This window comes from Cherax quadricarinatus, chromosome 60 (genome assembly GCF_038502225.1).
Source record: "Cherax quadricarinatus isolate ZL_2023a chromosome 60, ASM3850222v1, whole genome shotgun sequence".
Classification (NCBI taxonomy): Eukaryota; Metazoa; Arthropoda; class Malacostraca; order Decapoda; family Parastacidae; genus Cherax; species Cherax quadricarinatus.
Genome location: NC_091351.1, coordinates 9,230,677 through 9,302,765, shown reverse-complemented (window position 1 = coordinate 9,302,765; position 72,089 = coordinate 9,230,677). Strand labels below are relative to the sequence as shown.

At 40.2% G+C, this 72,089-nt stretch overlaps 1 protein-coding gene across 2 annotated transcripts; it reads right to left on the bottom strand.

The window, feature by feature from the left end:
• Nucleotides 1-15,508: 15,508 nt before the first annotated feature.
• On the bottom strand, nt 15,509-58,296 carry LOC128694495 (uncharacterized). 2 transcript variants are annotated; one of them, XM_070097918.1, is made up of 9 exons: nt 58,173-58,296; nt 56,971-57,059; nt 55,330-55,429; nt 49,586-49,734; nt 43,646-43,723; nt 39,123-39,287; nt 29,245-29,317; nt 25,187-25,332; nt 15,509-22,172 (listed from the first exon to the last, which is right to left on the bottom strand). In XM_070097918.1, exons 1-9 carry the CDS (start codon nt 58,231-58,233, stop codon nt 21,948-21,950), a joined length of 1,086 nt encoding a protein of 361 aa, XP_069954019.1. In that variant the 5' UTR covers nt 58,234-58,296; the 3' UTR covers nt 15,509-21,947. The 2 variants fall into 2 exon arrangements, with proteins under 2 accessions (XP_069954019.1, XP_069954021.1); XM_070097920.1 differs by lacking the exon at nt 39,123-39,287.
• Nucleotides 58,297-72,089: the final 13,793 nt, after the last annotated feature.

Genomic DNA, 72,089 nt, shown 5'->3' with positions numbered 1-72,089 from the left:
GGGGAAGCGTCACGAGCGGTGTTCCACAGGGGTCAGTGTTGGGCCCCCTGCTGTTCACAATCTACATAAACGACATAGATGAGGGCATAAAGAGCGACATCGGCAAGTTTGCCGATGACACCAAAATAGGCCGTCGAATTCATTCTGACGAGGACATTCGAGCACTCCAGGAAGATTTGAATAGACTGATGCAGTGGTCGGAGAAGTGGCAGATGCAGTTTAATATAGACAAATGCAAAGTTCTAAATGTTGGACAGGACAATAACCATGCCACATATAAACTAAATAATGTAGATCTTAATATTACGGATTGCGAAAAAGATTTAGGAGTTCTGGTTAGCAGTAATCTGAAACCAAGACAACAGTGCATAAGTGTTCGCAATAAAGCTAATAGAATCCTTGGCTTCATATCAAGAAGCATAAATAATAGGAGTCCTCAGGTTGTTCTTCAACTCTATACATCCTTGGTTAGGCCTCATTTAGATTATGCTGCACAGTTTTGGTCACCGTATTACAGAATGGATATAAATTCTCTGGAAAATGTACAAAGGAGGATGACAAAGATGATCCCATGTATCAGAAACCTTCCCTATGAGGATAGACTAAGGGCCCTGAAACTGCACTCTCTAGAAAGACGTAGAATTAGGGGGGATATGATTGAGGTTTATAAGTGGAAGACAGGAATAAATAAAGGGGATGTAAATAGTGTGCTGAAAATATCTAGCCTAGACAGGACTCGCAGCAATGGTTTTAAGTTGGAAAAATTCAGATTCAGGAGGGATATAGGAAAGTACTGGTTTGGTAATAGAGTTGTGGATGAGTGGAACAAACTCCCAAGTACCGTTATAGAGGCCAGAACGTTGTGTAGCTTTAAAAATAGGTTGGATAAATACATGAGTAGATGTGGGTGGGTGTGAGTTAGACCTGATAGCTTGTGCTAACAGGTCGGTTGCCGTGTTCCTCCCTTAAGTCAATGTGACCTGACCTGACTAGGTTGGGTGCATTGGCTTAAGCCGGTAGGGACTTGGACCTGCCTCGCATGGGCCAGTAGGCCTTCTGCAGTCTTCCTTCGTTCTTATGTTCTTATGTTCTTCTTAAATGAGATCCACTTCAGAAACTGTCCAATGAAAAGGTCAGATTGGGGTCAAAATATACAGATCTTCCCTCATGTTTGTTTCTGTCTGTGATTATTTCTTTGAAATGTAATACTATTTTTTTTTTTTACTAAAGTTAAAATATTTAATGAACATTGTGCAAGTTTTGACTACTCTTGTTAAACTGTTTAAAGTTTTGTATCCTTTTATCCTCGCAGAAACATTGCATAGATCTTTGAAAGTGTACAGTGTAAATTTTCCAAAGGGGCCAGAGAATGATAGCGCATAACGAGAAGAAATTTTATGTCATCTGCATGGAAAAAAATGGATTGTGGCAATATAAAAATCCAAGAGTGACCAGTCGAACGGTGCAACTTTTCTTACAGCACCATCTAGGTTATCACACTACTGTGCATGAGACCAGGAAAAACAAGAGGAATTGAGAGGAATTACAATGTCAGTGATATTTTTCAAAGCATTTACTACAGTAGAGAGCAAACATTGTAGCAATAACTTGGGTGTACAGGAACCACCAAGACTACAGTACAGAGAAAATTCAGTTTTGTGAAGATTACTATAAATTAATTTTCATAGCATGCAGGAGTTTATACAAAATATAATTTACCAATTTACCAACGGCTTATAAGAGTTGTTTTAGTTTCAATGGTTCGGCATCAGACGTAACTGGGAGAGCTACAGCCCACCCTACACCCCAAACTTATAGCTCCCATCACTGACCTCCAGTTTATAGGTCGCAGGGTGGGTTTTGGAGACCATTTTATGGAAAAAAAAAGCGTCTAATAAGCCACAAAATACGGTACGTATATTGTTTCAAAGCTGTTGAGAAAGCCTTGGCAATTAACATTTAAAATTGTGTAAATTATTACCGAGTCCTTCATGGTAGGTGCTTTGTTGCTGGTAAACAGTTCTTGATCCAAGGAACTGGAGCTACCCCCCAGTTCCCTGAATCACTCATTTTCGTCTTGAGCTTCCATCTATGCCCACCTTTCTCTACTATTCAAATTTCAATAAGTATATTTCATTCTGCCATATCAAGTCCTATGGGTAATAGTGGCACTGTATAACCCTTACAGGGGTTTAATGTTTGCTCATGTTTACAATAATATATTAACGCTGAATTAGAGATTCAGACATTTGTGGGGGGGGAGTGCTAAACCCATAAGGGTCATAAAGTGCTTGGGGGAAATGGAAGGCATTTAGGCTTGATTCCAGGAACTGGAGCACAGGTTCAAGTCCTTGAATCAAGAGCCCCTCACCAGCATTGTATTAGAGAAATATTGCTTTTAAGGATAATTAATGAAATGTTCACAAAAAAATCTCATTTGTGCTTTATAATTTGTAGAGAAAATTATTAAATCCAAAATGTTTGGATATGAAGATGTTCAATCAAGACAAATTATTGTTCATGTAGAAGACAAATTATTGTTCATGTAGAAGACAAATTATTGTTCATGTAGAAGACAAATTATTGTTCATTTAGAAGACAAATCATTATTCATGGAGAAGACAAATTATTGTTCATTTAGAAGACAAATTATTGTTCATGTAGAAGACAAATTATTGTTCATGTAGAAGACAAATTATTGTTCATGTAGAAGACAAATTATTGTTCATGTAGAAGACAAATTATTGTTCATGTAGAAGACAAATTATTGTTCATGTAGAAGACAAATTATTGTTCATGTAGAAGACAAATTATTGTTCATGTAGAAGACAAATCATTGTTCATGTAGAAGACAAATTATTGTTCATGGAGAAGACAAATTATTGTTCATGTAGAAGACAAATTATTATTCATGTAGAAGACAAATTATTGTTCATGGAGAAGACAAATCATTGTTCATGTAGAAGACAAATTATTGTTCATGGAGAAGACAAATCATTGTTCATTTAGAAGACAAATTATTGTTCATTTAGAAGACAAATCATTATTCATGTAGAAGACAAATTATTGTTCATGTAGAAGACAAATAATTGTTCACATAGAAGACAAATTATCATATTATCAACATTTACATTTTCTAAAACACGCTCAAAAATTTCAGCCTCGTACACTATAGACGAGCCAAGCTAGGCAAAACATTTATTAATTGAAATCACAAATAGATTTTAATAAATACTGTACTGCATTACTTTCTGTCCTCAGGGCCGTGGTAATGACGATCTCGACTCCGAGCTGGGCGAAACGAAAGTTTAGCTGGTATAAGATGACCAGAGCTGATTAAGACTCTTTGAAGCAGGTGTAATATATACCATAACATTTACCTAATATATACAATATATATATTAAAGTCTTAAGAGTGAATTAAATATTTACTCATGGCAATACATAATGATAATGTGGAACTCGCAAGGAGAGGTTTGCAACTTTTAAATAAATTTAGATAGTCATGCAAAATACCAAGTGACTGTGGCATATGTGGCTACTGAATGAGAGTAATTATTAAAAGTGCTGCAATCCAAAAATTAAGAGTACCTGCATATAAAAATAGTCAATATTTCATTGGCTATTTGCTCAGTCAATCACAATTTTATACCCTCATCCACAAGAAAGTTCAGTGTACAAATATGTATCACATACAGTTCAAAACCAAATATTTTACAAAAAAGAGAAACGAATTATCTCAGGCAGCAAGTGTGTATTTTAAATGTATTTAATAGCTTTGCATGGAAAAATTCTGTGCTATTTATTGCATTGATATACAGTGGGAATTACAGTATATCAAATTAATGTTTTAAAAAAGTGTAGTCTAATTTGCACAGCTGAACCCAAATTAGAAATTTGCCCATTATATTTTTCCCAAGTACAATTACCCTCTTATTAGATTTGTGAAATTTAAACAGACAACTTTACATAATGATGCAGATTTATAAAGTATCAATAATTTCACAATTTATTTTTTAATTGGAAAGTAAAACTGAGATATGGAGTCTCTCACGCAATCACTGCTGAAGCCAGGCCGGGTTTGGCACTGCCTCAGGCTTAGAGGGTTTCGCTTTTATTATGTATCACCGTACAGTACATTAACCCTCTAACTGTCCAAACTTAGATCTACGTTCACTCGCGTAGCACTCCGAACGTAGATCTACTTTTTTTTTTTACATTCTTTCTTAGGGAGAAAATCAAGGTCAGAGCGCTACGTGCGCAAACATAGATCTACATTTGGACAGTTTAAGGGTAAAATAGATTTTGGATTACTAAAGTTTATGAAAACTAATTGCAATAAGAACTTGTCTGCATTGCATTGGAAGCTAGCAATATTGCTTGAAGTTTCTTAAATGTTGATCAGTACATAAATGCCCCACAGACAGATAATAAAACATCAAGTAAAGCATGTCTGCTGGTTGGTTACTTTACATGGTTAGAATTCTGTTGATTACACACAGGACATTAAGGCTGCATGTTGCCTGTACACCTCCGGTAAAGAAAACCTTAACTCCTAAAATGAAGATTAAAGTAAGCGTTGTGTTTATGCATGTACATATGTACATTTTTTTTTTTTAACATGTTGGTCGTTTCCCACTGAGGCATGTATGTATGTATGTACTAGTAGATACATACCTCTTGGGTATATACTCTTGTCGCCTGTGTGCAGCGGTTACTTTCTACTAAATGTTTTACTCTGTCAACATGTTCCATACATACAGAATGCATCAGCGAATATACTTACTTTAATAAAAGTAGGCTTTATTACATAAGGACTTTTTTAGAAAGAGTTGCAATAACAGTTATATAAAAAATAATCATTAAAAATTTTAAAATATAATTTATACTTTAGAATGAAATTTTGGCAAACTGCTTGTAGGCTTAATTACACAAGTAGTATATTATAATTAACAGACTTTAAGTAGATTCAAGAACTCTTCTACCTCGGTTTTAAGTATCTTACACGGCAAGGCTGTAGTGTAAATAGTGAACCATAAATTTTTATTTTTATTAGCATTAGTCAAAATTCTAGTTTTGAAAACATTAATACAGTATTTGCATGGTATTTTATCAGTCCCTCCACACACCACAACAGAATATGTATAGAGAAAACATATCAATATTTGCATTAGCTTTACATCTGATACTTCGTAAAATAGCATCACACTATATAGCTTACCGAAATATTAAATTAAAAACGTTTCCTGGTATCTATTAAACATACATACCATATTTATAATAGCACTTCTTACACTTAGGTGTACACCACTTGAGAATATAAGCTAGAATAGATATGTACACTTAAAAAAAGTGTTAGTGCATTTATTAAGGGTCAAGAGCTTGCAATTTTTCACCTTTTTTCTAGAACAGATTTATAACTTCTTTAGGATTTAAAGAATTTTACAAATTAGGTGATTGCGAGTGGAATATCCTTTAAAATAAAAATATGAAACAAGTTACCTGCAGACTGAGACTTGAGCAATAAAAGAAATATTTTCTATACATATGATTATCTGTGTTAATTTGCTATATGATAATTATGGTGATGCACACAAGTTGCCCCAGCATTGTTTTTACAAGACATCTTTTGGTATAAATACACACAAAGCCCAAATGAATAAACCTATTAAGGATTAATCAATGGGTGGATCTACATTTTTGCCTTCAGCCTTGATCTACCATTGAAAAATGAAGGTACACAAGAATCACATTGTTGTTTAATGTTGTGCATATGTGAAGATACTACAGTAAATCCTCTTATAATGCAGGGACCTTATGAAAAATTTGCAGTACTTAAGTGAAGAACATATAAGAAAAATAGGGTTACGTTCTGTACACCTCTGAATTTGCTATGAAACTTTTTTTTAATACCCTACTAGGTATGCTATGCAAAAAAAAAAAAAAAAATCACTATGATTAAGAGGGTTTACTGTACTAGAAAAAATCTAAAAATATTTTGCTAAGGATTTTGGCATAAACAGTACATTCAGTTCTAAATGACATGTATATATCAATTATATTTTTCCCAGATGCTAGTACAGTGGACCACCGCATAGCGACCTTAATCCGTGCAAGAGGGCTGGCTGTTATGCGAAATGTTCGCTATGCGAATGAATTTTCCCCATAAGAAATAATGGAAATAAAATTAATCCGTGCAAGACACCCAAAAGTATGAAAAAAAAAATTTTACCACATGAAATAGACATTTTCCTACACACAAAGAGAAGGATACATGCACAAAAGTAGAGTAGTACATGCACAATATATATTGTGCATGTACTACTCTACTAAATGAAGAATAAATGACACTTACCTTTATTGAAGATGCAGCAATGACTGATGAGACACTGTGTCCTGGGAGTGCCTTTTCCTCCTGAGTACTGTAGGTCCTGTTTGGTATTTTCTTCCAGAACAGGCCTTATCACACTGTGTATGTCACTACGATTCTTAAATCTCTCAAACCAACCTTTGCTGGCTCTAAATTCACCAATATGAGCACTAGTTCCAGGCATTTTCCCTGTTCACCTGGGTGTTAGTCGACTGATGTGGGTTGCATCCTGGGAGACAAGATTAAGGACCCCAATGGAAATAAGTTAGACAGTCTTCGATGACACTGACTTTTTTGGGTTATCCTGGGTGGCAAATCCTCTGGGGTTAATTGTTTCTTGGTATTCTCAATAAGCCACACCAACAACGGTGGTACAGCAGCAGCAGCAGCAGCAGCAGACGATGCTACAGCAGCAGCAGCAGCAGCAGACGATGCTACAGCAGCAGCAGCAGACGATGCTACAGCAGCAGCAGCAGCAGCAGCAGCAGACGATGCTACAGCAGCAGCAGCAGACGATGCTACAGCAGCAACTGACGATGTTACAGCACCAGCAGACGATGCTACAGCAGCAGCAGCAGACAATGCTACAGCAGCAGCAGACGGTACTACAGCAGCAGCAGCAGCTGACGGTGGTACAGCAGCAGCAGCAGCTGTACCACCAATAGTAGCGATGGTTGATTGGGGTTTATTATACAACCTGGCCAGCTCGGAGACAAGCACTCCACTTTCATACTTATCAATGATCTTTTTCTTCATCTCCAAAGTAATTCTCACCCTTATTGCTGTAGGGTTGGCACTAGAAGCTATCTTGGGGCCCATGGTCACTTATTTTCCAGAAAAAAATCACCAAAAACACTGTAATAATACGAAATGTTCCGATTGTATGCTTGGATGTTACCGCGGAGGCTGGCTGGTAAACAATGCCACCGGCGGCACATGTGAGCGTGGCTCAGGCCCCACATTGGACGCGTCTCGGACGAAGGCCGCTGAGCGGGTTTTTGTCCACTATGCGGGGCAAAATTTTAGCGATCAAAGCGTCCGCTATGCGGATTGTCCGCTATGCAAGGCGTCCGTTATGCGGGGGTCCACTGTATTAAAAATGAATAAAAAAGTCCTTATCACACATTGCATATTATGTAATTTTAGGAATATGCACCAGATAATTTTACTGCTATTTTTTTATGATACATATATATGTATGTATGTTCATGTGTATTGCTAAAAGTTATAGGTAAAATGACACAGTATGCAGAACAAGATTTTATTGTGACAGTTTAGCTCAGATTAGAGATTTATCAGGGTTGACCCTAAGTAAAAGGTTGTCACAAAGTTATTATATTTTTAACTTAACAGCAGTCTCCCACCAAGGCAGGGTTTCCCAAAGAAAAAAATACGTTCGCCCTCATTCAATCGCTGTCTTTCCAGAAGTGTGCTGACATCACAATCAGATTAATCCTCCGACTGCAACACCCCATCCCTTCCTTCAGAGTGCAGGTACTGCCCATCCCCCCTACAGGACTCAAGTCTGGCTAACCAGATATCCAATGGAGATAATAGGCTAGAATTTTTCCTCCTGCAAGCCATACACATTGTACAAGGGGACTAAAATGCCAGGAGCAAGGGGCTAGTAACCCCTTTTATGTTCAGTAACAAAATATTATACAGGTGGGCACTACTTATACAGTAGGTTAGTTCTAAGTGAAAATTTTTTTTTTCACCTTCAAATGCATATGAAAGCCTGATAACATGTTTATACAATCACATATTAAGCGAGCGATAGAGCCAGATCTAAAAAATGCACATAGAATACATAAATAACAGTGTGACTTTGTAAATGGTCCAAGTCGGATCGAAACGTCGTCGTAAGCTCCTCTCTTCTATGTGCGGGTTATTTGTGTATATACAATACACATTACTTATCTTAAAATAATTTCATTCTTAGCTTATAGTAAGTGGTGAGCATATTTATTGTAGGAAGTCTGAATAAATGAAGAATGGGTATAATTAAAAACTAATACATTAATGAAATGCTGTGAAGCAGGGCCCACCTGTATTCATAAAAGTACCTAAATCCATAGTGGTTATACAGGGCCTAGGAACTGGGCAGTAATTAGGCTTGCTCTAAATTGGATCAAAAACACTTCATTGGCATCTAGGCATGTATGCTATAAAGAACATTGTCCCTATAAAAGCCTGTTGTGCATATTCTCTCTTCATACCTAATAAATGAAAAGGTTAAATCTCCAGTATTTATCAGTGGGTCATTATATACTATTTTATCAGTAGTAACTTAGAGTTTTATAAGTCCCCAGCCAAAATATTGCCAAAGATACTGCCTCTACTGAAATAAATAACCTTGTGAAGAATGACTTACCAGAAGTGCAAAGGATGTAGAGTGTTGTTGATAAGTGTGTGTAGCAGAAAGACACCTGATGCAGATCATTATTATAATTATTATTGCCTGGCTAAAATAGGGTAATCCAAATTATTATTATGATTATTATAATCATGGAGAAGCACTAAACCCATAGAATTATACAGCACCTGTGGGGATTGGGGGATGGAAGGTATTCAGGCTTAATTCAGGGAACTGGAGCACAGATCAATTCTCTAGATCAAGAGCTCCTCATCAGTGTGAAGGAACCTCCCTTGAGGGGAGGGTAATCCGAAGAAAAAACATTCATTATTATTGTTATTATTTTCACGTGGATGTACTAAATTCCCTCAGTGATCATATATCATCTGGGAATGGGAGGCAATTAGGTTTGATCTGAGTAAATGGAGGGTAGCTCCAATTCTTTGGACCAGGAGTCCTTTACTGGCATCAAGGCACACCTACCTTGAAGGGTTGATGCAGAGTAAACCTATATTACAAACCTCTCCCACGAGATGCTTTGATATCAGTGAGAGGGCTCTTGATCCAAGAAACTGGACTAATCTTCCCCTTCCTCAGATCAAACCTGAATACCTTCCACTATATGATCCCCTCTGGGTTTAGCATTTCTCCCTGATTAAAATACATACAACAACAGAGGCATTTTGTCTTATCTAGGTGTGACACTAAAACTCTACACGATGGTTCATGGGATAACAACAGGATGGTTTGTGGGATAACAACAGGAAGGTTCATGGAATAACAACAGGATGGTTCATGGGATAACAACAGGATGGTTTATGGGATAACAACAGAATGGTTCATGGGATAACAACAGGATGGTTCATGGGATAACAACAGGATGGTTCATGGGATAACAACAGGATAGTTCAAGGAATAACAACAGGATGGTTTGTGGGATAACAGGAAGGTTCATGGAATAACAACAGGATGGTTCATGGGATAACAGAATGGTTTATGGGATAACAACAGGATAGTTCAAGGAATAACAACAGGATGGTTCATGAAATAACAGGATGGTTCATGGGATAACAGGATGGTTCATGGAATAACAACAGGATGGTTCAAAGAACAACAACAGGATGGTTCATGGGATAACAACAGGATGGTTCATGGAATAACAACACAATGGTTCATGGAATAACAACAGGGCGGTTCATGAAATAACAGGATGATTCATGGAATAATTGACAAATAATAGGTGACCTATACTCAATTTTATATACATAGGCCTTTTCCTAATTTGCAATAACTTCACAGTCTCTCCCAAAAGGCTTCAAAATTTCAACTCATGTGTTGAAATTGATCATATTATTGATAGTATACAATACTGACAAGTTGAAGAATGAGACACGTGCAGTACAGCTAACAGTGTTGTACACGTGTCTTATTCTTTAACAGAGTGTATTCTATAAAGTTTGGTCTGCAGCTTGTGTCTTCCTACTGTGCCATAAGCATATTGATCGACACAGCTTAATATCCTTGATGTAATAAAAATAATATAATCAAGGGTCGTAGAGTGCTGCAGCCTTTGAAATAATGGCCGTTGATATAAATAACACTTCTGAAAAAAATGGGAAAAATCTGCTGGGCAAATTGTATGTTTAACCTCACTATTTTCAATGTTTACTACAGTAAATTTGTAAATTGTGTGTACGGTACTATATTAGGTGCACAAAAGAGCACTTCTGTGGTTTTTGGCTATTTTTTTTATTATGATTTAATGGACACTGAAGCCCCCAAAGCTCCCTAAATAGAAATAATAATAATAATGTTGCTTCAAAATAAAAGTCTCCTAGCCCTCCTTTCAGCCAGTAACCAACCCAAAAGCCCCCTTTCAACCAGACAACCAACCCAAAGCCCCTTCTTTCACCCAGACAACCAACCTAAAACCCTCTCTTTCAACCAGACAATCAACCCAAAGCACCCCTTTCAACCAGACAGCCAACCCTCAGCACCTTTCCCACTCCCCCAGTACAGAAATTCTGGCTCTGCCCCTGCCTACTATTAGTTCATTATATCAAGACTTTACCGTAACTCTCAAGGTATAACTCGGTCAAAACATCTCACAAATAACCCACACTTAGGAAAATTATGGGGGTGTTCTGGTTGATAAATAAAGCACTTGTGCAAGATACCCAAATGTTGTACAAGTGTCTCGTTTATCAACTTGCCAGGTTTCTAAACCATTTATTGAGACATTTTGGTTGTGACCTGACAGTGGTCCAGGACGGACCAAAACGTCATAAGGCTGCTCTCCTGAGTGCGGCTTATTTGTGATTTGTTCCAGCCGTGGTTGGGCGACTTTCAGTATTCTTGATCAAAACATTTTTCAGTTAAAAACAAAAAATCAGCAAATTCAAAAATATAATTAACTGATTCAATAATTTCCCTTTGAGTTCTAAGGTAGAATACCAATACAGTCAAATTGATTTTTGAACTTCACAAACATTGGCAAATCTTCAACAATGATGAACATCAGCCAAACTTGCCAACTTGTATGATGAAAATGATTATCAATTCTTAAAACTTTGTAAATGCTTTTTTTTTTTTTTATTTTTTTTACCCAGAATCATTCTAATTTATTATTAGGATAATCACATGTTTTTGATACAAAATACGATGTTGTGCAAATGTAATATTATGTTATTATATTCATGTAAAAGGGCTCCATAGGGGTCACACACTGCCTGAAAATGGAAAGTAATTAGGTGTGACCCAAGGAAGAGGAAGCTCCACTTCCTCAGATCAAGAACCCATCACTAGCATTATCCTTCAAAGGGAGGTGGGTTTACTTTGATGATGAAGTGCTCTTGATCCAAGGAATTAAAGCCCCCCTCCCCTTCCTTAGTCCTTAGATAAAACTTTATTGCTTTCCATTCTCCAGGTCTGGTATGATCCCTATGGGTTTAGCTCTTCCCTGTGAACATGATAATGGAAATCCACCTATGAAGGGTGTAACAGTAATGCCAGTACACAGTAATGCTACATATAGGGTATTACATGTATGGAAAAAGAGGCATGTACAGTTCAGGATATTTATTATAGAAAATGTTTTGCCCACGAATGGCTTTTTGAGTCCTAATACAGAGATAACTAAGAAATGAGTATATAAACTTGTTTCTTAGTCATCTCTGTATTAGGACTGAAGAAGTCACTTGTGGCAAGACGTTTCCTCTAATAAATGTCCTGAGCTGCACATGTCTTTTTCCACATCATGTTGGTATCACCATACCATTTTTCAGTGTTACATGCAACACAAACTCAGTGAAGCGTCTCAATAGGGTGCCAACAATGATCTGACAAAAATTACAGATTTCTCCTATATACAGTTTACAGTAGCTACAGAATGATTTATAGGAAATTCTGTTAAGTTTTGTTAAGATTTTGCCTACATTCTGAAATATTTCTGAATTCTAAGCATGCAAAATACATAGCAAATAAGTGAACTTCACACAAGTGCAACTTCAGAATGGGGGCATCAGCCGATATATCAGGGAAGAAGATCCACAGTTCCTATGTGATCAGGTCCATTTTGCTTTTTATGTGAGTTTATTATCATTTGGTTGGCAGGTACACTGTACATTGAGTAATATTTTGACTTAACATGCTACTCTTATAGTTGAAGTAAAAAATAATTCAGATAAAAGTATATGAAATGAATTGTACTGTATACAGTAGGACCCCAATTAATGAACGTGATGTGTTCCTGGTGTTTCAACTTGCATACAAATCATTTGTAGCCATGAAACTACTATCCCTTAGGAAATTATAGTAAAAATAGTTAAGCATCATGGGTATTTGTAACTGCAGATCGACATTCATAAACAATTATTTTCTCTGTGTCTTTCGGACCTTGTTCGTATGTTGGTCCGCCTCTCACTGGAATGCCACAAGTTGGGGCCCTAATGTATATGTGAGAAATAACATTGGGCAGGCTCCTGCCAGCCAATATTATGATGTCAACCTGTCCTTCAAACAATGATTGTTTGCACATTGCATGATGTAAACAGTGACAAAAATGATCAAACTAGTTACTCTAGGCTAGGTTAGCCTAACCTAAGTTAACTCTTATTTGGTTAAATGTCAATAATGAAATATAAACAAGGCCTTGTGTGTGGCAGTGAAAAACACATGTCACTGTTTAAAATGTTGTTAACTGATTATTTGTTTATTTTGGAGGACAGGAAGATTATTTAAAAAAAAAGAAAAAGAAACACTACCTGCCAGCCAGTAGATATTATGTTAGACGTATGTAAAGCAAGTAATAAACTGGCTTTACTTGCACCAATGCCTTGATTTTCCAGTACAAAGTAAATCTTGATCTTGGGTGAACTACTCATATTGCATTGAAGGAAACTGATGTTATACAATATCTAATAAAATACATGAATATATTAGATACAATGTTATGCAATTTTGTATATGAAAATAGGAAAAATATCACATTGATATATTTCCTATGTTCACACAATACCTTAAATGCTTGCATAATACAACAAACATTTACTAAGTAAATATTTATATTATATGACATTCATAGATGAAACCATGATTACAATTATCCAAAACACATTGATTTGTATACATACTTTGTGCGTTGTATATGTGTGTGTGTAAGAGAGAGTGAAATTATGCTACACATTATGATTGTATCCATTTGTAGCCACAGCAGCAAAATTATTTGTGGTGTCCTGTCTTCAGTGTTTGGTCTGTCATATGATTTTGTTTAAATTCCCTTTGCTCACGAAATCGTAATGACACGATTGCAAACAAACCATACCCCGGCCGGGATTGAACCCACGGTCATAGAGTCTCAAAACTCCAGCCCGTCGCGTGGCTGGTCTAGTGGCTAACGCGACGGGCTGGAGTTTTGAGACTCTATGACCGCGGGTTCAATCCCGGCCGGGGGTATGGTTTAAATTCCCATTGGCTGTGGTGCATACTACCTCAGATCAAAACCTATTCCAGTATTCCGCCAATCTGCAGATGAAACCATTTTATTAATTTTTTTTTTTTTTTTTTTTTTTTTTTATGCCACTGCATTTTTCCCAGTGCCTCCTGTTCTTGTTGTTGGTACCAAAAATTTATTTTATTTATTCTTTTGTATCTTTTTTGTAGTCGGCATGTCTCCTCATCAGTTAACAAAAGTTTTTATGGGATTTTCTGTATTTCATTGTAATATATAATTTTTTGGCTCTTGGGAGCCATTCTGCAACCTTTTTTTTTTTTTTTTTTTACCTCGACCTTTTCCCACCAAGGTAGAGTGACCCAAGATGGAAAGACTGTCACCATCATTCATTCATTTTCTGTCTTGTCAGAAGTGTATTGCCATCACATCCCCATCTTTCCTTTAGAGCCCAGGCACTGCCCTTCCCACCTCCAAGACTTAGGCCCAGCTAACCCATTTCCCTGAATCCCTTCATAACAGTTACCTTGCTCACACTCCAACAGCAATTCATTAAAATCACTTGTCTCCATTCACTTCTATCAAACACATTCACACAAGCCTGCTGGATGCTCAAGCCACAAACTCAAAGCCTCTTTTACCTCCCTTTCCCAGGTATTCCTGAGACTCTCAACCCTCCTACCTTCCACCCCAGATCTATACACCCTCTGCCATCCTATCCCTCTTCATCCTCTCTACATTGCCCAAACCACATCAACATCCCCTCCTTAATCCTCTGAATTACACCTCTGGTCACCCCACATCGCCTTTTAATTTTTACGCTCTGATTCTCTGCACTATCTTCACACTACACTGATCTCAAACATGACATCTCTGATGTCTTCAGCTGTCTCACTGCAACTTTCAAGGCTCATGCTTCACACCCATATAAAAATGTTTGTTATTCTGTTATATTCTGGATTTGGTCTAACATTGTGACTAGTTTTGTATTACATATTTCTCTACCCATGTATCTGAAGGATTTTTCCACTACAGTCTATAAGCATCACAATTTCATTAATATGATCCAGAGATGAACTTTTGCCAGTGGCTACTCTTAGATGTGTCTCATTATCTGATGCTCTTAAAACTGTATCATATAATCAGTATTCATGTGAAATGTTATTGCTTTTTCCATTTTCCATTAGTTTTCACTAATCATCCACCAATCCACTCGTTTAATTTACCAGTCTTCTTGCAGGGATTTGCAGTTTTTTTAAATTTTTTATTATTCACAAACATATTTGCTTAGCATTTCGTTTTTTCTGGCAAGTCACTTATGAAAATTAGAAACATCATCAGGGAAGGCATTAATTCTTGTAGCACCCTAATAATAACACTGCCAAGTGAAGATATTTTGACCTCTCATCACTGTTCTCATTTTAACTTCAAATAGTATGGTTGAACCTGTACATATGTATGTGTATGAGTGTTTAAATATGTATACTTATCTCTCACATGGACACTCAAGATCTGGATTTGCCTTGTTCTGAACAGTTAGATTATTATTATTATTATTATTGTATTATATTTATAGGGAAATGCTGAGCCCTTAGGGGGACATACAGTGTTTGGGGAATAGGAGGCAATAAGGTTTGATTCAAGGAAAGGGAGGACAGGTCCAATTCCTTGCATCAAGAGCCCCTCACCAACAATAAGGGAAGATTAACTGTACCTTTGTATAATTTGCATATTTTCTTAAAAATTTTGGAGAGTTTGTTCCATAAGAATTCTAGTGTTAAATATTAAGAGAAATATATTTTAATTAAAGTACATATCATACCTACAGTTTCATTATTATAATCTTAATCAGTTATACTCTACTAATTCTGCTAATAAAAATTTCAATACTTTTATAATACACCATTATAGTTATTATGATCAAAAACATATATGCAGTATTTTCTTGTTTTAGATTTTCTGTAGTAGAAATGGTTGTTTATAGACTAAGTGTACTGGTTGTGTTTACCATGCTGATAAAGATAATTATTAATGTTTAAAATATGGAGCCAACGACCCTGTTTAAAATCTGAAGATTTGTATGGCATTTGTATTTACTCCAACACAGCAAATCTTACTAATGACAACTATTTTGATAGTAGTGTAATAATCAAAGAATTTAACTGCAAATGCCTCGGGAAGAAATTATATATTTTCCTCAAAGCCCTTTTATCTATTTCTCCGAGGGTATGGGTCCCCAGTTTGCCCTTGAGGCAGACCATATCTCATGCTGTTACGGTATGTTTCAAATAATTAATAAAATATTAAAGTACGGCAGTACTATCTCACTTTATGCAAGTTCATTTTATATGCATTCACTTTTATCAAATACCTCATTTATACCAGCAGTTCCCTTTGTGTGATATAAATTTTCCCTAAGCAGTCAGTGCAGTTTGCAAAACACAATAAAACACTCTTGTGATAAATTAAGTGTTAATGAGCTGATTGGTAGTGTTAAAACTACCATGGGCCTGGAACACACACTATATAATCCAGGGATGCCTGTTAACACTACAATACAGTGTACTGTCGATAAGATCCTGATTCGTTGGTCTTGGTTTGAAATTTATGCAGAATATAACACACAATGTTTGTAATATATGTAGAACATGTCAGTGTTTAAATTTTACAAGTATCTTAAGTTATGCCAAACAAATAAAATTTTTTTAGGACACAGTTTTAAAGTTCTGTTCCACCATTATAAAGGTATAATACTGTATTTGTTTTTATTTGGAAACTAAAAATATCAGTACAAAAATAAGTCTTAAGTGTATAACATTGTTGCTCTTCTGTCATAAATATTCTTACTACCTAATATATAATAGTTGATCTGCACATTCATGCTATTCCTCAATATTTACTGGTGTGTAACGAGCAATTAAAAAAAAATGATTTTCACTTGCATGTTACTGGATACAAAAAATGTCTACATTTTCAACAACTGGATAAATAATGCAAGTCTACAGCACCCTATTTGTATCATCATGAAGTGTGTGAATAACATGCAATTTAAAAAAAAAAAACATTTATTTTCACTTGTATATTACTAAATACAAAAAAAAAAAAAAAAAAAAAATCCACTTTTTCAAGAACTGGATAAATACTGCACACCTACAACACTATATCTATGGTGCATCAACATGAAGTGTGTGAACCATAACTGTTCTCTGATGTCAGTCAAGGAATGATGCTATATTATTATAAAAATAAGCACCAAATCTGTATGGGTTGCAGAGCTGTATATACTATAACCCCTGCAAATTTAATTCAAATACATATATTTACTTGGCATAAACATAAAAAATCAAGCATAACTGGGATCAAGTAAATACCGGATTATGAATATTAGCAGTTTTTAGAAATCAATAGTGTGCATGAAGGAGACGGGAAGTAAACCTTGATATTATAAACTAGTGATGTGGAGCTGGTGGCAGGTAATGACATTTGTGGTGGATGAAGATATCATTTTGCTGTGACAGCAACAATATCTGACAATTTTGTAACTGTTAAACTGATTGACTGACTCGACAGATTTTGTTCCACATTTCCAAAGCCTGTTATACAGAGATGAGTTATATCAATACAGTTTACTATTTTTTAACAAGTCTGCTGTCTCCCACCAAGGCAGGGTGACCCAAAAAGAAAGAAAAAAGAAAATACTTTCATCATCATTCAACACTTTCACCTCACTCGTACATAATCACTGTTTTTGCAGAGGTGCTCAGAATACAACAGTTTAGAAGTATATATATATAAAAATACACAATATATCCCTCCAAACTGCCAATATCCCAAACCCATCCTTTAGAGTGCAGGCATTGTACTTCCCATTTCCAGGACTCAAGTCCGGCTATATAAAAATAACCAGTTTCCCTGAATCCCTTCACTAAATATTACCCTGCTCACACTCCAACAGATCGTCAGGTCCCAAATACCATTCGTCTCCTTTCACTCCTATTGAACACGCTCATGCATGCCTGCTGGAAGCCGAAGCCCCTCGCCCACAAAACCTCCCTTACCCCTTCCTTCCAACCTTCTTGAGGACTACCCCTACCCCGCCTTCCTTCCCCTACAGATTTATACGCTCTCCATGTCATTCTACTTTGATTCATTCTCTCTAAATGACCAAACCACCTCAACAACCCAAGTTTACAATGTATGGTATGAAAATATGGTAGCCAAGAGAAAAGATTTTCCTTATACTACAGTACATATTTTTTATTACAGAATTCTCAACAAAAAAAATAAGTATAGGTCATTATACTGTATATCATCACATATTACATATCAAGAAAAACTTCTTTCAACAAACTGGCTGTATCCACCGAGGCGGGGCGGACCAAAAAAAAAAAAAAGTTTCTTTTTAACTTTAGTAATGTATACAAGAGAAGGGGTTACTAGCCCCTTGCTCCCGGCATTTTAGTCACCTCTTATGATACGCATGGTTTACGTAGGAAGAATTCTGTTCCACTTCCCCATGGAAATAAGAGGAAATAAACAAGAACAAGAACTAGGAAGAAAATAGAAGAGAACCCAGAGAGGTGTGTATATGTATGCTTGTACATGCATGTGTAGTGTGACCTAAGTGTAAGTAGACAGAAAAAGAGACACCAGCAATCCTACCATCATGTAAAACCTTTCTGGGCAGTTGCTGTCTACAAACCTACTACCTAGCATCAAGAAAAACTGTTCAGTAATAACAAATAATTTCCACTTGTCATGTCAGAGAACTAAACTCACAAGATTCAGTAAGAGGGCATGTTTTGAAAAAAAATATACCCCATAAATACAGATCTTTTCAATGAAAGACGGTCTTCAACACAGGTTTGTCTGTATGTCGTGCCTCACCTTACACATTATTATCAGTAGATCCTTCCACATCTCCAGATGAGCCTGTCCCATGGCCAGGCTCCGGTAGTAGAAAGAGTCTCGAAACTCATCAAAGGTATCCAGTGTTTATTTTCTGGATACTGCAGATCTATAGCAATTTTTTGAGCACACCACTTGCCTCTCCCATAAAGGTAGGCAGACCCTAAAAAAGAAAACAAGAAACTGCCCAAACACACATACACAAAAAGTAATTGTAAAGAAAAAATGAAGTATGAGACAAATAGAAGTCGAGTGCGGGAAAGAGCATCAATTACCTGTGTGGTAAAACAAATATTCATGGAGGTAGACTGAAGAGTGAGAACATGGGAAAAGGAAGAGAGGAACAAGTCATAGTTTCCTCTCTCCCCTAAGTGGTAAGCCCCAAGCATCCAATAATCCTTACATGTTTGTAATCTTCAAGACCCATCATTATTACACTGGTAATTATGTCTAGCTTAATATTGCAGTAACTTTTATAATCATTATTTGACCTTTTTTTTTTGTTTCACATTTTAAATTCTAATGGATAAGACTGAGGATACAATATAGCTAGCTGATAAAATAATTAATATGCACTGCTTTCAGGAAGCAATAAGAGTGTGTACATGCAAGACAACAACATATGTAGAGCAAGAATTGTAATACTCTTAATTATTTAGGTCAGGATGAGTAGTTACAACCTAAATTAACTTTTCTATTTTTTTGGGTTTTGTATGTTTTATATAAAAAATTAAAATCTGAGGAGAAAAGATTTTTTTTCTCAAATATTTTAATTCTAATATACAGGTAATACAGAACAGTTAAAACTTTTTACTCATATACTTTTGTAAAACTATCAATTACTGCAATGATAATTTATTCTGCTATCTTTTTAACACACTGAAAAACATTATTACTCATAAAAATCTATGTAAAACTTTTCAAACTGAAGTGTTTTAACGTAGAGATAAACCGTAATTCGACTGAAAGTATACCCCAGACCTGCCTTGTGAAGTATTTACACTTTAATGCATGTTGTAAGAGATGACTAAAAAAGAGAATCCTTCGTTTTTCTTTTTGGTCTACCTGCCTCAGTGTGATACAGCCAGTTTGTTGAAAGAAGATTTACACTGTACTATCACATTTACAAATACATGTAGAAACTCAGTATTGCTCGAGCCATACTTGTCAGGATGTGAGATGATGGCTTTGTGATGGCTAAGTGCTTCTCTCACCACACACACAGCTCACCAAGATGTGTGCATCAAGACACACCTGACTATGCTAGGTGCAATCATTCACACAGCTGTGACCTGACTCCTGCAACCACATATAGGTGAGTAAGCACATGTGTGCACACTCATGCGCACATGCCAGTGGGGCCAAGCACATGATAAAACCAGTCATAGAAAATGTCCCTAGTGACCCATGCCTTACTGTTTGCCCTCCACATCACACACAAATTAGCCTTGACAACATTGTTCTTCTTAAATACCCTGGGAGTTTCAGAGTGATACACGAGTAGAGGCTTCACTTTGCAATCCCCACTAGCATTACTACAAAACAGAGTAAGCCTGTCTTTCATAGGCTTGTGTCCTGGCAGTGCCTTTTCCTCCTGAGTAATGTAGGTTCTGTTTGTCATTTTCTTCCAAAACATGCCTGTTTTGTCACAATTGAACACTTGTTGGGGTTTTAATTATTCAGTGTGTATGTACTCCATAAAGCCCTGCACATATTTTTCAGCGACCTTTTCTGTCATAACTGGCAGCCTCACCATGCCATATCACACTGTGTGTGCCACTATGATTCTTAAATCTCTCAAACCAACCTTTGCTGGCCTTAAATTCATTAACATCAGCACTAGTTTCAGGCATTTTCTTAATGAGATCATCATGCAATTGTCTTGCCTTTTCACATGTTATTGACTGAGAAACACTATTTCCTGATAATTGTTTCTCGGTTATCCACACTAAGAACAGTCTCTCCACATCTTCGAGTATTTGCGATCTCTGTTTTGTAAGCACACTTGCACCTTTTGCAACAACAGCTTCCTTGATTGCCTTTTTTTTGGCCAATATAATAGTGATGGTTGAATGGGTTTGTTATATAACCTTTCCAACACCAAGAAATGCACTCCACTCTTGTACTTTGTGATTATCTCTTTCTTTAATTCAATAGTACACCTCGCCCTTTTTACCACAGGGTTGGCATTAGAAGCTTTCTTGGGGCCCTTGGTGGCTTATCTAGCAGTTACAAGTACTAAAAACAATGGAATAATACAAAATATATCGCATGTACGCATGGAATTGTCCTCACTGCCTGCTTTGTAAACAACTGGCACACTGGCTGTACACGGAGTGAGTGGCCGGCCCGCTCTGGCCATGCGGACACGTTCAGGATGAAAGCCCTTAACCGAGTTATTTGGCGTTAGCCGAGCCAACATTTTTACGCCAAGGCGAGCCATTAGCTGATTTTGGCACTAACCGATGAAGCCTTTACCCAAGGTCCACTGTACATCGCTAAGTGAGGATGTGATGTAGTTCAGCTGGGCTTGTGAGGTCTCTAGGGAGACCTAATTATATACTCACCTTGCCTTGGCAAGTGGCTAAGCAGCCATGCCTTTTTGGCTTAAGTCTCAGCTCCTTTGTTCATCACTGGCGTCAGATCTCGGTATCAGGTCGTAACACGTGGTGCACACCCCATTGTGGAGGGTGCTTTGACCACCACATAAGCCCAAGGAACAGCATGATCGGGGGACTTCGAGTGGAGCTGCTGCTGTGTGCAGAGCTCTGAGCAGAGACTTCGAGCAGGAGATTCGAGAGGAGCTGCTGCTGGGGTGCAGGGCTCCGAAGAAGGCTGCTGAAGTCTCTGGAGGAAACTGTTGGAGACGTTGGGCAGCGTACGGGCTTGGAGCAGTACTCGTGCCGTGTAGGTCTTGGGACCTGTGGCTTAGTTCCTGTGGTGAACTGTCCTCTGAACTATATTGTAAGTTATATTCATTTTCGTCAAGTTGATTGTGTTCCCTGTCTCACTGCTTATATGTACCACCCCATCTATCAAAAACCCCAATAATGTTCTCCTGTTCCCAAATATATTATTGTACAAGGACTTAATAATAAACTGTGTTTGAGTAGAATAGTAATATTCACTGTCCCCGTTATTTGCTCTTTTATTCATTATATTATTTCAAGAAGTGAGAGGGTGGTGGGTAGAGTAATGAGAGGTGAAGGTGTAGTCACCAGTGACCTCACATTACCTACCGCTCGCCGCTAATCACTTGACTCAGACTCTCCTGCCTTACTCCCCTTACTCTGTTATTCCCCCATTATCCGTACATCCCACTTACCCCCCCGTACATGACAAGGAGAGGCTGTATTAAAGTTTCTTTAACTCTGAGTTGTGGAATTCTGTCTGGATTCAGGATTAGAATAGGGAACAAATACTGTTGTACCACTGTTACATACTACCCTTTGTGCTGAAACTGGTACAGGTACACAGCCTGGAGAAGGTCTTGGAGCTATTTTCACCAGGCTACGCAGACTGTCCATTTTCTCTACAGCGTTACACAGTTTTCGAAGAAGTTCATTATTCTGTGATAGTAGTTCAACCACCTGTAAAGGAAACAAATTAATTAAATGTCAAGTACTCAATCAGCCGGGCTGTGGTTCGCACATTGGACTACATGCAGCCAGCAGTAACAGTCTGGTTTATCAGGCCCTGACCCACTGGGAGGCCTGGTCAAGGACTGGGACACGGGAGCATTGATCCCCCAGAACACCCTCCAGGTAGTCTCTCTGGTTCTCATTCACATAAATGCAACCTAGATTATCAGTCAAGCCAACTCTCCTGCAACATGTTCAGACTCTACATCAACAAATATGTATGCAGTTAACAGCATTTAATGAGATATTTTATCCCCATGGAATTTTATTTTATTTTATTTTATTATCACACCGGCCGATTCCCACCAAGGCAGGGTGGCCCGAAAAAGAAAAACTTTCACCATCATTCACTCCATCACTGTCTTGCCAGAAGGGTGCTTTACACTACAGTTTTTAAACTGCAACATTAACACCCCTCCTTCAGAGTGCAGGCACTGTACTTCCCATCTCCAGGACTCAAGTCCGGCCTGCCGGTTTCCCTGAATCCCTTCATAAATGTTACTTTGCTCACACTCCAACAGCACGTCAAGTATTAAAAACCATTTGTCTCCATTCACTCCTATCAAACACGCTCACGCATGCCTGCTGGAAGTCCAAGCCCCTCGCACACAAAACCTCCTTTACCCCCTCCCTCCAACCCTTCCTAGGCCGACCCCTACCCCGCCTTCCTTCCACTACAGACTGATACACTCTTGAAGTCATTCTGTTTCGCTCCATTCTCTCTACATGTCCGCCGCACCTCCTCCTAACTTCCAAACTACGAATTCTCTGCATTATATTCACACCACACATTGCCCTCAGACATGACATCTCCACTGCCTCCAGCCTTCTCCTCGCTGCAACATTCATCACCCACGCTTCACACCCATATAAGAGCGTTGGTAAAACTATACTCTCATACATTCCCCTCTTTGCCTCCAAGGACAAAGTTCTTTGTCTCCACAGACTCCTAAGTGCACCACTCACTCTTTTTCCCTCATCAATTCTATGATTCACCTCATCTTTCATAGACCCATCTGCTGACACGTCCACTCCCAAATATCTGAATACGTTCACCTCCTCCATACTCTCTCCCTCCAATCTGATATTCAATCTTTCATCACCTAATCTTTTTGTTATCCTCATAACCTTACTCTTTCCTGTATTCACCTTTAATTTTCTTCTTTTGCACACCCTACCAAATTCATCCACCATGGAATTTTATCAACCATAAAGTCACTTAAAGGAGACTAAAATGCCAGGAGCAAGGGGCTAGTAACCCCTTCTCTTGTATAAATTACTAAATTTAAAAAGAGAAACTTTTCTTTTTCTTTTTGGGCCACCCTGCCTCGGTGGGATATGGCCAGTTTGTTGAAAGAAAGAAGAAAGTCACTTAAGGACCAAACATCTCTCAACAATGCAAAAAAACCATACTCTAACTGAGACACAAGTTGAGTCATAACCACCTTGCTTCACACTCCTTAAGTCACACTACTGCCATATTCTTTGAAGACACACTAACAAAGCAAGCATCTATTAAAAATAATGTTCTTTCCAGTGGGAACTTTGTTAAAATATCTCTATCAAATTACCAGGATCTCGGTGAATGAAGCATTGCTGTATAATGTAAGCTCTGTGTATTTTTCATTTACTAAATGTTGGCTTATAGCCTATCCAGCTCTGTGTTAGCTGTATTTCAATACTAATTACTTTAAAAGTTAAAATTTATTGTCATGCATGCTGCAGTGGAATGGTGTAGCCATTACATCAGTATGTTGTGGGCAAGCTACCAGTAATTTTTTTTTTTTTTTTTAACACTCTGGCTGTCTCCTGCCGAGGCAGAGTAGCCCAAAGAAATAAAACACTTTCATCATCATTCACACTATCACTGTCTTGCTAGAGACACACAGATATGACAGTTTAGATGTCCCTCCAAACAGCAAATACCCCAAGTCTCTCTTTTAGAGTGCAGGCACTGTACTTATTATTTTAAACTTGTGATAAAGCCTTTGTTGAATGAGAGACAATCAGGTTTAATCTAATGGAAGCTTGGCTGTGAAAGTAAAGCATCTTCTCCACCATTCCTTGCACTGAATAGCCCATGTGTGTTTAGTATCTCATGCAAACAAAACGTCATTACGGTCCATGGAAAGGAAGGGTAGCTGGAATTCTTCAAATTACTAGTCTTTCATCAGCATCAAGGCTCATTCCTCTTCAAGGAGCTAAGACTCTCATTATGCTTGATGGTACCAGCATTCAACTGCCTGATGATGTCAGCCTCACAGTACACTAAGTACAAAACAAAAACAAGACCCAAGGATGAATCCACTCATGTAGTTCTCTACCCCAATTCCTACCAATGAATGGGTTATGCTCCAGTGGTAGCAGACTAGTGAACAGGCCATGGAAAAGACTACTAGGAATTGGATGGTTGATTAGGCTAGGGCTATGGACCAGGAGGTTAGGATTCAAAGTAAGGTAACTCAGATTATTCTCCATCATTCAGAGATTTGATTATGAAACTGAGGTGAGGTTTCCTAGGTGAGTCATTCAACTGCAAGAACATTTTTTTTATTGTATACAGGGTCACAGAAGACACCTTTCTTAACTCTTAGTAAAGTGAGGTGGTAGCAAATTTGTTCTGCAAGCTGCTGCCAGCAACAGTCTCATTGGAAGGCAGAAAATAATGAAATTTGACAGACTGAATTTCAAAAATATAGCTTTTGAAACCAGCGACAGGTAAGTTACATTCACTTTGGTGCCATCTCCTATACAATGATGACTTCCTGGGGAAGTGAAGACAAAAGACAAATTTCTCTACATCTGTTGCCCCTGTTCACCAAACAGTAAATGGGTACCCTGGCATTAGCAAACTGCTGTGGGTGGCATTACAGGGGATGCCACCCACAGCATCAAGCTTTGAAATGAGCCAAGGCAGGATCACAGTTCTCAGCCGGTAAATTTATGGCATACAATAAACTTGCCTGATTGTGGTGGTGTTCTTCAACCGCCATGCGTTTATCCCACATCAGTTCTCTTCCTTCAACATACTTCTTGAACCAGTCTGGTGCTTCATTTATGAGTGGTTCTTCCGAGAGCTCAACTGTTCTTTTCTTCTTACTCACTCTCCCTAAATCAGATGAAAAATACATGATATTCAGTATGCTGAGTCAATACATATTTTAAGTAGTGATGAGGGTATCAAATGATTTAGATAAAGAAAAACTGGATATCAAATTGGGGAGGAAGAGTATGGAAGAAGTGAATGTTTTCAGATACAGAAACGTTTTTTGTCTCCGTATATACCTCAACGCACCACTCATGTTTTTCCCCTCCCAAGTACAGATACTGTACTTGGGAGTTGACGTGTCGGCAGATGGATTTATGAAGGATGAGGTTAATCATAGAATTGATGAGGGAAAAAAGGTGAGTGGTGCATTTAGGTGTATGTGGAGATAAAAAAACGTTATCTATGGAGGCAAAGAAGGGAATGTATGAAAGTATAGTAGTACCAACACACTTATATGGGTGTGAAGCTTGGGTTGTGAATGCAGCAGCGAGGAGGTGGTTGGAGGGAGTGGAGATGTCCTGTCTAAGGGTAATGTGTGGTGTAAATATTATGCAGAAAATTCGGAGTGTGGAAATTAGAAGGTGTGGAGTTAATAAAAGTATTAGTCAGAGGGCTGAAGAGGGGTTGTTGAAGTGGTTTGGTCATTTAGAGAGAATGGATCAAAGTAGAATGACATAGAGAGCGTATAAATCTGTAGGGGAAGGAAGGCGGGGTAGGGGTCGTCCTCGAAAAGGTTGGAAGGGGTAAGGGAGGTTTTGTGGGTGAGGGGCTTGGACTTCCAGCAGGCGTGCATGAGCGTGTTCGATAGGAGTGAATGGAGACGAATGGTATTTGGGACCTGACGATCTGTTGGAGTGTGAGCAGGGTAATATTTAGTGAAGGGATTCAGGGAAACCAGTTATTTTTATATAGCCTAACTTGAGTCCTGGAAATGGGAAGTACAATGCCTGCACTCTAAAGGAGGGGTTCGGGATATTAGCGGTTTGGAGGGCTATGTCATGTATCTTTATACGTACTGTATATGCTTCTAAACTGATGTGTTCTGAGCACCTCTGCAAAAACAGTGATTATGTGTGAGTGAGGTGAAAGTGTTGAATGATGATGAAAGTATTTTCTTTTTGGGGATTTTCTTTCTTTTTGGGTCACCCTGCCTCAGTGGGAGACGGCTGACTTGTTAAAAAAAATAATAAAAAAAAAATACAGATACAGTGGACCCCTGCTTTACGATCAGCTCCCAATGCGACCAATTATGTAAGTGTATTTATGTAAGTGCGTTTGTACGTGTATGTTTGGGGGTCTGAAATGGACTAATCTAATTCACAATATTCCTTATGGGACCAAATTCGTTCAGTAATGGCACCTGAACATACTTCTGGAATGAAATAATATCGTAAGCCGGGGGTCCATTGTATTGTACAACTACTTTATTTCTTTTCTTCAGTATACAGATAATGTAGTTTACATGTGATAAAACATGTAATAAAATACTGTTAGGCACAAAAGAAAGCCACTAGCATGCAGTGCATTTTGGGATAACTAATCTTAATACTTAAATACTGCTAAGGAATGCAATGTTGCAAAGCTTATCAAAGTATAATTATGAGGAAATAAAAGGATTTATCTTAATTTACATCATGATAAACTGAAGAATTTGGGGACACAAAACACTGAATTTTGATGAGGACATGTATCCTAATTGTAGATAGAAGGTTGGTAGACAGCAACTCCCCCAGGGAGGTAATACTGACCTGTCAAGTGAGTGTAAAACAGAAACCTGTCATTGTTTCACATGATGGTAGGATTGCTGGTGTCTTTTTTCTGTCTTATAATCATGTAAGATTTCAGGTACGTCTTGATACTTCTACTTACACTTAGGTCACACTACACATGCATGTACAAGCATAAATATACACACCCCCTCTGGGTTTTCTTTTTTCTTACTGGTTCTTGTCCCTGTTTATTTCCTCTTATCTCCATGGGGAAGTGGAACAGATTCCTCTGTAAGCCATGCGTGTTGTAAGAGGTGACTAAAATGCTAGGAGCAAGAGGCTAGTAACCCCTTCTCCTGTATACATTACTAAATTTATAAAAAGAAACTTTCGTTTTTCTTTTTGAGCCACCCTGCTTCGGTGGGATATGGCCAGTGTATTGAAAGAAGAAGAATCATGCAAGGTTTCAGGTACGTCTTGCTACTTCTACTTACACTTACGTCACACTACACATGAATGTACATGCATATATATATACAGACCCCTCTGGGTTTTCTTCTATTTTCTTACTAGTTCTTGGTCTTGTTTATTTCCTCTTATCTTTATAATAATAATAATAATAATATCTTTATTTACTACAAGTACATGTCCATGATATACAGGCCTAGCTGACATCAATGACATACTACTATATAGAAAGCCCCTTGTTATGCTGAGCATTTCAGGCAAATTAGGTCAGTGACCCAGGATGCCATCCAAACCAGTTGACTAACAACCAGGTACCCATTTTACTGATGGGGAACATAGACAACAGGTGTAAAGAAACACGCCTGGGGAAGTGGAACAAAATTCTCCTCTGTAAACCATGCGTGTCATACAAAGCTACTAAAATGCCGGGGCTTCTTTTTCTTTTTGGGCCATCCTGCCTCAATGGGATATGGCCGGTTTGTTGAAAGAAGATATATCCTAATCATTTAAACCAAAAATTCTGGGCACTTCATCCATGGAGTGTACTAAGAAGATAGTCGCTAAACATGCTGAACAAATACACGAAACACTGAATAATTATCTCCATCTGGTTTTAGAATCTCAGTCTTCATCCTATCTATCTCAGCTTCTTTACTCCATCTCCCTCTCATTTTACCCATATTCATCACATTCATCTCTGGTTCTTCCTTACTTCTATGAGATGTTTTTCCTCTGTCACTTAAGTGATACAAGATTCACTTGGTACATTCTAGACAATATACATGATCCCAAATACAAGCTTGAGGGATCTATTAATTTGGTAGCAGGGCTTACAAAAATGTACCTATAGTAAATGTGATTCCTGTATACCTATCACCCACCTATCCATATTACAAATAATCCTTGCTTTTACAAAGGATTATTTGTGGGTTATCTGTAACTTGCCTTACTTCTATTATCTATGTTTCTTTAACTAAATCTTTAATAAAAATTTCCTTAACCATATTAAAAACTAATCTTCTCTGATATTACCAATATAAGCTCCATAACACCTAATTTACTGTGAAATTTGCCATATCTTATTTATTTTGTTTTTTTTTGATATACTGGTTGTCTCCCACTGAAGCAGGGAGACCTGACAAAGAAACACTTTCATCATCATTCACACCATCACTGTCTTGCCAGTGATATTGTGAAGTTTTTCCTTACCCAATATTCCATAAACAGTAGTAATCAGAAAAGTTCTGTTTTGTTCCCTCACTCATTAACTATCATCCCAGTACAACCTGAATTATCCACTTTATGCTGAAAATACCTGATGAAGATCCAGTCATGGCCCTTCTGCACTTCTCATTGAATCATTATATTTACAATACACTTTTCTTATGTTTGATTTGAATTCCATAATTTATTGGGGTGTTTTCATTTACTCAAATTAAATAATAAAACTTGGATTTTGCTAGAGAAAAAGTGGGACCTGGGTCTGCATGCTACCCTACTATCTGTGTTTTATACCACTATGAAATATGTATATGTAGTCCAAATCTGTCATAAAGAAAAAAGAGCGGAATTTTTTTTTTCCACATTGATGGTTTTCCACCAATGCAGTCTTCCAGAAATCTGCCTTTAGGGTGTGTCAGGGGTCAGCGCCCCTGCAGCCCAATCCTTGACCAAGCCTCCAAAAAAGAAAACACATTTACCATCACTCATTCAACAGATGTCTTGATAGACATACATAAACATAATTTTAATGACCCTCTAAAGTGAAAGGGTAACCATATACACAGTAGTTTACCTTGTGGTGGAATACTTCCTTTACAAATGGTAGGAGCATTCCCAGTACCAAAGCTTACAGAATCAGTAGGTACCTGGCAAAGAAAAAAAATGTTAGATGGGGTTTTTCTGTCCTTCCTAATCAAGGCTGCTATATGCTTACTTCTTATTAAGATGAAGTAAGACAACCTCTCCCTACAATGAAAGTATTGAGGGGTTGTCAATTTTTAGTTTGTTATTACTGGCCCAGAGTGTCTGTGCTATTTTAGAAAGGCAGAGAGAAAGATAGTAGTGATGAATGTATTTTCTATGGGCAAGTCTGTTTTAACAGGGAAACAGTCAACAAGTAATTTTTTTTCTTTCAATACACCAGCCATCCCACACCAAGGTAGAGTGACCCAAAAAAGAAAAAAACTATAAAGATCATCATCTTTTTGCAATGAGTAATTTATACAGGAGAAGGGGTTACTAGCCCCTTGCTCCCGGCACTTTAGTCGCCTTTTATGACACGCATGGCTTACAGAGGAAAGATTCTCAATTAGTAATCATACATATGTATTTTGGAAACAAGGGGCTGGTAATCCCTTCTCCTGTATAAATTACCAAATTTAAAAAGAAACTTTTGTTTTTCTTTTAAAGTCACCCTGCCTCTGTGGGATATGGCTGGTTTGTTGAAAAAAAAAAATGTATTTTCCCAACAAGGCAGCGTTGACCAAATAAAGAATGTGTATTCACCATCACTCATTTCCAACTGGGTTTCCACAAGTGCAAGGGAATCACAGATCAAATCATTAACTAAATCAAATCATCTCTGCATATCATCAAAATTATAGGAACTGCACTTCTCACCTTCAGAACTTAATTCTTGCTTATTGGTTTCTGTGATTCTTCATTAACATTATCATACTCGCATTCATATGACCTGTCAAATCAAATCAAAACCATTTGCCTCCACTCATTACAATCACACAAATATGTTTTCTGACTGTTGAAAGCACTGCTTCCTACTCCCAGAGCCCAGTCATGGACCAGGCTTCTCTGGTGTTTGCCTGGTCAACTAGGCTGTTGCTGCTGGTGGCCCACAGCCCCACATATCTATCACAGGCCGGATTCAGACACCCACTACACCACCTTCCATCCACTCTAAATTTATACATTTTCTTAATTAACTTATATTACTCCATCCTGCCTAAATGAACAAATTAGCTGTGTGTACATTCCCTAACTGTTCATGTAGACACAATTACAAGATCTGAAGAATGAAGTTATGTGATGTACAGAAAACTCCCATCCAACAGATAATTCACTCTCTTGGCCACAAGATAAATACGTACATATAGAAAAATGTCCAAGATAAAACTATTCAACAAAGAAAAACACTGGTAGAAAAAAAGTCTACACCAAAAGTAAGTACAGTGGACCCTCGATTATTGGCCGTTCCAGATATTGGCCAATTCGGTTTTCGCATGCTCTTTTGGTCGAAATTCTATCCTGGTTATCAGCTGTTATTTTGAAGATCGGTCATTATTTCGGAGATCGGCTGTATCAGATGCGTTCACCCGCCACTCCGCCACATTCATGAGTCAGTCTGGCTGTGTCTCTGGGTGAGTGAGGAAGCCTCTGTGCATTCATCCAAACATTTCGCTATAATCCATTGTTTTTTGTGGTTACTGATTGAGTGCAACTGCGAAATAAGCCACCATGGGCCCAAAGAAAGCTTCTAGTAAAGTTCCTTTGGTAAAAAAAGTGAGAAACACAATGGAATATAAAAAAGAAACTGTTGAAAAGTATGAGAGTGGTGTATGTGTGCTTGAGCTTGCCAGGATGTATGAGAAATCTAAATCAACAGTCACTGCCATCTTGGCAAAGAAAGTAGAAATCAAGGAAGCCAATGTTGCGAAAGGGGTAAATGTGCTAACAAAACAAAGGTCACCAATAATCAAAGATGTGGAGAAGTTATTGTTGGTGTGGATCAACAAAAAACAATTAGCAGGAGATAGTCTTTTGGAGATGATCATTTGTGAAAAGGCAAGGCAGTTGCATGTAAAGAAAATGCCTGGAACGAGTGCTGCTGTTAGTGAATTTAGGGCCAGCAAGGGCTGGTTTGAGAGATTTAAGAAGCATAGTGGCATACACAGTGTTGTAAGGCATGGTGAGGCTGCAAGTTCTGACAAATGTGTGGCCAAAGCATTTGTTGATGAATTCAAGGGGTATGTAGAGGCTAAAGGATTTCTTCCCCAACAAGTGTTCAATTGTGATGAAACAGGCCTCTTTTGGAACAAAATGCCAAAGAGGACCTACATCATGCAGGAAGAAAAGGCACTGCCAGGACACAAGCCTATGAAAGAGAGGCTTACTCTTTTGTTCTGTGGTAATGCTAGTGGGGATTTCAAAGTGAAGCCCTTACTGGTGTATAACTCTGAAAATCCCAGTGTTTGAGAAAAACAGTGTTGTCAAGAGTAAATTGTGTGTGTTGTGGAAAGCTAATAATTAGGCATGGGTCACAAGGCACATTTTCATTGACTGGGTCCATGAAGTGTTTGGCCCGAGTGTGAAAAAATACCTCCAGGAAAATAAATTGCCATTTCAAGTGTCTCCTGGTACTGGACAATGCTCCTGCTCATCCTCCAAACTTGGTAGACCAATTGTCTGTGGAGTAAGTTTTGTAACAGTGAAGTTCTTGCCCCCTAACACCACTCCTCTCATCCAGCCCATGGACCAGCAGGTCATTTCTAACTTCAACAAGCTCTACACAAAAGCAGTGTTTCAAAGGTGCTTTGAAGTGACCTCGGACACTGACTTGACCCTAAGAGAGTTCTGGAGTAATCACTTCAGTATCCTCCACTGCATAAGCCTTATAGGTAAGGCTTAGCAGGACTTTCAACTCTGCTTGGAGAAAATTGTGGCCAGAATGTGTCCTCAACATGGATTTTGAAGTGTTTGAGGAAGTCCATGGGGTTGGAGGTAAGTGGCAAGGATGTGGAAGAGTTGGTGGAGGACCACAGGGAAGAGCTAACCACCGAAGAGCTGCAAGGCCTTCATCTCGAACAGCAACAGACCACAGCTGAAGAAATTGGTTCAGAGGAGCAGGAGAGAGAGAGAGAGGGGAGAATGTGCCTTCTTCAGTGATTAAGGACATTTATGCAAAGTGGAGGGAGGTGCAAACGTTTGTTGAAAAATATCACCCTGACCAAGTTCAAACAAGCCATATCTACAACATGTTCAGTAACAAAACCTTATCCCACTTCAGGCAAATATTAAAGAGATGCCAGAAACAGAGCTCTCTGGACAGTTTTTTTTTGTGCGACAGGGGTGCAGTCTCTCAAGCTGGTCCTAGCTGTAGTAAAAGACTAAGAAGGGATATAACCCCAGAGAGGGCTTTGATACCTGAAGTCCTTATGGAGGAGGATTCCCCTTCCAAACAATAATCAATCCTCCCTCTCTCCTCCTCCCTGTCTTCCATAAGCCAACAAGAGTCTTCATTGGCAGTGTCATTGGCAAAGAGCAAATGTGACAACTCCCATTTTGTGTTAGATTCTTTATCTTTTAACCCCACATCTCTTGCCAACACCCAACACCCATCTATAAATATAATGAACAACCATGGTGACATCACAATCCTTGTCTAAAACCTACTTTACTGGGAAATAATCTCCCTCTCTCCTACATACTCTAACCTGAGCCTCACTATCCTCGTAAAAACTTTTCACTGCTTTCAATAACCTACGTCATATTCCATACATTTGTAACTTCTACCACACTGACCCCCTATCCACCCTGTCATATGCCTTTTCCACATCCATAAATGCCACAAAAACCTCTTTACCCTTATCTAAATACTGTTCACCTATATGTTTCACTGTAAACACTTGGTCTATACACCCCCTACCCTTCCTAAAGCCTCCTTGTTCATCTGCTATCCTACTTTCTGTCTTACTCTTAATTCTTTCAATAATAACTCTACCATACACTTCACCAGGTATGCTCAACAGACTTTTTTTTTTTTTTTTTTTAACAAGTTGGCCATCTCCCACCGAGGCAGGGTGACCCAAAAAAAAAAAAAAAATCCCCAAAAAGAAAATACTTTCATCATTCAACACTTTCACCTCACTCACACATAATCACTGTTTTTGCAGAAGTGCTCAGAATACAACAGTTTAGAAGCATATACGTATAAAGATACACAACATATCCCTCCAAACTGCCAATATCCCGAACCCCTCCTTTAGAGTGCAGGCATTGTACTTCCATTTCCAGGACTCAAGTTCGGCTATATAAAAATAACCGGTTTCCCTGAATCCCTTCACTAAATATTACCCTGCTCACACTCCAACAGCTTGTCAGGTCCCAAATACCATTCGTCTTCATTCCTCCTATCGAACACGCTCACGCACACCTGCTGGAAGTCCAAGTCCCTCGCCCACAAAACTTCCCTTACCCCTTCCTTCCAACCTTTTCGAGGACGACCCCTACCCAGCCTTCCTTCCCCTACAGATTTATATGCTCTCCATGTCATTCTACTTTGATCCATTCTCTCTAAATGACCAAACCACCTCAACAACCCCTCTTCAGCCCTCTGACTAATACTTTTATTAACCCCACACCTTTTTGTAATTTCCACACTTCGAATTTTCTGCATAATATTTACACCATATATTGCCCTTAGACAGGACATCTCCACTGCCTCCAACCCCCTCCTCGCTGCTGCACTTACAACCCAAGCTTCACACCCATATAAGAGTGTTGGTACTACTATACTTTCATACATTCCCTTCTTTGCCTCCATAGATAATGTTTTTTGTCTCCACATATACCTTAATGCACCACTCGCCTTTTTTCCCTCATCAATTCTATGATTAACCTCATCCTTCATAAATCCATCCGCCGACACGTCAACTCCCAAATAGTATCTGAAAACATTCACTTCTTCCATACTCCTCCTCCCCAATTTGATATCCAATTTTTCTTTATCTAAATCATTTGATACCCTCATCACCTTACTCTTTTCTATGTTCACTTTCAACTTTCTACCTTTACACACACTCCCAAACTTGTCCACTAACCTTTGCAATTTTTCTGTAGAATCACCCATAAGCACAGTATCATCAGCAAAAAGCAACTGTGTCAATTCCCATTTTGTATTTGATTCCCCATAATTTATCCCACCCCTCTCCCGAACACCCTACAATTTCTGCACTCTCTTTTGTCCCCTTTGCCTTTATACAAAGGAACTATACATGCTCTCTGCCAATCCCTAGGTACCTTACCCTCTTCCATACTTTTATTAACCCTTAAACTGTCCAAATGTAGATCTATGTTCACATGCGTAGCGCTCCAACCTTGGTTTTCCCCATTTGAAAGCATGTAAAAAAAAGTACATGTACGTTCGGAGCCCCCCGCACGTGGACGTAGATCTACATTTGGACAGTTTAAGGGTTAAATAACAACACTAACCACTCCAAAACTATATCACCACCTACCTTTAACATTTCTATCTTTATCCCATCAATCCCAGCTGCTTTACACCATTTCATTTTACTCACTGCCCCACACACTTTTCACACACAAACAACTGGTTCTTTCTCACTCCTATAAGATGTTATTCCTCCTTGCCCTATACATGAAATCACAGCTTCCCTATCTTCATAAAGATTTAACAATTCCTCAAAATATTCCCTCCATCTTCTTGATACCTCTAAATCACCATTTAACAACTCTCCTCTCCTACTTTTAACTGTGAAAACCATTCATTCCCTAGGCCTCCTCAACTTATTAATCTCACTCCAAAACTTTTTCTTATTTTCAACAAAATTTGTTGAAAATAAGAAAAAGGAAAAATCAACTCTAAAACCTGAAAGATAGAACGACAGCTGGTATCAAAGAGTTTTGGGAAAAACAATTTTTTGAAAGCCAAACGAAGGAAGTTGCAAAAACTGAGAATGACAATGAATGACTCTCCACTTGCATGCACATGGTCATGGACCAGGCTGTGGGGGTGATGACCCACAGAATACCCTCTAGGTATATATGTACCACAAAGTACTGATAAGTTTACATCATTCAATGTGTATATATACAGAGAAATACACATCTTAATGAACACAAAATGAGTAATATACACTGAAAAATAAATGCCTCTGTGTATATACAATGAGAACTTAAACACTTTTAGGTGTGCAATAAGATCACAGTAAACAGGTGCACAATATGCAGACCAACTACTGCAAAAATATAGTGACTATCCAAGCACAGATACAGATACTAGTGCCGGAAAAAAAAGTCCCCCCCCCCCAGTACCACCAATACCACCAGTCCGATGACATTCTTCTTTGCAAATATACAGGGTCCAAAGTCAGCAACGAATAACAAAGTACCTTTCGTCCGTGGACTGCTTGCAGAGGCAAATGCAATGTTTGCGGCTTTCACAGAGACCCACATTAAAGATCACTTGGACAACGAAATATGGATCCCAGGTTACAACCTATACAGATGTGACAGAGTGAACAGGCAAAAGAGGGGGGGATTTGGCCTGTATATTGCAGAGTCACTTGTGGACTGCTTAATGCCTCAAATGATGTAGTGGAAGTTTTAGCAGTAAAGATCGAGAACCAAAACCTAGTCATTGTGGTAGTCTACAAGCCTCCAGATGCAACGTCCCAGCAATTCCAGGAACAGCAGTCAAAAATTGACCACTGTCTGGAAAATCTGCCAGCTCCTGCCCCCAACATCTTGCTCCTGGGGGATTTCAACTTGAGGCACCTAAAATGGAGGAATATAGCAAATAATGTTGTTGCAGTGATAACACCAGGAGGCAGCTCTGACGAGAACTCACACACACACACAAGCTTTTAAATCTCTGCACAAAATTCAACCTAAACAAGCAAATAATAGAGCCTACTAGATTGGAGAATACACTAGACCTCATCTTCACTAACAATGATGATCTGATACGAAATGTCACCATATCAAAAACAATATACTCAGATCACAACATAATCGAGGTTCAGACATGTATGCACGGAGCCCCAGACCGACAAAATGAGATTAGTCACGAGGGAGCCTTCACCAAATTCAACTTCAATAACAAGAACATAAAGTGGGACCAAGTAAATCAAGTCCTAAACGATATAAGCTGGGAAGATAGACTAAGCAACACAGACCCCAACGTATGCCTAGAACAGATTAACTCGGTGGCACTCGATGTACGCTCAAAGCTTATTCCTTTAAGAAAAAGGAGGAGTAGATGTAAAATAGAAAGAGACAGGCGCTCCCTTTACAGGCGATGGAAAAGAATAACAGAGTGGCTAAAAGAGGCCAATATATCTGAAATGCATAGGGAGTCACTGGTCAGAGAAATAGCAAACATCGAACTTAAGCTAAAGGAATCTTATAGGAGTCAGGAATCGAAGGAAGAACTAAAAGCCATAAATGAAATGGAAAGAAACCCAAAGTATTTCTTATCTTATGCCAAATCAAAGTCGAGAACAACATCCAGTATTGGGCCCCTACTTAAACAAGATGGGTCCTACACAGATGACAGCAAGGAAATGAGTGAGCTACTCAAGTCCCAATATGACTCAGTTTTTAGCAAGCCGCTAACGAGGCTGAGAGTCAAAGATCAAAATGAATTTTTTATGAGACAGCCACAGAATTTGGTTAACACAAGCCTATCTGATATTATCCTGATGCCAAATGGCTTCGAACAGGAGATAAATGACATGCCCATGCACTCTGCCCCAGGGCCAGACTAATGGAACTCCGTGTTCATCAAGAACTGCAAGAAGCCCCTATCACGAGCTTTTACCATCCTATGGAGAGGGAGCATGGACACGGGGGTCGTCCCACAGTTACTAAAAACAACAGACATAGCCCCACTCCACAAAGGGGGCAGTAAAGCAATAGCAAAGAACTACAGACCGAAAGCACTAACATCCCATATCATAAAAATCTTTGAAACGGTCCTAAGAAGCAAGATCGCCACCCATCTAGATACCCATCAATTACACAACCCAGGGCAACATGGGTTTAGAGCAGGTCGCTCCTGTCTGTCTCAGCTACTGGATCACTACGACAAGGTCCTAGATGCACAAGAAGACAAAAAGAATGCAGATGTAATATATACAGACTTTGCAAAAGCCTTCGGCAAGTGTGACCATGGCGTAATAGTGCACAAAATGCGTGCTAAAGAAATAACAGGAAAAGTCGGTAGATGGATCTATAATTTCCTCACAAACAGAACACAGAGTAGTAGTCAACAGAGTAAAGTCTGAGGCAGCTACAGTGAAAAGCTCTGTTCCACAAGGCACAGTACTCGCTCCCATCTTGTTTCTCATCCTCATATCTGACATAGACAAGGATGTCAGCCACAGCACCGTGTCTTCCTTTGCAGATGACACCCGAATCTGCATGACAGTATCTTCCATTGCAGACACTGCAGGGCTCCAGGTGGACATCAACCAAATCTTTCAGTGGACTGCAGAAAACAATATGAAGTTCAACGATGAGAAATTTCAATTACTCCAATATGGTAAACATGAGGAAATTAAAACGTCATCAGAGTACAAAACAAATTCCTTCCACAAAATAGAGTGAAAAACCAACGTCAAAGACCTGGGAGTGATCATGTCGGAGGATCTCACCTTCAAGAACCATAACATTGTATCAAATGCATCTGCTAGAAAAATGACGGGATGGATAATGAGAACCTTCAAAACTAGGGATGCCAAGCCCATGATGACACTCTTCAGGTCGCTTGTTCTATCTAGGCTGGAATATTGCTGCACACTAACAGCACCCTTCAAGGCAGGTGAAATTGCCGACCTAGAAAATGTACAGAGAACCTTCGCTGCATGCATAACAGAGATAAAGCACCTCAATTACTGGGAGCGCTTGAAGTTCCTGAACCTGTACTCCCTGGAACACAGGCGAGAGAGATACATGATTATATACACCTGGAAAATCTTAGAGGGACTAGTACCGAACTTGCACACGAAAATCACTCACAACAAAAGCAAAAGACTCGGCAGACGATGCAACATCCCCCCAATGAAAAGCAGGGGTGTCACTAGCACGTTAAGAGACAATACAATAAGTGTCAGGGGCCTGAGACTGTTCAACTGCCTCCCAGCATACATAAGGGGGATTACCAATAGACCCTTGGCAGTCTTCAAGCAGGCACTGGACAAGCACCTAAAGTTGGTACCTGACCAGCCAGGCTGTGGCTCGTACATTGGATTGCATGCAGCCAGCAGTAACAGCCTGGTTGATCAGGCTCTGATCCACCAGGAGGCCTGGTCACAGACCGGGCCGCGGGGGCGTTGACCCCCGGAACTCTCTCTAGGTAAACTCCAGGTAAGCACTTTTGTGATTTCTCATGAAAGTGCTTGGAAGTTCACTATTTTTTCACAAGTGGTTGTTCTGTACTTCTAAGTGTACTTACACTGTAATGAGGTATACATACACTAAAACAAGTTAATGAGTAACACCCATGTGAAACACTAATAATTTTTATTGAGGATATGTTTTGCCTGCACTGCAAGGTTCATCAGTCAAATAAAGAGATGACTCACATTTCTGGAGACACCTGTCAAGGTGGAAGCCAAAGTAAACAGAGTAGAGAGGTAGTTTATTGTAATCTTGGTGTAAGATAATGTCTTTTAGTCTAAAAGGCTGAGAGACTAATTACATTAAGTACCTCTTCACTTTATCTACATTGTCTTCCATCAAAGCTGATGTTTCCAAAAGTGTGATTCACCTCTGCATTCAACTAATGAAGCCTGCAAAGGAGGATAAACATTTCATCAATAAAGATTTCTAGTGATGTACAAGTATCGTACTCATCAATACCACTACCAATTATAATACTAGAACAAGATATGAGAGGCAGAGAACTGATCCAACCTGGTAAGTGGTGGTGGCAGTAGAAGAACTGGGTGATACAAAGTTTACCAGTAAACTACCAGTCTTTCCATGAGTTCTTATCTTGAGAAACTCAGGGTCCATGTGTTCCACGATTCTCTCCACCCGTTTCTCCCACCACAGTCTCCTTGTTCTTTTACTCTTGCCCTGAAAGAGGCACCATCTTTTAGAAAGTTAGCCAGGATGTTTTCTGGACCAGTGCTTTTAGTTAGGTTTAACTTGCTCAGTCGTTCTTGCACAAAGTCATAGGATACACCTACTCGTTGGCAACTGTTTGGGGGACACCTTTATTACATTGTTAATGACATCGTATTTCAACATACGCCATTATATTAAAAGCATATCATGATTATTAGTCTCCCTTTGTTTTTATGATTATATTCACAAAAAAGCTCTAAGCTCATATGGGTCATTCAGTGATGTACCTTAAATAAGGTACATCTCTGAATGACCCATATGGGAGCCATTCAATAAAAGGACGAGTCAGGTACTTGTTACAGCAGCATCTATTTGTTCCTAGAACAGTGTGTTGAGCTTCAGTTGAAACATTTGTGTCATGATGTAGCAAGTAACATCATTTGTTCAATGACTGTCTTGCCTGAAGTGTTGCATGCAGCATAGTTCAAGTGACCCTCTGAATCAGAGCATTTCCACCAATAATAATAATAATAATAATAATAATAATAATAATAATAATAATAATAATAATAATGTAATAAAAATAATGATAATAATCCGAGGGGCTTGGACTTTCAGCAAGCGTGTGTGAGCATGTTAGATAGGAGTGAATGGAGACGAATGGTATTTGGGACCTGACAAGCTGTTGGAGTGTGAGCAGGGTAATATTTAGTGAAGGGATTCAGGGAAACCGGTTATTTTTATATACAGTGGTCCCTCGTTGTTCGTAATTAATCCGTTCCTGGAGCCGTTACTATAAACGAAATTTACGATTTACGAATCAATTTTCCCCATAAGAAATAATGTAAATACAATTAATCCGTTCCTGACACCCAGAAGTATTAAAACAAAAAAATTTTTAACATGAAATATACATGTAGTACATAAACAATACAATGGGAAATGATGAATGAAACATTAACAGCATAACACTTACCTTTATTGGAGATTCTTGTTAGTGTATGGGAGACTGGAGGAGGAGAGAGAGTGGATTGTTTATAATTTGGAAGGGGAATCCCCTTCCATCAACACCTCAGGTACCATTTGCTTTTCTGGGGTTGCTTCTCTTCTCTGTTTCTTAATGCCACTAGGACCACCTTGAGAGTCACTGGAGTCCTGTCTCACAAAATAACTGTGGAGAGAGCTCTGTTTCTGGCATCTCTTTAACACTTCCCTAAAATGGCCCAAGACTTTGTCACTGTACATGTTGCCAACCTGGCTTGCAACAACCTTGTTAGGGTGATGTTTCTCCATAAAGCTTTCCATCTTACCCCACATAGTAAAAATCTCTTTAATTTCTGAAGAAGGCACCTTCTTCCATCTCTCTTCCTCCTCCTCTGCAGCAAGATTCTGAGCTGCGATGTGTTGCTCTTCCTGCTGAAGCTCTTGCAGCTCCTCAGTGGTGAGCTCTTCATTGTGGTCTTCCACCAATTCTTCCACATCCTCCAAACTCACATCCAACCCCATGGAACTCCCCAGTGCCACAATTGATTTTACAATAGACATAGGCTCATTAGGGTCAGTCCCAAATCCTTCAAAATCCCTCTTGTCGACACAATCTGGCCACAATTTTCTCCAGGCAGAGTTCAAAGTCCTGGTAGTCACTCCCTCCCAAGCCATACCTATAAGGGTTATGCAGTGGAGGATGCTGAAGTGTTCTCTCCAAAATTCCCTTAGGGTCAAGTGAGTGTCTGTGGTCACAGTCAAGCACCTGTGAAACATTGCTTTTGTGTAGAGTTTTTTAAAGTTTGCAATAACCTGTTGGTCCATGGGTTGGAGGAGAGGAGTGGTATTCGGGGGCAAGAACTTTACTGTGATGAACCCAAACTCCTCGAAAATTAGGTCATCCAAGTTTGGAGGATGAGCAGGTGCATTGTCCATTACTAGCACACACTTGAGATCCAATTTCTTTTCCAGAAGATACTCCTTCACACTAGGGCCAAACACTTCATTGAACCACTCGACGAAAATTTCCCTCGTGACCCATGCCTTACTATTAGATTTCCAAAACACACACAATTTACTCTTCATAACATTGTTTTTCCTGAACACTCTGGGATTTTCAGAATGGTACACTAGTAATGGCTTCACTTTGAAATCCCCACTAGCATTAGCGCAGAACATTAGCGTCAGCCTGTCTTTCATAGGCTTATGTCCTGGCATTGCCTTTTCCTCTTGTGTAATGAAGGTCCTCTTTGGCATTTTCTTCCAAAAGAGGCCTGTTTCGTCACAATTGAACACTTGTTCAGGTTTCAGTCCTTCACTGTTTATGTACTCCTGGAATTCATGCACATATTTTTCAGCCGCCTTGTGGTCCGAACTGGCAGCCTCACCATGCCTTACCACACTGTGTATGCCAGTATGGTTCTTAAATCTCTCAAAGCAGCCTTTGCTGGCCTTAAATTCACTCACTTCACCACTATTTGCAGGCAATTTCTTTACCAAATCTTCATGTAACTGCCTAGCCTTTTCACAAATAAACTAAGTCATAAGAGTATCTCCTGCTAATTGTTTCTCATTTATCCACACCAATAATAACTTCTCAACCTCTTCCAGTACTGGTGATCTCATTTTTGTCAGCATAGTTACTCCCTTTGCAACAACAGCATCCTTTATTTCATTTTTCTTGGCCACTATGGAACATAAGGTTGTGTAGGGTTTTTTATACATCCTGGACAGTTCGGCCACACTTGTACCACTTTCATATTGTTCAATGATGGTTTTCTTAAATTCAATCGTATTTCTCACCTTCTTTACCACAGGCTTGACATGGTAGCTTATTTAGTACTTGCAAGCACTAAAATAAATGGAACATTATGAAATATTTCGATGGAGCACGCGAGGGGACCTTCGCTCACTGGTAAACAATGCCAGACTGGCTGCCGCCCTGGCCCATGCCGTGCGTACGTGTCCCGGACGAACTACGACTCGCGAGTCAACCTACAAAAAGCGAGTCCATGTTTATACGAAAATACTCCTATGATTGGCGAATTTTACGATTGCCGGGAACTACGAAAAGTGGGGGACCACTGTAGCCGGACTTGAGTCCTGGAAATGGGAAGTACAATGCCTGCACTTTAAAGGAGGGGTTTGGGATATTGACAGTTTGGAGGGATATGTTGTGTATCTTTATATGTATATGCTTCTAAACTGTTGTATTCTGAGCACCTCTGTAAAAACAGTCATTATGCGTGAGTGAGGTGAAAGTGTTGAATGATGATGAAAGTATTTTTTTTTGGGGGGATTTTCTTTTTTGGGTCACCCTGCTTTGGTGGGAGATGGCTGACTTGTTAAAAAAAAAAAAAAAAAAAAAAAAAAAAAAAAAAAAAAAAAAATCCTAGGTAGTATGTTGGTAGACAGCAATCGCCCAGAGAGGTATTACCGTCCTGCCAGGTGAGTGTAAAACAGAAACCTGTAATTGTTTTACATGATGGTGTCTTTTTTCTGTCTCATAAACATGCAGGATTTCAGGTTTTCTTCTATTTTCTTATTAGTTCTTGTTCTTGTTTCTTTCCTCTTATCTCCATGGTGAAGTGGAACATAATTCTTCCTTTGTAAGTAATGCATATTGTAAGAGGTGACCAAAATGCCGGGAGCAAGAGGCTAGTAACCCCTTCTCCTGTATACATTGCTAAATTTAAAAAGGCAAGCTTTCATTTTTTTTTTTTAGGTCGTCCTGCCTTGGTGGGATATGGCCAGTAAAAAAAAAAAAAAAAAAAAAAAAGAGAGAGAGAGAGAGAGAATCCTTCCTCCACAAACTATGCATGTCATAAGAGGAGGTTAAAATTTCAGGAGAAGGGGGCTAGTAGCCCCTTCTCCTTGTTGGGAGGTAGTCAGTGTGTTTAAATAATACCGGATGATATCTAATAGCACACATGGAAAGACCCTGGTTATTCAGAACATTTCAGGCAAAATATAAATAATACATAAGACTAGAACAATAAATATTGCACATACATGTATATGTATGTGCAATATTTATGTATACACATTTCCATGTTAACAGCTGAAACATTAAATGGACTTTGCTGCAGCACAAAACCAGATATCTCATTTTTTCAAAAGCTGTATACGACCTACACTTCTCCACCAGTTACAGTACAAGTGATGAAGCAGATTCAATGAACTCAAAGAATAAAAGGCCAATACTGTGTCTGGAACAATTTAACAATTTGGATGGTGGTCCAATCACAAATGGCTTTACAATGGTCCATGATGGACCAAAATATCATCATAAGGTTTCTTTTCAAAGTGCAGGTTTTAGCTTATCTGAATAAACATGTATACAAGCCATAATATAATAAAAAAAAATGTAGAGAATTACTTACGTGCCTCGCCAAGCAAAGGACTTTACGACACATCCCTTTGAACCTGATTCGACATGCACTCCAACTGTAGAAATGGCCCTGCAAAACACCAGTGTTAATAAATAATCTTGAATCAAAATAGACATTTCCAGTTCCCATTTACTGTCTTGTGCTTTTTCCAGCAAGGAAAGAGGGTGAAGGGGTTCCTTCATGACCATGAACAGCTCTTGATCCATGGAATAAGAGATGTCCTCTTCTTCCCTGGACCAAACTCGATTACCTTCCATTCCCCAGGCCTTACACACACTATGATTTATACACCCTCCAAGTCATCCTATTTTGCTCGATCCTCTCTAAATGTTCAAACCATTTAGTAATAATAACAGAATAATAATAATAACAATATATGATAATTGCAAGCCAAATAGAAATATAGCCTTAAAGTTTTTTTTTTAAATTATATTGTAAATCCAGTACATTATTTGCAGTTACCATTTGTCCTCTTACAAATAATGTTGGACCCTAGTAAGTTTAGTGCTTTTTTATTATTATAATAATATTATTATTATTATAATAATATTATTATTATTATCACACTGGCCGATTCCCACCAAGGCAGGGTGGCCCGAAAAAGAAAAACTTTCACCATCATTCACTCCATCACTGTCTTGCCAGAAGGGTGCTTTACACTACAGTTTTTAAACTGCAACATTAACACCCCTCCTTCAGAGTGCAGGCACTGTACTTCCCATCTCCAGGACTCAAGTCCGGCCTGCCGGTTTCCCTGAATCCCTTCATAAATGTTACTTTGCTCACACTCAACAGCACGTCAAGTATTAAAAACCATTTGTCTCCATTCACTCCTATCAAACACGCTCACGCATGCCTGCTGGAAGTCCAAGCCCCTCGCACACAAAACCTCCTTTACCCCCTCCCTCCAACCTTTCCTAGACCGACCCCTACCCCGCCTTCCTTCCACTACAGACTGATACACTCTTGAAGTCATTCTGTTTCGCTCCATTCTCTCTACATGTCCGAACCACCTCAACAACCCTTCCTCAGCCCTCTGGACAACAGTTTTGGTAATCCCGCACCTCCTCCTAACTTCCAAACTATGAATTCTCTGCATTATATTCACACCACACATTGCCCTCAGACATGACATCTCCACTGCCTCCAGCCTTCTCCTCGCTGCAACATTCATCACCCATGCTTCACACCCATATAAGAGCGTTGGTAAAACTATACTCTCATACATTCCCCTCTTTGCCTCCAAGGACAAAGTTCTTTGTCTCCACAGACTCCTAAGTGCACCACTCACCCTTCTCCCCTCATCAATTCTATGATTCACCTCATCTTTCATAGACTCATCCGCTGACACGTCCACTCCCAAATATCTGAATACACTCACCTCCTCCATACTCTCTCCCTCCAATCTGGTATCCAATCTTTCATCACCTAATCTTTTTGTTATCCTCATAACCTTACTCTTTCCTGTATTCACTTTTAATTTTCTTCTTTTGCACACCCTACCAAATTCATCCACCAATTTCTGGAACTTCTCTTCAGAATCTCCCAAGAGCACAGTGTCATCAGCAAAGAGCAACTGTGACAACTCCCACTTTATGTGTGATTCTTTATCTTTTATCTCCACGCCTCTTGCCAAGACCCTCGCATTTACTTCTCTTACAACCCCATCTATAAATATATTAAATAACCACGGTGACATCACACATCCTTGTCTAAGGCCTACTTTTACTGGGAAATAATTTCCCTCTTTCCTACATACTCTAACTTGAGCCTCACTATCCTCGTAAAAACTCTTCACTGCTTTCAGTAACTTACCTCCTACACCATACACCTGCAACATCTGCCACATTACCCCCCTATCCACCCTGTCATATGCCTTTTCCAAATTCATAAATGCCACAAAGACCTCTTTAGCCTTATCTAAATACTGTTCACTTATATGTTTCACTGTAAACACCCGGTCCACACACCCCCTACCTTTCCTAAAGCCTCCTTGTTCATCTGCTATCCTATTCTCCATCTTACTCTTAATTCTTTCAATAATAACTCTACCATACACTTTACCAGGTATACTCAACAGACTTATCCCCCTATAATTGTTGCACTCTCTTTTGTCCCCTTTGCCTTTATACAAAGGAACTATGCATGCTCTCTGCCAATCCCTAGGTACCTTACCCTCTTCCATACATTTATTAAATAATTGCACCAACCACTCCAAAACTATATCCCCACCTGCTTTTAACATTTCTATCTTTATCCCATCAATCCCGGCTGCCTTACACCCTTTCATTTTACGTACTGCCTCACGAACTTCCCCCACACTCACAACTGGCTCTTCCTCACTCCTACAAGATGTTATTCCTCCTTGCCCTATACACGAAATCACAGCTTCCCTATCTTCATCAACATTTAACAATTCCTCAAAATATTCCCTCCATCTTCCCAATACCTCTAACTCTCCATTTAATAACTCTCCTCTCCTATTTTTAACTGACAAATCCATTTGTTCTCTAGGCTTCCTTAACTTGTTAATCTCACTCCAAAACTTTTTCTTATTTTCAACAAAATTTGTTGATAACATCTCACCCACTCTCTCATTTGCTCTCTTTTTACATTGCTTCACCACTCTCTTAACCTCTCTCTTTTTCTCCATATACTCTTCCCTCCTTGCATCACTTCTACTTTGTAAAAACTTCTCATATGCTAACTTTTTCTCCCTTACTACTCTCTTTACATCATCATTCCACCAATCGCTTCTCTTCCCTCCCGCACCCACTTTCCTGTACCCACAAACTTCTGCTGAACACTCTAACACTACATTTTTAAACCTACCCCATACCTCTTCGATCCCATTGCCTATGCTCTCATTAGCCCATCTATCCTCCAATAGCTGTTTATATCTTACCCTAACTGCCTCCTCTTTTAGTTTATAAACCTTCACCTCTCTCTTCCCTGATGCTTCTATTCTCCTTGTATCCCATCTACCTTTTACTCTCAGTGTAGCTACAACTAGAAAGTGATCTGATATATTTGTGGCCCCTCTATAAACATATACATCCTGAAGTCTACTCAACAGTCTTTTATCTACCAATACATAATCCAACAAACTACTGTCATTTCGCCCTACATCATATCTTGAATACTTATTTATCCTCTTTTTCTTAAAATATGTATTACCTATAACTAAACCCCTTTCTATACAAAGTTCAATCAAAGGGCTCCCATTATCATTTACACCTGGCACCCCAAACTTACCTACCACACCCTCTCTAAAAGTTTCTCCAACTTCATCATTCAGGTCCCCTACCACAATTACTCTCTCACTTGGTTCAAAGGCTCCTATACATTCACTTAACATCTCCCAAAATCTCTCTCTCTCCTCTTATAAAAATCCTAAATAGTAGGTTGGTAGACAGCAACCGCCCAAGGAGGTATTACCATCTTGCCAAGTGAGTGTAAAATGAAAGCCTGTAATTGTTTTACATTACGGTAGGATTGCTGGTGTCTTATTTCTGTCTCAAACATGCAAGATTTTAGGTATGTCTTGCTACTTCTACTTACACTTAGGTCACACTACACATACATGTACAAGCATATATATACACACCCCTCTGGGTTTTCTTCTATTTTCTTACTAGTTCTTGTTCTTGTTTATTTCCAGTTATCTCCATGGGGAAGTGGAACAGAATTCTTCCTCCGTAAGCCATGCGTGTTGTAAGAGGCAACTAAAATGCCGGGAGCAAGGGGCTAGTAACCCCTTTTCCTGTATAAATTACTAAATTTAAAAAGAGAAACTTTTGTTTTTCTTTTTGGGCCACCCTGCCTCGGCCGGATATGGCCGGTTTGTTGAAAGAAAGAAAGAATTACAAAAAATCCTAAGTAGTAGGTTGGTAGACAGCAACCACCCAAGGAGGTACTACCATCTTGCCAAGTGAGTGCACAACAAAAGCCTGTAATTGTTTTACATGAGGGTAGGATTGCTGGTGTTTTTTTTCTGTCTCAAACATGCAAGATTTTAGGTATGTCTTGCTACTTCTACTTACACTTAGGTCACATTACACATTTATGTACAAGCATATATACAGTGGACCCTCGGTTATTGGCCATTCTGGATATTGGCCAATTCGGTTTTTGCCCGCTTTTTTGGCTGAAATTCTATCCAGGTTATCGGTCGTTATTTCGGAGATCGGCCATACTGGATGTAATAAATCACTCTTGAGCACATTAAATGTCTAATTTTAAGTTAATATAGACAATTTCATTAATCCATCTATGATATTTTCTTCAAAATTATATACGAAACACATTACATAGCATATAGCATATAAACATAGCATATACAGTGGACCCCCGCCTTACGATCAGGTCCCAACTCGAACAATTATGTAAGTGTATTTTTATAAGTGCTTTTGTATGTGTATTTTTGGGGGTATGAAACGGACTAATCTAATTTACAATATTCCTTATGGGAACAAATTCATTCAGTAACGGCACTCGAACAGACTTCTGGAATGTATTAATATCGTAAGGCGGGGGTCCAGTGTACATGCAATGTTTATATGCTATCGAGTGGAGAGTCGGGTGGAGAGTAAACATTATGTTTTCTCTGATTCAGTGTTAGAGAAAACTGTGAATCTTGCGTCTCACCCAGTAATCGCCCTTCATATGCGTCTGTTTAGAATTCTCGGCATGAATTATTCATTAATTCTCCCTTTGTTTACGATGGCATGTAAAGGTAGTTGTTAGAAACGATTAAACTCAATGAACATGGTAATAATATGGCTAAGTAGTGTAATAATATGGCTGTGTAGTGTAGCCCAAGGGGGCTACACTACACAGAGGGGATTCCCAACTCCCTCTCCCCTCCTGCCTTCTTCAATACGACAACAAGTCTCCAATAAAGATATGTAATGTTCATTCATCATTAAAATTTGTGCTTTATATTTATTTCTCATTGTTTTCTGTATGTAAAACTACAGTTAAACTTTAAAAAATGTATTTTTTGTTAATATTTTTGGGTGTCTGAAACAGATTAATTGGATTTACATTAATTCTTATGGGAAATATTATTTCAGTTTTCTGCTTTTTCGGATTTAGGCTGACCTTCTGGAATGGATTATGACCGATAACCAAGGGTCCACTATATACACACACACACCCTTCTGGGTTTTTTTCTATTTTCTTACTAGTTCTTGTTCTTGTTTCTCTTCTCTTATCTCCATGGGGAAGTGGAACAGAATTCTTCCTTCATAAGCCATGCATGTCATAAGAGGCGACTAAAATGCCGGGAGCAAGGGGAAAGTAACTCCTTCTCCTGTGTACAATACTAAAGTTAAAAATAGAAACTTTCATTTTTCTGTTTAGGTCACCCTACCTCAGGGGGATATGGCCAGTGTGTGAAAAAAAAAAATACAAAAAATGTAATCGACTGTTAAGTTGTTTACCTATGAAAATACTAAGGTAAGAAATGTACCCATAATCACATTGTTTTTTTGACTTCAGCTTTTTGCACTGTGAAAGTCCACCTGATAGTTCATTACTTTTTTTCCAGCTGACATTCTTTGTACAATTACCAGTATGTACTCTTATTTTCTAATCATCATCCATTTATTTTTTTGTGCTTTATTTTCCATGATTTCTGCTTTATTCCTTGCACTTGTGTACTAAGAAAAATTGCTTCCTCATATTTTTCAGCATAAAAAGTGAGAACTGCCTAACTTGTATGATAAACTAGAAAAGAACATTCGTTGACAAAAATTTCTGATTACCCTCATAAACACATAACATTTCAAGATAGGCTTTAAATGTCTACATGTGATATTTCATAAACTCCCTTCAAAAAGAAAAGTTACAAAACACAGAGTACAAGATTCCCAATACTACTATAATAACAAATAAATCTAAAATCCAATGGATTAGGCTATATTTTACCTGGTTTTTCATTTTCTCTGAAATTAGTTCCCAAAATGCTCTGCGTCTCATGGTCTTGTCTACATAAGTTTGTTCGTGTTCCTCATATACATCCAGTAAGGTCCTCACAGCAGGAAGACTCCACAATGTAAAACTTCGTCCACCTCCATCTACAAAAGACAAACATGCTAGTGTCATAGTTGGACCAATTCACAAATGATGTACGTTTTGGAGAGGAAACCTCAGGCAATGTTTTGATCTGCTCAGAACCATTACTGAGACACAGTAGATTGATTTGATAAAGGTCAGCGATGCACAGAAACACCATATATAATTTTGTCTCTTAAGTGTGTGATGTATGTGCGGTGCATTGGTGGTACAGAACACAGTGGGTTAAACAGTATTGCTAACAAGAGAAATTTAGCTTTTATGAACATACAGTAACAATAATAATAAAAATAATAATAATAGTAGTAACAATAATAAGTTACAATCATAATAATAATAGTAATAATAATCATAATAATAATAATAATATATTTATAGATGGGGTTGTAAAGGAAGTAAATGCTAGGGTGTTTGGGAGAGGGGTGGGATTAAATTTTGGGGAATCAAATTCAAAATGGGAATTGACACAGTTACTTTTTGCTGATGATACTGTGCTTATGGGAGATTCTAAATAAAAATTGCAAAGGTTAGTGGATGAGTCTGGGAATGTGTGCTAAGGTAGAAAGTTGAAAGTGAACATAGAAAAGAGTAAGGTGATGAGGGTATCAAATGATTTAGATAAAGAAAAATTGGATATCAAATTGGGGAGGAGGAGTATGGAAGAAGTGAATGTTTTCAGATACAGTGGACCCCCGCATAACGATTACCTCCGAATGCGACCAATTATGTAAGTGTATTTATGTAGGTGCATTTGTACGTGTATGTTTGGGGGTCTGAAATGGACTAATCTACTTCACAATATTCCTTATGGGAACAAATTCGGTCAGTACTGGCACCTGAACATACTTCTGGAGTGAAAAAATATCGTTAACCGGGGGTCCACTGTGTACTTGGGAGTTGATGTGTCGGCGGATGGATTTATGAAGGATGAGGTTAATCATAGAATTGATGAGGGAAAAAAGGTGAGTGGTGCGTTGAGGTATATGTGGAGTCAAAAAACGTTATGGCAAGAGGCGTGGAGTTAAAAGATAAAGAATCACACACAAAGTGGGAGTTGTCACAGCTGCTCTTTGCTGATGACACTGTGCTCTTGGGAGATTCTGAAGAGAAGTTGCAGAGATTGGTGGATGAATTTGGTAGGGTGTGCAAAAGAAGAAAATTAAAGGTGAATACAGGAAAGAGTAAGGTTATGAGGATAACAAAAAGATTAGGTGATGAAAGATTGAATATCAGATTGGAGGGAGAGAGTATGGAGGAGGTGAACGTATTCAGATATTTGGGAGTGGACGTGTCAGCGGATGGGTCTATGAAAGATGAGGTGAATCATAGAATTGATGAGGGAAAAAGAGTGAGTGGTGCACTTAGGAGTCTGTGGAGACAAAGAACTTTGTCCTTGGAGGCAAAGAGGGGAATGTATGAGAGTATAGTTTTACCAACGCTCTTATATGGGTGTGAAGCGTGGGTGATGAATGTTGCAGCGAGGAGAAGGCTGGAGGCAGTGGAGATGTCATGTCTGAGGGCAATGTGTGGTGTGAATATAATGCAGAGAATTCGTAGTTTGGAAGTTATGAGGAGGTGCGGGATTACCAAAACTGTTGTCCAGAGGGCTGAGGAAGGGTTGTTGAGGTGGTTCGGACATGTAGAGAGAATGGAGCGAAACAGAATGACTTCAAGAGTGTATCAGTCTGTAGTGGAAGGAAGGCGGGGTAGGGGTCGGCCAAGGAAGGGTTGGAGGGAGGGGGTAAAGGAGGTTTTGTGTGCGAGGGGCTTGGACTTCCAGCAGGCATGCGTGAGCGTGTTTGATAGGAGTGAATGGAGACAAATGGTTTTTAATACTTGACGTGCTGTTGGAGTGTGAGCAAAGTAACATTTATGAAGGGATTCAGGGAAACCGGCAGGCCGGACTTGAGTCCTGGAGATGGGAAGTACAGTGCCTGCACTCTGAAGGAGGGGTGTTAATGTTGCAGTTTAAAAACTGTAGTGTAAAGCACCCTTCTGGCAAGACAGTGATGGAGTGAATGATGGTGAAAGTTTTTCTTTTTCGGGCCACCCTGCCTTGGTGGGAATCGGCCGGTGTGATAATAAAAAAAATAAAAAAACGTTATCTATGGAGGCAAAGAAGGGAATGTATGAAAGTATAGTAGTACCAACACTCTTATATGGGTGTGAAGCTTGGGTGGTAAATGCAGCAGCGAGGAGACGGTTGGAGGCAGTGGAGATGTCCTGTTTAACCCTTTGACTGTCGCGGCCGTATATATACGTCTCACGAGGTACCGTGTTTGACGTATATACACTCATAAATTCTAGCGGCTTCAAATCAAGCAGGAGAAAGCTGGTAGGCCCACATGTGAGAGAATGGGTCTGTGTGGTCAGTGTGCACCATATAAAAAAAATCCTGGAGCACGCAGTGCATAATGAGAAAAAAAAAACTCCAACCGTTTTTTTTTAATTAAAATGCCGAATTTGTGGTCTATTTTCATATAGTATTTATGGCTGTACAGTGGACCCCCGCATAACGATCACCTCCGAATGCGACCAATTATGTAAGTGCGTTTGTACGTGTATGTTTGGGGGTCTGAAATGGACTAATCTACTTCACAATATTCCTTATGGGAACAAATTCGGTCAGTACTGGCACCTGAACATACTCCTGGAGTGAAAAAATATCGTTAACCGGGGGTCCACTGTATTCTCATTTTCTTGGTCTCATTTGATAGAATGGAAAACATATTATAGAAATAGAGGTGATTTTGATTGATTTTACTATAAAAAGAACCTAGAAATGGAGCTCAAAGTAGGGGAAATGTTTGAATTTTTGCCAATGTTCAAAAGTAAACAAATGATGTCATTGTCCAATAAATGTCCAACTAGCCATTCTAATATGCAGTCATGAATGGGTTGATGTTATTTATACAATTATTACAGTATTGCAGTAGTCTGCATAATAGTAAGTCTTCTATTTTTTGTTTGAATAAAAATTCAAAATAGAAAGCAAGAGTAATATCAGAGGGGCCTGGAGACATGACTGATGAACAAAGAAAATGTTATTTTAGAGCCAGGAATGTCTGCATTGTTCATTCTGGACCTTATTTTGAAATTGTCATATTTTTTAGTTTTCGTGAAATTGGCCAAATTGCAAATTTCTGACCACATTATTAGGTAGTTGAAATCGGTAAATGGGCAGTATCTTGTACTCAATCGATAGAAAAAATGGAGTTCTAAAGAAATAGCTATGAGTTTGGTCAACTGGAACAATGGAATTAGCCGAAAATAGGGCTCAAAGTGGGCGAAATCGCCGATTTGTAAATATCGCAGAGGTCGCTAACTTCGCGAGAGTGTAATTCCGTCAGTTTTCCATCAAATTTCGTTTTTTTGGTGTCATTACAATCGGGAAAAGATTCTCTATCATTTCATAAGAAAAAATAATTTTTTTTTTTAAATTTTGCGACACCAGGAGACACCTCAGGATTGGGGGTTGCGACAGTCAAAGGGTTAAGGGCAATGTGTGGTGTAAATATTATGCAGAAAATTCGGAGTGTGGAAATTAGGAAAAGGTGTGGAGTTAATAAAAGTATTAGTCAGAGGGCAGAAGAGGGGTTGTTGAGGTGGTTTGGTCATTTAGAGAGAATGGATCAAAGTAGAATGACATGGAAAGCATATAAATCTACAGGGGAAGGAAGGCGGGGTAGGGGTCGTCCTCAAAAGGGTTGGAGAGAGGGGGTAAAGGAGGTTTTGTGGGCAAGGGGCTTGGACTTCCAGCAAGCGTGCATGAGCATGTTAGATAGGAGTGAATGGAGATGAATGGTACTTGGGACCTGACGATCTGTTGGAGTGTGAGCAGGGTAATATTTAGTGAAGGGATTCAGGGAAACCGGTTATTTTCATATAGTTGGACTTGAGTCCTGGAAATGGGAAGTACAATGCCTGCACTTTAAAGGAGGGGTTTGGGATATTGGCAGTTTGGAGGGATATGTTGTGTATCTTTATATGTGTATGCTTCTAAACTGTTGTATTCTGAGCACCTCTGCAAAAACAGTGATAATGTGTGAGTGTGGTGAAAGTGTTGAATGATGAAAGTATTTTCTTTTTGGGGATTTTCTTTCTTTTTTGGGTCACCCTGCCTCGGTGGGAGACGGCCGACTTGTTGAAAAAAAAAAAAAAAAAAAAAAAAAAAATAATAATAATAATAATAATAACAATAATAATAATAATAATAATCTTCTTTCAAGAAACCAGCTGTACCCCACCGAGGCAGGGTGGCCCTAAAGGAAAAATGAAAGTTTCTCCTTTAAATTTAGTAATACATGTACAGCCTCTCCTCACTTAGTGATGTACTCGTTTACCGACGACTCAGATTTACGATGGGCTCTCTGACCAGTAAGCATACCCTCTGTTCTGTTTATTACAATATACGTACAGTACACTACTTTATAAATGTTTAAAAATACGTATACCGGGAATGTTATAAATGGTATAAAGGTGACATTAAAACAATATCAAAGATGGTTGACACAGACCCACTACCATTATAGTATGGTTCTCACTTAACGATGAATTCATTGACAGACATGGTCTTTTGAACAGAACTTTGTCGTTAAGTGAGGAGAGGCTGTATATACAGGAGAAGGGGTTACTAGCCCCTTGCTCTCGGCAATTTAGTCACTTCTTATTTATTTATTTATTTATTTAGAAATTTAGCATATATACAGAGGTACAAAAAAAAAAAAAATACAGGTAAGAGCAGCATGCCAAAGCCACTTATGACACATATGGCTTACAGAGGAAGAATTCTGTTCCACTTCCCCATGGAGATAAGAGGAAATAAATAAGAACAAGAACTAATAAGAAAACAGAAGAAAACCCAGAGGGGTGTGTATATTTATGCTTGTATATGCAAGTGTAGTGTGACCTAAGTGCAACTAGAAGTAGCAAGACATACATGAAATCTTGTATGTTTACGAGACAGAAAAAAAAAAACACCAGCAATCCTACCATCACGTACAACAATTACAGGCTTTCGTTTTACACTCACTTGACAGGATGGTAGTACCTCCCTGGGCGGATGCTGTCCACCAGCCGACTACCTAGGAATAATAATAATAATAATAACAAAATATAATTTAGTTCTGAAAAACAATTATTATAAACATCTTCTAGGTATTGAGTATAGCAAATTTTCCTCTTAATGATGTGAAAACTGATTTTATTTGAATTAGTATTAACCTGGAGTGTTAGTAACCCGGGAGAGCAAAAGAATGCCAATCAGTGTGGCTTATTTCCATCGGGGTCCCATAATCCTCTTTTTCAAAAAGCAATCCATAAGAGTTGGTTAACACCTAGGAGGACATTCTAGGTACCGTCTTGCTGCTAGATGAACAGGGGCAACAGACATTGTGAAATATTCCTAATATCTTCCACTCACGGCGGGACTGAACTCATATTATCATCACATTCAAGGGAAAGCACAAGGTGCACAGGGGTCATGAAGCACCTGGGAAATGAAAGACAACCAGGTTTGATGCAAAAGAGGGGAGAATAACTCCAATTCCTTGGATTCTGAGCCTTTTACTGATGTCAAGGAACCTGAAGTCACTCACCTGCCTCCTCAGGTTCCCTGACTTCATCATCTTGACCAGCAGAAACATAGAGGTCATCTGAGCCAGTTACTGTTGTTTCAACTGCATCAATGTAGCTTACCTGAAAAGACAAAATGTTACAAAATGGCTATAACAAAAATGCACAATGCCATGATTGGAAAAATACACAAATAACAGCATGACTTTGCAAATGTCCAACTTGGACCAAAACGTCATTGTAAGCTCCCCTCTCCTACGTGCGGGTTATTTGTGTACAGATAAACCAATACATTCACCTGTAAATATTTCCATCTCTCATAAAACACACAGAAGAAACTGAACACCAATCCTTCTCAGCCATTGGATCATAACACCTGAGTAGGTAATGGACTCCTTAACTAATATAATAAAATACAGTACAACTTTATTTCTTTTCTGCAGTATACAAAATGTAGCTTACACATAATAAAATATTCTTAACCCGTAAACGGTCCAAGCAGATCTACGTTGATATGTGTAGTGCTCCAAAAGTAGATCTACATTTTTTTTTTTACATATTTTCAAATATAACCAAAAAAAAAAAGATCAAAGTTTTTTTACACATTTTCAAATGTAAAAACAAAAAAAGAAGATCTACTTTTTTACATGCTTTCAAATGTTGAAAAAATGTATATATACGTTTGGACCATTTACAGGTTAAGCATAAAAGAAAGCCACTAGAATGCTGTTCAAACCATACCCCCGGCCAGGATTGAACCTGCGGTCATAGAGTCTCAAAACTCCAGCCCGTTTGCAATCGTGTCATTACGATTTCTTAAGTAATGCTGTTCATTTTGGGAAGACTAATCCTAATGCTTAGAGACTACTTAAGACTACTTGACACAGGTTATTGTGGAGTCAAATAGTCAGTCATGAAAATACCATGAGCAATATAATGGGGTAGCAATGATACCACTACTATTATTGGTACTTCTTTTAAGCTAGTCTCATTAACCTAGAAACCACAAATATTATTGTGCAAAATTAAGTGTGGATAATAACATTTACTTCTGATATGGATTCAATTTGTATTTAGGATATCATATCAAACAAAAGTTCTCTTTTTATCTTAAGTAATGTATACAGGAGAAAGGGTTACTAACCCTTTTCTCCTGGCATTTTAGCCGCCTCTTACAACCATATCTACGAACTGTAATATAGTTGATAAATTAGACACATGTGCAACTCTTGGGTATCTTTATTAAGGAAACGTTTCGCCACACAGTGGTTTGAAGCCACTGTGTGGCGAAAAGTTTCCTTAATAAAGATACCAAAGAGTTGCACATGTGTCTAATTTATAAACGTGTCGGTTCTGTGAACCATTCATCTGTAATATAGTTCACAGATGTGGTCAATATGGTCAATACTGTATCACAATATGCAAAACAAGTACTGTGAAAAAAACAGTGAACTTCCAAGCACTTTTGTGATTTCTCACATTATCAAGGTCCTTGATAATGCAAGAAAATGCTTGGAAGCTCCCTTTTTTTTTCACTGTGGTTGTTTTGCACAAACATAAGAGAGATACATATATACACACACCATATTCTGTTACTACAAGATTTCCTTACATATAGTAGTACGAATGACATCCAAATTACTGTAAAAGTATCAAACACTCACCTCCACACTCCCTGACTCAGAATTATTCTCGTCCACCACAGAAGTAATTTCTTCAGTTGAAATCACATCCTCGGACACAGATTCCAGACCTAAGCACGAACAGTACATGAACAGAACGAGTAATGTTTTATATAATAGAAAGAATTTTCAATAAAAATGCAAAAAGTAAGAGATTATAGTTTCTCTATAAATGACTGGCATGCACTGAACACCTTATTTTAAATTTGCAATTGCTTCACATTATACCTGTGGTTGATTACAGGGGTCACCTTCACATCCTCGATATATCTTCGATAAGTTCTGAGAGTTTTTCTGCTCCCAGAGCATGGTCTTGGGCCTGGTCAACCAGGCTGTTCTTATATTACCTAGGATATATGTAATGGTGTGATACTATAGTACAAGATATATATATATATATATATATATATATATATATATATATATATATATATATATATATATATATATATATATATATATATATATATATATATATACATATATAAACAAATAAAGATTCAGTGGCACAAATATGTGCTTCTTGAGCCAAGGATTGGACCCGACCTCCCCTTCCTTGGATCGAACCTTATTACCTCCCAATTCCCCCACAGGTGCCATATGACCCTCCTATGGGTTTAGCACTCACTCCATGACTGTATTAATAATATCGCTATTAAAAGTAAAAATGTACATATGCATATATACATATTATAATCAAATAAAGCACTAAACCGACAAGCATCATGCAGCTGCATATACACATAATGTATATATGTATATACATACATATAGATACGTATATACATACATATAGATACATATATACATACATATAGATACGTATATACATAAATATAGATACGTATATACATACATATAGATACGTATATACATACATATAGATACGTATATACAGATACGTATATACAGATATGTATACACACATTCATACGTATACTAGGCATTTTAGATACATACTTAAATATACATATTCAATATACATGCAGCTTTATCCTCTATTAACAAAATTAACATAAAAAACATATAAATGATTATATTATGGCTATATTTTAACAACAAAAGAAAAAGCTCACTTTTTAAAGCTGAATTTATATATTATTAAGCTTTATTCTTAAAGCTGACGTATACTAAGACTGTCTTTACTATGGTTGTTGCGTAAAGAAAAATAAGGTAATGTTTACCTTCATCTTTCACTACAAAAGTTGCCACTGTCACATAATTAGAAGGATCTGCAGAGGACATTGTTGTTGTTTGGGGTTGTTAAGGGCCATCAAAGCTTGAGTCTTATTGAACCCTGCTTTCCAGTAGTCCAGGGTTGTTAAGGGCCATAAAAGCTTACGACTTATTGAACCCTGCTTTCCAGGAGTCCAGAGTTGTTAAGGGCCATAAAAGCTTACGACTTATTGAACCCTGCTTTCCAGTAGTCCAGGGTTGTTAAGGGCCATAAAAGCTTACGACTTACTGAACCCTGCTTTCCAGTAGTCCAGGGTTGTTAAGGGCCATAAAAGCTTACGACTTATTGAACCCTGCTTTCCAGTAGTCCAGGGTTGTTAAGGGCCATAAAAGCTTACGACTTATTGAACCCTGCTTTCCAGGAGTCCAGGGTTGTTAAGGGCCATCAAAGCTTGAGTCTTATTGAACCCTGCTTTCCAGGAGTCCAGGGTTATTAAGGGCCATCAAAGCTTGAGTCTTATTGAACCCTGCTTTCCAGTAGTCCAGGGTTGTTAAGGGCCATAAAAGCTTACGTCTTATTGAACCCTTCTTTCCAGGAGTCCAGAGTTATTAAGGACCATCAAAGCTTACGTCTTATTGAACCCTGCTTTCCAGTAGTCCAGGGTTGTTAAGGGCTGTGAAAATTTGTGTGGACTGCCTCCAAGTGAGTCGCCTACCCTGGCAATCTCTGTTGACACCGAGCTCTGAGGTGGGTACCTCAGCCTCACAAGTGGCTTATAGAACAGATTTTCACAAATGATTGGTATTGCAAGAAACTTCGCCTGCATGCACATATAAAGGGCTAACTTACTTGGTGTTGCAGCATATATCCTGATCTTCAACTTCCTAAGCCTAGCTTTAGCCCCCTTGGACTTCCCCTTGGGAACCACGTGCAACCGGGAGCATTAATTCCTGCAATATTCAATCGTTATTAGTGTCCAGCCTGCACCTCAGAAATTCCTATATCCAAGAGGGTATGTATTCCCTAGTATAACTATGCAGACTCAGACACTAGCTTCAAACGGCTCTGAGACGCTGGTACTTACTGGGCATGCTCTCTCTCTGTAGCTCGCCGAGCCCACAGTAAGTCAACCCACAATCTCCTAAGTCACTGGCCAGATCCTACGGGAAAAGGTGAATATCTCGTCTTACTGTATGGGCTGATGGAGGAGATCATCTACTGTACATCGAGATGCCTCTACCAGTTTTCCCCAGGTCTCAGATGTGAAGACACGTGGGGGCGCTGCCTGCTGTTCACGGCATGTCTCGTCCAGTCGGTGTCTATCGTAAGAAGGACGCTATTCTGTCTTTGTGACCTGCGCCCCGCCATTCAAGCTAGGGCTGCCAGTTCTCCCTAGCTAACTTATCCTAGTGTTTGCCTACATTATCGGCCTATTACTACCTATGTTAAGGTCTTAGGTCTACTCTATCATTATCTACAGATGCCTTAGTAAACCTAATATGAGTGTACTACCAGTATTACTACCTACTCCTTCCCTGAAGAGTAAATCTATAAATTAAATAAGCTTACCAACAACCGCCAACCAGAGAATGCCTTGTTTGGGAGGGTTTAAGGGGCCGCTTGGCTCAGACGGCCATGCTGGAACTGAGCTGTGGAACTATTTGGACCAAATAAATTTCCACATCCTCCCGCCGGCGAAGGTAGGCGCTAAGTCTAGATCAAGTCTGCCTCCCGCAGGCCCCCCCAGTGGGCCCTGGACTCGAGCGCCGTTCGACGGGTCGTCCGGCCGCTCAGCTCGCTCAACCTCTGGTCCGATTTCTCATGTCCCGGTCCCACCGTGTGGACCTCGAGAGGCAAAAGCCTGTTGATGGGTCTTATAGTCTCGACACCGTTCATTCTCACTTTCACCATTCTCAACCACCCAGCCTTGTCTGGGTGGGTTGACACTACCAGGCCAAGAGGCCAGTATGCCCTCGGCGCCTCGGATTCTACCAGCACCAGGTTCCCTTCACTTAGCATCATCTTATTCGCCTCAGGGTCGGCACCATGGAAATGTTCCCGCAAGGTTGTCAAGTAATCCCTGCGCCACACCTGGTTCCATTTGTCCAGGATGTTCACCAGTCTGTTGTGACTCCTGTGCAGTTCTTCATTGATGGGGGGACCATCTGGCCCATAATAATCCAGCTCCTTGGAAGACTGACTCAAAATTGCGGGGAAGGGCTCAATCCTTCTTCCAAACAGCATGTGATTGGGGGTGAGAGCTTCTTGCTCGTCAATCCCATTTTGTACGTAGGTCAGAGGCCTGTTATTAACTCTTGCCTCTATCTCAACTAACACTGTCCTCAGTTCATCACAGCTCACCCTCCTGCCGTGTAAGACCTTCCGAATGCACCTTTTGACTGTGCCCACCATGCGTTCATAGAATCCCCCTTGCCAGGGTGCCCTGGGAGCTATGAACCTCCACTCGCACTCTATTCTCTTCAGGTGTTCTCGTACTTCTCCGTTGTCCCTAAGATTCCTGAAAACTTTATCGGCCGCCCTAAAGCTTGTGCCATTGTCCGAGATAATCAATCGCGGGCACGAGAATCTAGCAGTAAACCTCCTGAACAACTTCACGAAAGTCTCTGTTGTCATATCTTCTGCCAACTCCAAATGCACCGCTCGAGTAGTAGCACAAGTAAACAGGCAGACATATACTTTCTGAGGGCCCTCCTTAACGTCTCCTGGGTTCTTCAATGTGATAGCCCCCGTATAGTCTATTCCTACAGTCTCAAAGGGCCTGTCACTATGTACCCACTCCTGAGGCAGCGGTGGTGGACCTGGGTAGGGTAGGGTCCTCCCATCGTACCGCCGGCAGACCGTGCAACTCTTTAGCACCCTTTTGACGGCAGCTCGACCCTTCAGTACCCAGTAATTCTGACGTAGGCAGGTGAGGGTATCTCCAAACCCCCCATATAAGGTCCTCTGATGGGCATCTTGTATCAATAGCTCTGTCGCCCATCCCTCCTTTCCCAGTAGCACGGGATGTTTGGCCCCATAGCTGAGCTCAGAGTTTTGTATTCTTCCCCTGCATCTTATTAGCCCCGCATGATCTAGGAACAATCCCAATGAGTGAACCAATTTGCTGTTCCCTGAGTCGTCATCGTTGGACACGCGTCCTGACGCCATAACCTGCTGCCGGGTCGCAAGTACTTCCAGCACTCCTGGAAACCTCCTCCTTTGGTACTGCCTTATCCAATATTCTCTGGGACCCACTAGAGACAACTGTCGACCCTGGCTTACCTTGTCATGCAGCTTCCTCACGAATCGAAATACCATTTCCGTGACTCCTATAAGTTTTCTCCACGAGGAGTAGCGCCTGGGGTCAAATAATTCAGTGTCGTGTTCCCCCGCAAAATGTACTATGCTGCTGATTGTCTCCACGAATTTCTGCTCCGGCCAGCAATTCCTTACCGGTAACCAGTCTGGGCCTTTGAACCAAAGCTCGCTTTTACTCAACTTTCTGTGTGTCACCCCTTGGCTTATCAGGTCGGCTGGGTTTTGATCTGTAGGCACATACAGAATTGTTGACGTTGACTGTAGTTCCCGTATCTCCTTTACCCGATTCCTGACATAGGGGAGCTTAGACCTGTCATTCTGGACCCACTGTAAGGCCACCTCCGAGTCTGTCCATACATAGGTGTGTGTCACCCTCAGATTACTTAACACCTCCTCTACGTACTTACCCAGTCTTGCTCCCAGCAACATCGCCGTGAGCTCTAGCTTTGGGATCGAGCAATCCTTCAGGGGTGTCACCCGCGCACGACTGGTGACCAGATTGACTTGGTCCCCGGCCACCAAATACGCTACTGCCCCATAGGCCCTGGAGGAGGCATCACAGAAGACGTGCAAGTCATAATCCCGCCCGGTGCACCCGATGGACCTGGGGAATGTGAACTCGTGCAATTCCGCTAGGTCTCTGTTAACCAGATCCCACTCCTGGCAGACTGTTTCTGGCAGTGGGTCGTCCCAACCTAGGTTCAGCTCCCAAGTCTGTTGCACCAGCATCCTCCCTCGAATGGTGATGGGTGTCAACAAACCCAAAGGATCGAAGGCAGTCTGCACTTTGCTCAGCAAAGACCTCCTGGTCAGCTTCCCTTCCCCATCAGGCTTCCTCTTTAGCCTAAGTCTGTCTTCCTTGATTTCCCACTCCAGTCCCAACACCGATGTTACCTCAGGCACTGAGTAGCCAGTATAGTCACGTTCCACCATGCCCCGCAACGTTGGATTGTTTGTCACCCATTCTCTCAATGGCATGTTAGCCGAGAGCATCTCCTGATTAGACTCTCGGTAAATGTCCATCAACAGCCTTTCATCTGAGGTGGTACCCTGCATGTTGTCTACATAAAATAGGGTCTTCAGTAATTCTTTAAGCGGGCTGTTACAGTTCACAAGGTGGTAGTCTATGGTAGCCTGTAATAGGAATGGTGAACTAGTGGCACCAAACAACACTGCCCTGAATCTATAGGTATCATACCCTTGCTTGGGCACCTCCCTGTTAGCCAACCACAAGAACCTTGTGTAGTCCCTATCCTGTGGCTGCAACCCAATACGTAGGAAGGCTTTGCTAATGTCTGCCGCATAGGCGTACTGTTCCGTCCTGAATCTCAACAACACATCTGCTAATTTCTGCGTCAGGGAGGGCCCTGTGAGCAGACAGTCGTTCAACGATGGCTCTCGGGGACTCGCCTGCGAGCTGCAGTTGAAGACTACTCTGATGGGAGTGGTTACCGACTCCTTGGTGACTGCCATGTGTGGAAGATAATGGGTGTTTTTCCCAGGGCTGGCATTGGGCACTTTCTCGATGAACCCAAGGGCCAGCTGTTCCTTAATAATATCATCATATTTTCCCACCAGACCCTTCTTGGTCAGGCTGTTCACCAATGAATTCAACTGACCACGTGCCCTCTTGAAATTAGTGGGCAGCGTTGGGTGGCCTGGTTTCCATGGGAGTCGCACCCAATACTGCCCGTCCCTGAACTGCACATGGTTCAAGTAATCTCGATACGTCTCTTCGTGTTCGGGGGGCGGCTGGTCACCTTTAATCCCTACTACATCCAGGTCCCATAGTTTATGGACCGGCTCACTGTCGGATATGCCAACTTGCGCCTCTGACAGGCCTTCGTGCACACCAATCCGCATCACCAGTACAGCCTCAGTCGCTGTAATACCAGAGCCCTCCTTTCCCGGGGTCGCAGGGAAGTGAGCTGGTATTCTCCCTCCTACGATGTACCCCGCTGGAGTCCTGTACAGGCCCACACCTTCCTTGATAACCCTTCTCGTAGACACGAACTCGTCTAGGTAATCCCCTCCTACCAAGATGCCTACATTACTAACATTGTCTGTAGCAATGTCTGGTTCTGCTAGCTTCACACCCAACTCCCTCAAACGTTTGACTGCTGCAGCCAGTCCCCTAGTGGTAATGATATTGGGCAGCCTCTTCACCATCAAGGCTGAAATTTCCCGTCGATGCCCGGCTAACCTGACCGTCACATTGACTACTGGATAAGACCTGCGTGGGACTTCCCCACCAAACCCTTCCACCTTCATGTCAACTTTACCAACTGTCTCCAGCTTCAACCTAGTGGCTAGACTCTCCGCTATGAAGGATCTCTGTGCCCCACTGTCGAAGAACAAACGGGTTGTTTCAGACTTCTTCCCGTTCGCGACCACCGCCATTATGGTGGGCAAGGCCACCGAGCCTTGAAACTGCTCACCAGAACAAATTCTCGGTGCCGTACTCACCACACTCATCGCTACTTCTGACTTGTTCTTGCTCTCCGCCCTTTCTTGCGGTTTGCTCTCCTTAACTTGTGCTAATCCGGCATCATTAGGACACAGCGCACTGTGGTGCTTTCCCTTCCGGCAGCCCCGACACTCCCTGAGCATGGTGTTACAGTCCCTGGCAAAATGTTCTCCACAACACTTGAAACAAAGTCTCAACTCTCTTAGCCGTTGAACCCTTTGGTTATAGGTGGTGAAGCTTGAACACCCTGAACTAGCGTGTTCTTCATCACAAAACACGCACCGTCTCATACTGGCCGCTTTAGTGGCTTCTCCCTTGGCCCTGTGGGTGGAGGGCTCGCCCTGGGCATAATACGTGCCTACTTTAGTGGGAGGTGGTTTAGGTCTATCTCTCGAATGTCTGGGGAAGTCGACCGACTTCTCCTTGGTAGGTAATTTCTCCCCCTGACCTATGCTCAGGTGAGATATGAGATCCCCTAACCCTTCAACAATTTCGTTTATCGTGAACCTATTCGTCCGATGTTTTAAGTGTAACTCATGCACTGTCGTGCTAGCCAGTTTCCTCTGAATCACCTGGCTAAGGATCCATTTTGAATCATTCTCATCATGCAAATCTCTGAAACTATTGGTCAAGCTCATAACCTCAATACGGAACTTCTCTAGACTTTGACGGTCATGTCGGCAAGCCTCTAGATCCAACAACCGATAAAGTATAGCTACCTTTATCTCCTCAGTGTTGCCGAACATGTCTTCTAATTGGTCTTTGGCATGTTGGTAATTAGTGTCAGTAATCGGGTAGTGCCGGACCAGATCTAAGGCTTTACCCTTGAGCTGCGACCGCAAATACTGCAACTTGACGGCATCTGACAAATCATTTCTGTCATCTATCTGGGCTCTAAACTGATCCCAGAAAGCAATGTACTCTGTTAAGGTTCCGTCAAACGTTGGTAAATTCAACTGGGGCAATCTGGGCAACACATTAACAGGCGTGCTGTTGTTCGTGTTCTTTGAAACATTTGCTGCCCCTGCTGTACCGGCCTTCAAAGTCTTTATTAACTGCCTGCAGAGTCTCATCTCTGCTTTACACTCTGCCCTTCGTTCGTCATAGTCTGTCCGTGCTACTTCGACCGTATATTCAGACTCACCTGTAGTATAGGCCTCTGTCTCATAAAGGATAAATGATCTCTCAAAGGCCTCCAGTCTTTGCTCCAAAGGTTTCAGGCAACTCTCTAGTTCCTCCCAGTCTACGTCCTGATCTTGCCTGGCCATACGACACTCCTCACATGCTTTGCTCAGGCGCCCCTTATAGGCTCCCATAGACCGCTTTAATTGACTTAGAGCTGGGACACCTGGTACTGCATCTTCACCTACCATAGTTGCGGTTTAGTTAAGATCACGGTGCTAATTTGTATTTCAATTAGCCCACCCCACAGCACAAACGGTATTAGGTGAGAATGAACGGGTCTCAAGGCTTCTCAACAAGCTTAACAATTCCCTTTATTATATTGACTCTACTCTGAATCAAAAATGTACACTGTTAGCTCTCAAATCCCAATCAAAAATGTGTATCGATGTGAAAGCTTAATCTAGCACTCAACTGTACAATGCCAGCAAATAATTACAGGACTTAACCTAGTCTCAGGTATAATTCACAAATCCCACATTAACATGAATCAAAGATGATGAAAATCACAATAAAAGTGCAGTATACAAATTAAAATCACTTGGTTAACACAAGTAAATTCAACAATTCAACTTGTGAAACAGTAAATAAATAATGTATGTAAACAGCTTGGCCTAACTGAGCCCAGCTTACTCTGTTTAGTGTGGATGGTTGGATAAGGTAAATCCTAACCTAGCTAGTGTGCTATAACTTAAACCTGGCTTTATAACTCCCTGTAAATAATAACTAGGTTAAATCTGTCCTAGCTACTATAACCTTTTGTAAATATTGCACAAGCCTAGCCTAACTGTGGCTACCTTGCAAATCCACTGTAAGTAATTAACACACAAGTCTCCTACTCTGGATTACTTGTAATCACTGTAAATAATTAAATTCACAAGCTTCTCTAGCCTACCTGGCCTGCCTGTAAATTACTGCAAATAACAACTTCTGTGTATAGTCAGCTTTGCCTAGCCTCTGAGTAACTTTGACCTAGGTGTGCTAACTTAACCTAACTTTTTTAAACTGGTTCCTAATTGTAGCCTAGCTATGATAGCTTAACCTAGCTATTCCACATCCAGTTTTCGTAGGACCACTTTTGTGAAAATTTGTGTGGACTGCCTCCAAGTGAGTCGCCTACCCTGGCAATCTCTGTTGACACCGAGCTCTGAGGTGGGTACCTCAGCCTCACAAGTGGCTTATAGAACAGATTTTCACAAATGATTGGTATTGCAAGAAACTTCGCCTGCATGCACGCATAAAGGGCTAACTTACTTGGTGTTGCAGCATATATCCTGATCTTCAACTTCCTAAGCCTAGCTTTAGCCCCCTTGGACTTCCCCTTGGGAACCACGTGCAACCGGGAGCATTAATTCCTGCAATATTCAATCGTTATTAGTGTCCAGCCTGCACCTCAGAAATTCCTATATCCAAGAGGGTATGTATCCCCTAGTATAACTATGCAGACTCAAACGCTAGCTTCAAACGGCTCTGAGACGCTGGTACTTACTGGGCATGCTCTCTCTCTGTAGCTCGCCGAGCCCACAGTAAGTCAACCCACAATCTCCTAAGTCACTGGCCAGATCCTACGGGAAAAGGTGAATATCTCGTCTTACTGTATGGGCTGATGGAGGAGATCATCTACGGTACATCGAGATGCCTCTACCAGTTTTCCCCAGGTCTCAGATGTGAAGGCACGTGGGGGCGCTGCCTGCTGTTCACGGCATGTCTCGTCCAGTCGGTGTCTATCGTAAGAAGGACGCTATTCTGTCTTTGTGACCTGCGCCCCGCCATTCAAGCTAGGGCTGCCAGTTCTCCCTAGCTAACTTATCCTAGTGTTTGCCTACATTATCGGCCTATTACTACCTATGTTAAGGTCTTAGGTCTACTCTATCATTATCTACAGATGCCTTAGTAAACCTAATATGAGTGTACTACCAGTATTACTACCTACTCCTTCCCTGAAGAGTAAATCTATAAATTAAATAAGCTTACCAACAACCGCCAACCAGAGAATGCCTTGTTTGGGAGGGTTTAAGGGGCCGCTCGGCTCAGACGGCCATGCTGGAACTGAGCTGTGGAACTATTTGGACCAAATAAATTTCCACAAGGGCCATCAAAGCTTGTGTCTTATTGAACCCTGCTTTCCAGGAGTCCAGGGTTGTTAAGAGCCATCAAAGCTTGTGTTTTATTAAACCCTGCTTTCCAGGAGTCCAGGGTTGTTAAGGGCCATCAAAGCTTATGTTTTATTGAACCCTGCTTTCCAGGAGTCCAGGGTTGTTAAGAGCCATCAAAACTTGAGTCTTATTGAACCCTGCTTTCCAGGAGTCCAGGGTTGTTAAGGGTCATCAAAGCTTACGTCTTATTGAATCCTGCTTTCCAGGAGTCTGCAGTTGTTAAGGGACATCAAAGCTTACGTCTTATTGAATCCTGCTTTCCAGGAGTCCAGGGTTGTTAAGGGCCATCAAAGCTTGAGTCTTATTGAATCCTGCTTTCCGGGAGTTCAGGGTTGTTAATGGCCATCAAAGCTTACGTCTTATTGAACCCTGCTTTCCGAGAGTCTGCAGTTGGTAAGGGCCATTAAAGCTTTAGTCTTATTGAACCATGCTTTCCGGGAGTCGGGTAGCACGGATGTCAAGGGCCACCAAAGCTTTAGGACTAATTGAACCCTGATTTCTGGGAATATGGGGTAATTAAGGGCTATTAAAGATTGAATCTTATGAGCCCTGGGAGCCCGGGGTTGTTAAGGGGCACTAAAGTTTGTGTCTTTCTGAACCCTGCTTTCCAGGGGTCGGGAAGCAAGGTTATTAAGGGCATTTAAAGCTTGAATCTTATTGAACCAGGAATCAAACATTTGTCATTCCCGGGTGGGAATAACAAATGTCACAAAGTCAGCCCACTCACTGAGTGCCCATAGTTCGATCCCCGGAATGGGTGGAGATGTTAGAAATGTTTCCTTACACCTGCTGTCCCTGTTCACCTAGCAGTAAGTAGGTACCTGGGTGTTAGTCGTCTCGTCTGGATCGCATCTGGAAGCTCAGATTAAAGGACCACAATGGAAAAAAGAGAGACGCACTGACTTCATTTCGTTATCCCGTGTGGCTAACCTTCCAGGTTAAAAATCTCAACATAATTTTATGTCATGATAAAGTGGAGTTCCTTTGCCTTAACCCGAGCAGAGCCACATGCCTCTGCATGAGCCAACATGACTCTGCATGAGCCAACATGCCTCTGCATGAGCCAACATGCCTCTGCATGAGCCAACATGCCTTTGCATGAGCCAACATGCCTCTGCATGAGCCAACATGCCTCTGCATGAGCCACATGCCTCTGCATGAGCCAACATGCCTCTGCATGAGCCAACATGCCTCTGCATGAGCCAACATGCCTCTGCATGAGCCAACATGCCTCTGCATGAGCCAACATGCCTTAGACATCCGCAGAGAGAGAAAAAGCTAGATGTATCTTAGTAGCTGAGCGATTGTTGAAGGCATCACTGAAAGTGTATTTCATAACCCTAGTGTCCAGTGCCATAATGCACGTGATTGGAATATACCTGGAGAGAGTTTCGGGGGTCAACGCCCCCGCGGCCCGGTCTGTGACCAGGCTTCGAGGTAGATCAGGGCCTGATCAACCAATTGTTACCACTGGCCGCACGTAAATCGATGTACGAACCAAGGCTGATCAGGTACTGACTTTAGGTGCCTGTCCAGCGCCTTCTTGAAGATAGCCAGGGGTCTATTGGTAATCCCCATTATGTATATTGGGAGGTAGTTAAACAGTCCTGGACCCCTGACACTTAGCATACCCGTGGCGTCCCTGCTTTTCATAGGGATGATGTTGCATCTCCTGACCAGTCTTTTGCAGGTTGTAGGATCTGCCACCTGTGATGTGGACAAGTGAATACAAAACTTGCTATTGGAGGCGTATATGGAGGGCCAACATTCAGTGTCTGGCACCGTGGAGGGCCAACATTCAGTGTCTGGCACCGTGGAGGGCCAACATTCACTTTCTGGCACCGTGCAGTGCCAACACCTGGTTAAAGGATCTGAGTGGTGGGTCAGTCGGGCTTAGGCCGGTGGTGGGTGAGGACGTGTCACTCTCCGTCTCTCCAGATACCTGTTGAGTGTAAGACAGTAACTGTCTTCTGTTGAGTGTAAGGCAGTGACTCTCTCCTGTTGAATGTAAGACAGTAACTGTCTTCTGTTGCGTGTAAGACAGTGACTCTCTCCTGTTGAGTGTAAGACAGTAACTGACTTCTGTTGAGTGTAAGTCAGTGACTATTTCCTGTTAAGTATAAGTCAGTGACTGTCTCCTGTTGAGTGGAATATATAGATATATATATATATATATATATATATATATATATATATATATATATATATATATATATATATATATATATGTATGTATGTATGTATGTATGTATAATCTGCTTATAGAACATGATATTTTAAGGCAAACAGGTGTGGTGTACACACAGGTGCGGTACACACACAGGTGATGGTGCACACACTGGTGTGGTGCACATACAGGTGTGGTACACATACAGGTGTGGTGCACATAAACGTGTGGTGCACACACAGGTGATGGTGCACACAGAGGTGTGATGCACTCACAGGTGTGGTGAACACACAGGTGTGGTACACACACAGGTGATGATGCACACATAGGAGTGGTGCACACACAGGTGTAGTTCACACACAGGTGTGATGCATACACAGGCGTGGTGCACATACAGGTGTGGTGCACACACAGGTGTGGTGTACTCACAGATGTGGTGTACACACAGGTGTGATGCACACACAGATGTGGTGCACACACGGGTGTGATGCACACACAGGTGTAGTGCACACACAGGTGATGGTGCACACACAGTTGATGGTGCATACACAGGTGATGGTGTATACTCAACCTCATGAACCTTGTCGTACCTGCTCTTAAAACTATGTATGGAGCCTGCCACCACTACTTCTTTGTGAAGGTCATTCCACTCCCATACCACACTATGACTGAAGAAATAGTTCCTAAAATCCCGGGGCTCATATGTGTCTTTAACTTTCTGTTTCAAGCCTCTCAAAGAGCCTGCCCTGTCTACCCTGTCAGTTCCTCTGAATATTTTACATGTTGTTATCATGTCTCCCCTGGTTCTTCCATCCTCCTCTTAGTCCTTGTCCCTTCGCTCAGGAACAAGCCTTGTTTTATACTTCTCCACTTTCCCCAGTTTTTAAACATGGTTTTTCATATGTGGGCTCCACACTGGTGCTGCATACTCCAAGACGTATGTTGTATAAAGTTCCCGGAAGGACTCTTTGTCGAAATTCCTGAAGGCCACTCTTAGATTTGCCAGACGAGCATTGGCTGCGGAGGTTATTCGCTTGATACGAGTCTCTGGTGATATGCTGATCACTATGTTTACCCCTAGTTCTTTTTCTTTGGGTGAGGTCTCCAGCCTCTGTCCCCGAATCGGGTTTCTTGCCCATTCTACACAATCCTCATAACTTTGCATTAGCTGGGGTTGAATTCGAGCAGCCACTTATACGAACAATAACAGTTACTCTAGATCCACTTGTAACTTTTTCCCTGCCTCACTTGTTTCTATTCTTCTCATTAATTCTAGATCATCAGCAACCAGGGAAATACCTGACTTAGTCCTATCAGCATCTGCTGGGAGCTCTGTCAGTAGCATCATCTGCTGGGAGCTCTGTCAGTAGCATCATGTGCTGGAAGCTCTGTACTCACCTAATTCACCTAATCGTGGTTGCAGGGGTCGCGACTCAGCTCCTGGCCCCGCCTCTTCACTGAGTGCTACTAGGTCCTCTCTCTCCCTGCTCTATGAGCTTTAGCATACCTCATCTTAGAGCTATGTATGGTTCCTGCCTCCAGTACCTCACTTGCTAGGCTATTCCACTTCCTGACTACTCTATGGCTGAAGAAATATTTCCTGGCATCCCTTTGACTCATCTGGGTCTTCAATTTCCAATTGTGACCCCTTGTTTCTGTGTTCCATCTCTGGAACATACTGTCTCTGTCCACCTTGTCTATTTCACGCAGTATTTTGTATGTCGTTATCATGTCTCCCCTAACCCTCCTGTCCTCCATTGCCGTCAGGCCGATTTCCCTTAACCTTTCTTCATAGGACATTCCCCTTAGCTCTGGACCTAACCTTGTCGCAAACCTTTGCACTTTCTCTAATTTCTTGACATGCTTGATCAAGTGTGGGTTTCAAACAGGTGCTGCAGACTCCAGTATGGGCGTGACGTACACGGTGTACAGTGTCTTGAACGATTCCTTACTAAGGTATCGGAACGCTGTTCTCAGGTTTGCCAGGCGCCCGTATGCTGCAGCAGTTATCTGGTTGATGTGTCAGTAGCATCATCTACTGGGAGCTTTGTCAGTAACAATATCTATTGAGAACTCTGTCAGTAGCAGCATCTATGGAAAACTCTGTCAGTAGCAGCATTTACTGAGAACTCTGTCAGTAGCAGCATCTATGGAAAACTCTGTCAGTAGCAGCATTTACTGAGAACTCTGTCAGTAGCAGCATCTATGGAAAACTCTTTCAGTAGCAGCATTTACTGAGAACTCTGTCAGTAGCAGCATCTATGGAAAACTCTGTCAGTAGCAGCATTTACTGAGAACTCTGTCAGTAGCAGCATCTATGGAAAACTGTCAGTAGCAGCAACAGTCTGTAGAAACTAAACACTCACTCTCCCACTCTCAGTTAAGTGCCTTTAACGTCAATTTAACATTAAATTAACATTGTAAAAAAATGATAAATGACAGACACTTTTTTAATCAATCTCGTTGCCATGGTGATCTACGACTTCAAATTAAATTCAGGTATTTAATTTTTTACATCGGGCTAAAATTTTTTTTGGTTATATCGGTTGACTTTCCTGGGTTATCCTGGATGGCTAACCCTCCGGGATTAAAAATCCAGACAAAATCTTATCTCTCTTAACTAGTTTCTCACAT

Bases quoted from the DNA above. Each gene is read 5' to 3' on its own strand.
- LOC128694495 (XM_070097918.1), bottom strand. From the start codon at position 58,233: ATGTCCTCTGCAGATCCTTCTAATTATGTGACAGTGGCAACTTTTGTA. The intron at 43,724-49,585 runs GTAAAATATAGC...GGTGTTTTGCAG, and splicing joins CAGAGAAAATGAAAAACCAG to GGCCATTTCTACAGTTGGAG. The intron at 22,173-25,186 runs GCAAGTTTATTG...TTTCCTTTACAG, and splicing joins AAGAACACCACCACAATCAG to GTGGTTGAACTACTATCACA.